General features: G+C 37.2%; 3 protein-coding genes across 3 annotated transcripts in view; 2 read left to right on the top strand and 1 right to left on the bottom strand.

Moving 5' to 3' along the window:
* Window positions 1-8,991, top strand: part of LOC110452667 (cadherin-23-like) — a 236,197-nt gene extending 227,206 nt beyond the window's left edge. Inside the window, exons 38-39 of the mRNA XM_021501316.1 lie at window positions 4,212-4,265; window positions 6,280-8,991. Coding sequence (XP_021356991.1) covers window positions 4,212-4,265; window positions 6,280-6,565 — 340 coding nt within the window. The 3' untranslated portion in view covers window positions 6,566-8,991. The remainder of the gene's footprint in view (window positions 1-4,211; window positions 4,266-6,279) is intronic.
* Window positions 8,992-17,868: 8,877 nt separating this feature from the next.
* On the top strand, window positions 17,869-19,338 carry LOC110452663. The gene is made up of 2 exons (XM_021501311.1): window positions 17,869-18,835; window positions 19,028-19,338. Exons 1-2 carry the CDS (start codon window positions 17,869-17,871, stop codon window positions 19,336-19,338), a joined length of 1,278 nt encoding a protein of 425 aa, XP_021356986.1.
* Window positions 19,339-47,417: 28,079 nt separating this feature from the next.
* Window positions 47,418-57,795, bottom strand: LOC110452671. Its single transcript, XM_021501322.1, has 3 exons — window positions 57,566-57,795; window positions 56,326-56,475; window positions 47,418-51,253 (listed from the first exon to the last, which is right to left on the bottom strand). Exon 3 carries the CDS (start codon window positions 51,176-51,178, stop codon window positions 49,541-49,543), a length of 1,638 nt encoding a protein of 545 aa, XP_021356997.1. The 5' UTR covers window positions 51,179-51,253; window positions 56,326-56,475; window positions 57,566-57,795; the 3' UTR covers window positions 47,418-49,540.
* Window positions 57,796-72,089: the final 14,294 nt, after the last annotated feature.

Raw genomic sequence — 72,089 nt, forward strand, 5'->3', positions numbered from 1 at the left:
GTTTGTGTAAGTTTATCAATGCAAAATGAACATTTCTGCTGATAAACACTGACGTGTGTGTATACTATCGTGTAATTAACGTCGTTAAACCTTTTTTCAGATCCCATTACGACAATTTTTGGCTTACGCGGTCAGATAGAATGCAATCGTAAATACCTGCAAAATAGTTTAGATTTTTTTCTTAATATATTGTGAAATTGTTCAGTATCTGCATATCATATTAAATGTTTGTAAACAGCAAGTCGTCCATTCGTTAATACCTGTGTTTGAATGGATTGAGTTATGTTCATGACATTATAATCTGTAGAATGGTTTTAAAAATATAATTTAAATTTTTATTTGTTTTATTCTTTTGCTATCCGATTATTGGGATGTTGATTTCAATTATATCCGTCCTTGGTCAAGAATGTTATGCAGTTGTCGTATTGATCAATGATTTCACTTCCTAGTATCACAGTATTTCTTTCACAATCACTGGCATCATTTACCGAATCTACAACGTTTTGATGAAGGGAATATGATTATGATTATTTCTTATTAAAATCTCTAATTTCTTCCAAAAATAGCAACATTTAATACAGAAAAAGTAGTGTTAAACGCTGTCTTATTTCTCGTTGAATGATCGATTTTTCCCTTTCCTTTTGGAACATAATATTTTTAGTTAAGTTTGTTTTGTGAACTTGCTCTTTCACAAAACGAAAAACAATTTTCATGAAAGAATTTGAAAACAACAATTTTTCATAGTGGCCCTTTTAGGGGAAATTTTATCAGCGTTTATTATGTGTTATACATTTGGATAAAGGAAAAAGAACAGTAAGAGGTTAAAATGTATAAGCCCCAGATTCACAAAGTTTTTAAACTATTTTTTCTTTCTTTGAAAAGCATTGCAGGAGCTAATGAAATTGTTAATGAAAATTTCCTTAATATCAGCCTAGCCAGCCAATGTAACAACTTTAGTTTAGGAATTTCCTGAAGTGAAGAAAACACTCGTGAAACTTGGGCAAAACTTTTCTTTCTCCGTTATATTAAGAATAATTTGAAGTGTTAGATCTGTATTATATACAATACTACAGTACAAGTCCTTACATGCCTATTTAGGATCAGACATATTCTGGAACACGATTGTACCGATACGTAGCTAAAGATTTATCAAACCCACCAGTAGGTATGGCATGGTATATTTCTCTGCTGCAGCTTAAGTTATTTTAAGAAAAAAGGTTTTCATTTCGTCCTTATACAAAATTTTGTTTTACTGCATCATATTCAAAATTGTAGTTAATATTTTAAATGTTGCATTCGTTAGTTGTTATGTGGCATGCAGTTTAATTTCAGTCCTCATTTCATAATAAACTTAATTGTCGTGGAATTGATCTAATTCTCAGCATCCATGCATCGTTATTTCATTAATAAATGTGTATTTTGAAACTTTCTTTTAGTAACCTTTCTTTTCCTTTCTACCTTACAATGAACAGAGTTTTTGAGACCGAAACAAGATTTTAGGTTCGGTAATATGTTGTCAAATTTATGTCAAAAATTAGTGTTTGTATTTTCTTTGGCCATTGCATGCATTGTTTGACATGTATACAGTTCCTATTGGTCTTTGGCATGTGTCCTGAACCCAGCATTGTATTGACCATCCTGTTGTGTTTTTAATATACACATACAATAATCTCACAACAACGTTTCCGACTATATTTTTTTTGCTTTCAGTTTTTGAACATGTGCACCTGTAAAAGGATTTCATCATTTTTTTTTAATTTGCTTGGTTTATTTTATCTGAAGTCTTACACGTTAGACGAACGAAATGCATTTACCTTTATACAGCCAACGAATTCCTGTTTATAATGAAACAAACTATATGGGATTAACATATAATGCAAGGAAAATTGTTAGATGCATATCATGATTACACATATGGTACAGCAAAACAACAACTTGTGTTAAAGAAGATTACATACTTAAAGTAAAAAAAGAAATGAACACCAAAAACAATGTCTTATTTGTGGAATATATATCCCCGTCTGTGGTGAGTCTTAAACGTATTAACATCTAACAGCGTACGGGGAGCAGCAAGCTATCTGAAGTGACGACAGAATAGGAGAAGTGTCATCAAATACGGACATATTCCATCCATTCTCCAACCTTGCCTTGGTGTTATCTTTAGACGAACGTCTACCAAATCTGCGGAAAATAATAATTATCTTTAAATGATATTGTCCGAAACGGGACAACCAATCAATCGAAGAAATGCCACTTCCTTAACTCATTCACACCTGAAGACACATTTGTACTCTTCTAATTCAAATGATGGAATAGTTCATTATGAAACTGTAGGGGTCAATGAGTTTATTTAATATGTATAGATTATGTTAACTTTCAAATTTATCCCGAAGTTTGCTGTGATGCAAGCATTCTTGCATTTTGACAAAGCCCGTCAATAAATGTACGGAATGCACCGGTATCATTATCTAATATGTCCGGATTTCACGAATCTTGCAACTCGTCTTGATTACTGCTGTTGTGTGATAAACGGACTGACTGGAACATATCCCTCATTTCAATGAGAGCGTACGAAGTTCAATGAAATAAGTCGATTGAATATTGTTTAGAGTAACTAAACAACTTTTCAATTCGTTTTGATAATTTTGATATTCAGAGAATAAGACTTTATCTATATGAATTGAAGACAGGAAGTTGGTGTTAGGTCAATTGTTCCACATGTCGTAGTGGGCTCCTGTTAGTGGCGTTAACTTATTTATACACCCTGCCAGTCATGTGCTGGTCTGTTGTCATCTTAAACCTAGAATGAAATCTGCTTGAAATCCTTAGAGCAGAAAATGATCGTGATTACATAATCTGTAATTGTTAATGAACAGGACCTGTGCAAATACAGGGCAGAAAATGATCGTGATGAAATAATCTGTAATTGTTAATGAACAGGAACTGTGTGAATATAGAGCAGAAAATGATCGTGATGGAATAATCTGTAATTGTTAATGAACAGGAACTGTGTGAATATTCACGTAATGTGTTGTTTGATGTGATATGGTCATTATTGACTTATACATTTATTCCCAGTGTTTGTTTTGTTTGTCTGTTGATTGCAATAAATGTATATATACAATATACAGACTTATGTCCAGATACTGTATACAGTGATGATAGGGATCGTAATAATACAGGACTTCTTCCACATAATTGTTATCTTTGCGGTTTATGGATTTCCACTTTTGAAATGATTTGTTTCCACAATTTAACCACAGAATTAAACTGACTATCATTTAAACGCCTTATTTTAGACACATTTCCATAAAGGAAGTTATCTTTTCAAACCAAAGTTTTTAAGTTTTTGTCACAGATCATGCACACACTACATGGTGTTCAAGCACATATGAAGCATAAGTGTTACTACATTCATCACACCATTCACTTTCAAACACATTTGCATTTCAAAGCATGACTGTGATTTTGTGTATATCCATTGTTTTTTGTTCTTTTGAAGATTATTAACAGGTTACACAAATTTCCAGCACTGTTCTTCATTAATTTCGATAATTTAGAGAGGAATTTGATCAAAGCTTTATAGGTCATTTTTATAAATATATACATATACAGTAAACCCTCGTTATACTGCCAACTTTTCTTTAGCATCGAGTGAAAGACGCTTATAAGATATGAAACATTAAAAAAGGGAACTTTAAATATGTGGGTAGGAAGAGAGAGGGTATATATGAATCAATGGGCTTTATATCGAGGTTTAACTGTATAACGAGCAGTTAGTTAGCAACGATAATTACAACCTTTATAATTCAACGTTTCTTTTAGTTTTGATAACATTTCGATATTACGTATTCATATATATCATAATACATCCATTTGATAATACTTTTGATCAGTACTTTATTGATGATGATATATTTATTTATGATTAGATAATGCCTTGTATCATTGTTTTGTTGAGTTACAGTAAATAACATAAGTTTCATTATCTGGTTAGATATTCATTAGTCCGTTTGGAAAATCTACATAACAAAAAAGTATGTTTCCCGTCTAGAAAACGTAACAATTTCTAATTTAATCACATTTATCTATTACGAGTGTAGTTAGGCCAATTTCGTTTTTATTCCATACTTCAGCGTCTTATCTACGTGAAGTATGTACTAGTATAAAATTTACGTTTCACGTTTTTAATGTCGCATTTTCCGTTGCAGTGCCAACCCTATATTTATGGAGAAGGTGCTCTTAGAGAATGCTGGGGAAATGGAGTAAGTATTGGCTGTTTTTGTGTGGTTAGAAAAAAACACGTTTTACTTATTGATGTTTTATGTCATTGTTTAGTCCATACGAATCCTGTTTTGTTCAAAGATATTCTTAAACTAAGTTAAAATGAGATATCTTATTGGGCTCCTTAGTGCACTGTATTGATATTTATAAGTATTCTGATTTGAAAGTTGTTGGTTAGATAGTATTGGTCATCTAATTTAACTATAGAATAAACTTAATTTAATATAAAAAAATCATGGACTGACTTATGAGTTTAGAATTGAGCTTTCTAGCTGTCTTGCATTATTAAATTAGATACTATATGATAGCAGTGTTTTGATGTTTAGTTTCCTAAATGATTTAGATTTTACATGATATTAAGTATACTTAACGAATTCAAAGTAATATGTGATTGAAATATTGCATATATAAGAAAAGAAATTCAAATATAAAGGAAATAGGCACCTATTGTAAGATTTGCGATGCAAAAAAACAAAGTTAACATTATATAAATATATAAATAGCAGAGTTTGGTTTTGTTAACTCCACCATTAGTTATATGATGGTGGCAGAACGACCTCCAACTGGTCATTTTCATCAGACAATTGAGTTAGCATTCGAATTCGTCCATTGATGTTATGAAATTCCAAATGTTTAGTAACCTGTTCAGTCCCAGAAATCCTGAAATATTTTACACTTAATTCAATATTTGATACCGATATGCCCAGTGCCATATCAGAATATGATTTTACATAAATATTTAAGTATATATATCACTGAATTTCTGGTGAGGTTAATTATATATAACACTGAATTTCTGGTATGAATGTTTTTGTTACCGCTAAATAAATTCTGGACTACGCTCTAAAATAATTCCATGATCCAGTTTTCTGCTCTCTGTAATGTATGCCAACTGATTGTACATGTCCTATATCTTACGAGCCCCTCCTCGCAGTAAGATTGGTCCGCTTCGGCCTTTCCAGCCGCCTTGATGTGCTTTCTTTTGATACAACAATTCATACGATTTGTAACTAATTTCAACTTTGTTAATGTATATATAAATTGTATTTTGAATCCGTTTTGCCACTCAGATCTAGAACAACCACAGCGTAAGAAGTGCAAGCTAAATAGGTATAAGATGTCTACCTTACGTTACATTTGTGGTAATATGTTCGCTGAATTAATTTCTGGTTCACTGGATTTTCTTTCAATATTTCACTCTAATTGTTATCATATGTTTTATTGCCATGTTCATTACAACAACACTTTTTGCATATTTTATCCGTTTGATATTTGAGGAATAACACTCAGGTTCGTTCCTGTATCAGTATTGCATGATGATAAAGGTTTTCACTGAAGTATTATATTGGACTGAACAACTCACATTCTTTCCTATTTTGCAACGTTACCAAAACGAAAATATTCGTCACTTTTTATCATCGGGAAAATGGTACAACGTTTCACAATGTTGGTGTTTGGATTATTTTATTTTTGCATTCATTAGTTACAAGTCGGGGTTTGAATTCTTTATGTAGCCTAGTGGAACTGTTTGGGGATGTGGTTATACCTGATACTTTCTTCTTCCCTTGAATTAAATTGAAATATATATTTTTAATAGTATTACTTTTCATTTTATCATTACTATCGCTTTGCTCGAATATTTGAAGTAAATTTTGAATCAATAGTCTTTTTTTTATTTTGTGAAGAGTTTGTGTCACAATTTGCTGCTCAGAGCATTCAATTGTCAAGTGCATATAACCTTGGAATGTCTAAATTTTTGTGTGTGTAACTTTGAATTGACGCAATGTTGCACTTTAATGTGAAGCAGTAACTTGTTCAGCGCAGATGGTTACGGGATTAGCTCTGAAATGCTTAACTTGTTTAAAAGTGTTCGTCCTCCTGCCAAAATAGCTCTGCCACGAATTTAGCCCTGCACACAGTAATACTAGTTTAATAAATAACGTGACATTTCAACAGTATGCCAAGATAACTAAATGATTTATTTTATTATCACAGTGATAATGACTCGATCGATAACAACGCCGTGGACCCTGCTCAAATCCACCCGTACGATGTCCAGGAAAGGTCGCTTAACTTCCTCGGCGAGTACGATAAGACTTCAACCTTCGGACCACCAGACATGAACCTCGCAGCAGCGTTAAAAGCCCACGAGGATTCTAAGGTTCAAAAGACAAACGGTCAGGTGAACAACCATAAGCCTATGAACGGTCATGTAGACAAATCAGAGACCAATGGCGTGGATACCCTGATGTTGGATGGCCTTAAGACAACTGAGATCTGACCGGTCATGATTTGTGAAAAAAGATATTGCGTATAATTCATAGAGTGTATATATATATGTGAAAAATAGGTATATTTTTACTTTAGATAAGCGACTCATAACTAATTTTTTGAAATTTTCATGTTAACAGTTGTTTCTTTCTTAATGATAATATGTGCTTAAACTTGACATTTTTGACTTAGGCGTGTACAATTACTGGGTCAATTTGTCATAAGGTGATAGAATTTTCAATCAAATTTATAATACAATATAAATGCTTTGAATTGTATGGACGTGTGGACTATACGAATGCAATTACACGAGGGAGTAGTCTAATAGTTGTTTAGGTGCTGCTTCCAAAGCTTGCTCAGCCTTTTGTACGGTGTATTCAAAAACATTAACCATAAAATACGCTAGAAAAGAGTATTATTTGCACTGGTATAGTGTATTAATCTTGTATTAATCTCTCCGGTTTATTATACGAGAAAACTACCAACCAGCGTATCGTTATTAAAATTCAACACTATTTTGTGGAGTATGGTTATCAGCAAATACGTTTGCTAGGTATTAAGTTGTACTTCTTCTATGAAGAACGTCAAAACAGGATTTGGTGATTTCATTGCTGAAAACATATGTTTGAAGATGTCACATTGAAACAGATCCATCACTTCATTTAAAATAAACATTTCTTGGTTTTAACAATAAGGCTTTTTAGAGCTTTGTATTTGTACTTTGTACCAAGCATTATTGTTCGGTAAAAAGAATATGAAGATGACACAGTTGTTACCGAAAGGTTGTGTGCGGTTTCAGTTATGAATATCGAAATGTTTTTAAAAAAAGAAAAAGTATGTGTTAAGTGCATATAATGCATGCTACTCGTCCAGTTATACACACATATCAGTCTTGACTGTAACAATTGTTAAGTAGAAAACCATCCAGATTTTATTCCACAAGGATAACGATGTTACCGCTGTACATTTCATTTGTTTCTTGCACTCGCTTTATGGCGATTACTCAATTGATATTCTTCAGAATTTCACAATCCATGCCTTATTTTATATATTGCCGAGTCATTGCAAGTAAGTACAAATAACTTCTCATTTGAAAAACACATCTTCGACTAATACATGATATGCACGACCTCTACACAAATTAGTAGGACAACGACTTATGAACGAAACGCTTAAGCAGAGCAAACAATCAGAAATTAGGAAAAATACAGGCCTCTTGAAAAGGCATTCCTTGAAATATATTGGGCAAGTGTAAGATGAGGTATTGCTTGTGATTACCTGTTGAAGATTCCATGAGTACGTAAAATAAAATATTTCTATGCCACAGACTTCTACATGTAATGACTGGAGTCTTGACCTAACAACGACAAATCATTATCTTGCCGCAGATGTTGTTTCCATTATATAATATAGTTACTGTTGACTGAAATGTTTTATATGATATTTAGAAACATTTTATTCGTGGTGTATTTGTGAAAATCTTCAGTGTCTATGTGTGAATGGACAATCTAGATTGATGCGTGTGCCGTTTGATGCCATAATGTACTACTATTTCCTGCTTTTTATTCATTCGTTCTCTATTGAAAAGTGGTTCCTGTTGATTTTCACAACTTTTTTATCCTTTTTTTTATATATTTCATTTTTCGTTTTTCTCGCACCTGTAAGAAACAATGTCTTTTGACCTTGTCACTCAGACTTCGTTTCATCACGTTCATAAGGTTACTAACAAAACAAATCGAAGTTTGACTGATTCATCCTATTCGCATATTTTTTATGGCTAAGTGATATTTTTTAATTTGAGAATTTTATAATGTTGCCAGCTATTTAATAAAGAAGACTTTGTGATATATTAAATTTTCTTTTACAAAATTCATCCTGATTCCTTACATACATATTACAACACACTTCAGATGATAACATTACCCACTTCTGCTTTAAGAAGTAAGATATAATAGCTCAACATCATAGCAACAGTAGTATTTCTCTATTATGTTTATTGTGTGTTCTTCAGAACCTAAGGTACTACGGAAAATATCATGCCTAATCAATACTAAACTTAAGAAATAAAACTAATTGTCTATAAACATATGTTCCTATAGGAAACGCAATAATGGCTAAAAAATAAAGCCCGAAAGCTTGGAAAAGAGTGACTTACAGTTCATTAAGAAATAGAGGTTTTGCATGAATCGATTATCAATAGTGTCTCAATTTGTCTGTCCAGAGGAGGTTATTAAATTGTTTCAGATATGCCACAGTAGCAAACGGCGTCAATGTGATATTGAATTGACATTATAGTATTACAGTGTATTAGGATAAAGCGTGTATTTGTCTCCCCACCTGTTATTTTTATGATGTAATGTATTTAAATGCATATTTTGTACATTGTGCCCTTCTTCCCAGTTACATATAGTCATATGCCGTTGATATGCAACATCCCCCCCCNACTGATGTCGAACAACATTTGAGAATTAGACCTCAACGTTAAATCAAAACATTTTAAATGCTTTATATATTTCCTTGAATAATTTCAAGTTAGAAAATGATAGAAGAAAAGAAAGGAAAAAGACAATAGTTTAAGTTGACATTGGCATTTAATGTCACATCTTGCATCAGTTTCGACTTTTACGGATCTTTTTTTGTCCTTGAGCATTTTTGTATCATGTGTCTGTCCTCCGTCAGATTATTCTGTTACTAATGAATACACCTGATATTTTAAAAATGATATTCTTGCCATACGCGAACGGCATATATTGTAAATACACATTTATTTATCATTGTACAATATGCATTCTAGTCAACATAGATGTACCTTTCCTTAGTATAATCAAAGATTGTTTTACTTTGTGGTAGAACTATCTTATTCATGACTTGTGTTGATATTGCGTAGGCCATCTGCAAAATTATATTGAGAAGGTTTATCAGCGACTGCGGTTTACAGGCTTACGGTTTTCGTTGGGAGCACCTTTTGTTTTAACTCAGGGATCCATAGATGATAAGTTTTGTGCTTCACAAAAACAGTGTTACTTGTTCAAGACCGAAAAATTGCTCTTTTTTACGATTTAGGTGTTTTGATGGAAGATGTAAACTGTCAGAATCTCTTATTACTGTGACCCCATTTATTCTTAAATCAAGGAGTATAATTTATGATCCAGTAATCAAGGTAATTTACGATAATGTTTTTTTTTTTACTGGAAACCAAATGTTAAAACTAGCGAGGTTTCTCTGATTTCGATCTCAAGTTAATTTCAAATATCTTGTTTTTGAACGCCTGGGTAATGCATTAGGTATTCAAAGAAGTTGTGAAAGTTAAACGCTATTCATATGAGAAAAACAATGCTACATTAATTAATGTACGTTCTAAATAATACTTTCAAGGTAGTACAATATTACACAACTGAAATTAACGATACTGTCTAGCTAAATGCATGAATTCTTGCATTTGCAATTGGTTATGTTTATGGAAGAATATATTTTGCGCTAGTTATTTGGACAAATTGCTTTTTCATGTCATGACAATCTACCAGATATTACTAGACATTACTTAAATTATATTCAATACAAAATCTCGGGTTTAAGAAAGTTTTTTTTATTCTGTATATTGATCAATATCAGCACCTTTTTAGTCTTTTTAAAAATGTTGATCGTATATGTTTCATATCTTCTATTGAATATAGAACATGGATTTTTGTCAAGGTGTTTATATATTTAAACTTTAGAATAGAGTGGGATACTTTGCGAAAATTGAGCTTGATCTGTTAGCATCAATCAATTTGTGAGATATTGTTAGTATGTTGTGCGTATGATGTGTGATCTAATTTGAATGAAGAAATGTTTAGAAAATCTATTTTTATATGCTGCGAAATGTGGAAGGAAGTTTATAAGTGTTAAGAATGCTGATACATGACGGATCGATAATGAATCACGGATATGTATAAAAATATGCATGCAAATGAGATATGATGATTCAAAGAAATGAATGCTTCAGATGAAATGAAATATTGTCTTTCACATACATTGACATAGCGGCTCATACAAATTATTTTTTGTGCTTAGTTTTCTGTCATCTATATGTAGGGGACTGTTTTGATGAGAAATCCATTTTTAGTTATTTGTGGTATTCTTCTCAATATTTCGAGATGAATTTAAAGTTTTGATTTTCCACTTTTTATATAGCGTAGACTGTATAATTGTCTGTATAAACTACTACAGGAAATATATGCCAATGAAAGTTTGATTTTGTTCAATTCATTTGCTGATGAACACAGGAATTGGGCAGATGGATTAAATAGGAATTAATGAGTATCAGGATATTTTAATAATACGGATTCCTGTTTTAAGCGACATTGATTTAAAAAGATATTTGATACGGCATTCAAAGAATCTAGTCTAATTTATGTGTATATGTACGCACTTTGATCAGCATTTTGATGATAAATGTGAATTTGATGTGTAACTCCCACAGTTATCATTCGTGTGTTTATTTTTCATGTACTTTAAAGTTTACACGATATTTACATTGCATATGCTAATTTATAGACTGCTAGACATTTTGTACTTTGTCTTTGATAATTCGTAGATTTTTGTGTGTCGGCCGTTAAGAAAAGATAAATTATCTTAAATTCAAAAATGTAAGTTGAATGATACTTTTTACCTGCTGTAGAGCTGATATTGCTGTAAGCTTTGATTTTTTAATTTGTTTTTAACAAGATTTTTTTCTTTTCAAAGAGACCAAAATCGCGTTAATTAAAAATTATCTGACTTTTTTTTTTTTATCTGATAATCGTTCATAATTTTCAAGAAGTTATAGAATGTTCTCGTATCCAGTTTTTTCGGACTCCTGTCTACGGATTTTAAGTAATTCTATTCTTATAATGACCAATATGTATTCGCTAATTAAGTAGATGTGATGAGGTTTCTACACGAGAGTTATATCGAAGAACCGTATTCCGTATCTCTGTAACGAGTTACACAGAGTATCGTGCAGGTCGAGCGTAATGATGATTGGTGCTATTCGTAGTATGGTCACGTAGTATTACCATCCGTATATTTAACACATGTGAAGACATTCAGATGAACTCTGGTGCATTCTATGCAGATAATTGTCCTATTAAATGTTCGATTGTTATAAATGAATTATTGTGTTTTGTATTTTTTCTATGGGATATGGTTTTTTCGTTGTTCAATCAGAAGATTGAACTTGAATTAGCGAGGAAAATGTATTGTGGTGAAGGCTTAATGTGGGTATGAAACTCTGAAGAGCACTTCGTCAGCGAGTTTCCAAAAGTACCGTAAAATATATTTCATACTCCAGAGTGCTTTTGCTTCAATCCCGTCAGTTACATTACTTCTAATCCTTGTCAATTACCGTTTTAAAGAATGCTTTATAGATATTTCAGATTAACAAGAAATCAAGTTTGGAATAACAGCTCAACCCTTGGCAATCTTACCTGTTGTGTTATGTTCTCTCTCATTGAATGTGAACTAAGCTCGTTAGGTTTTGTTTTAAATTTGTTGAACGTCCTATTAATAGCTTAGGTCTTTTAAGGACGTGATTCCATGCGCAACGTATGCGTGCGTGTGAATATGTGTTCTGGAAGCAGGTTATGTTGGTGTGTTTGCCTCCCTGAAATAGTGCGATAAGTGAAATACGATGTCAAAGTCATCCAGTAAAGTATTCCATTCGGTCACATTTAACTGACAACGGGTTGACCAGTTGTTACCATTCCCCTAAATGCTGAATGTTAAGCAGAGAAAAAGAACTACCATTTAAATGACTTGTGTGTCCCGGCCTGGGGACAGAACCCATTGCCTTCCTCACTTAGGCGAACGTTTAACACTTAGACCGAAGGGGAGGCAATGTCAATGAAGGCGCTAGGAAACAGCCTAAAATCCCTAATATCACTGTTTTGTATTTGGTCCTGGTCTCATAACTTGCATTGCGACGACGTCCTTAAATACCTTTAGCTGTTAATATAACTTTTAACAAAACCATTGTGACATCAGAATTAAAACATGATTTAGGTAATAGAATTGTGGCCCAAACGTTACTAAATATACTTGACTATCTCATTTCTATGAAATAAGATTTTATTAAACAAATCCATCAATTTCTCAGCAAGGTACCAAGTTAAAACAAAGTTGTGACAAGATTATATGAAAAAGATATGATTTATGTTAAAAAGAAATATCTTGGAAAAAGATAAACGGCGGAGTTTTGCTGTATGTGCTTATAAGTCTTAAATAAATGTGTTCATATGATACTGTGTAAAACAAACGATGAAACGAATGGATATCAAAGCTGCACAAACACGAAAAACCATGTGATCGTTCAACGGGAGATAACTCGCAAATGTGTATATTACAAGTTTCTATAATATACAAACGGTTCAACCAGTCGGACCACAGTTGTTCGTTTATTTACTAAGGTCGGACCTAGTAATCTGATTCTGCTTTCAGGCGAGCCTTGATCAAGCATTACAAGGCCTGCATAAACATTTACAGGTCTGCCAGTATTTATACCCAAAATATTTCATTTAAAAACGGACGTACCAGTTGTTCCGCATAAACGAACAGGCCACCTACTCAAATATCGAACGGAATATCGTGTTGATATGTGGATTTTGTGTTATTCATGCGTCACCTAGAAACATTGTAACTGTTGTAAGAGACAGAAAGCATAAGATATCCAGACTGGTATTTTCATGTCAAAAGTAGGTTTCGGGGAAAGAATAGACCCAAGACAGTCTAACTGTTTTCGTTGCGAGTACCTTTTGTTTGAACTCGGGGATCCATAGATGATAAGTTTTGTGCGATCTGCTCGCCAATGGAATAATACATCGATACCGGCGGCGCCTCCTAGCGCGTCATATAACATAGGGGTTCTTCCCTGCGAATTTCAATTCGATCTCATTTAAAGATACCTGTGGGTTTCCTATATACATGTAAAATAAATTCCCCTTAACTTCCGTTTGGATATGAATGAAGCGCAGTTTGGTCAGGTCACTTCTATTAACCTGATCGGCAAGACGATTTTCCCCCAACACATCCAAAATACCCCAAAACTACCAAAAACACCCACAACGACCCCATAGCATTACAACGATAGCTTTCAGCTAAAACAGGTTAACTAGTGTACGTACTGTAACCATTGTATGCATAATATTCTATCTTCTGTGTTATGCTGTCAGAAAGCGAAAGTGATTCGTAACTTTCAAAATATAACGTTGCAAGTAAAGGGCGGTAAATCGTTCAGGAACGCTGCAAATACAAATAAACTCCATGTTTTTGTATAAATAATTAACTAGATTTTTTAAAACTTTCAATCAACTTTGAAGGCGATACCATCACACTCGTTCAGTCACATTTAGATTATGTATACCTAAATGACAATTTACCGATATGACCTAGTCTTTCATTTGAATAAATTTATACAGTAAACTACACTAACAATCAATAATACATAATTGTACAATATGATATATCAATGAGGTTAGATACACTGACATATATACAGTTCACGAATATTAAAAAGTGTAGTACTGATATTTGTGTATGAGAATTGTCTTTGTCCCTGTGGAATACATTTCACAATTAACATACGCAAACAAAACTTCAAATGTTTAGATTAACACTGGGAAAAAACGCTCATAAACACAAAAAAAGTTCCAGCGTCTAAAAAGTAGACATGTAAGATTCTGCAGTAAGTCCATATGCTTTGCTGAAATCTCCGCCTACAAATTGCGTCGATATACAATGCTGCACCCTTCTCTGTGTTTCCTTGAACTCAGTAAGCCGGTTGAAAATCTCTCTTGGGGTTGAGTCCTGCCGAAGATCGTTTCCAACTAGATGAATAAGATAGCGTCCGCATCAAACGCCCTCAAGTCTGTCATCATCCAATTTGTACACCCGAACAAAAAAAAATTGATTTATGTTTTGTATTATTCCTCATACAAGTGGGACAAGGTATGGTTTTATTTTCAGAAATGATTTATCAAAGTCAAAATTACTGCTAGTTTTTCATCCGAGCGCTGAGTTACAGGTTTTGGCAGTGATACATGGATCAGGTTCCTTAAAAAAGTGGTCACACAAAACAATCGGAACATACACGGAACCTTGTACCACTCCTCGTGGAAGATACAAAAACGGAACCTTGTACTATACCTTATGATGTACGGTACGAAAACGGAACCCTGTAGAACACATACAAAATAGGTAAAGTGTTTATAAAAGGAAAAGGTCATTTCGACCACATTTATTTCATATTTCTGGATGTCATGCCAGTTTATGGATCATTGTATACAGGTACATTACACTAACCTCTTATTCGTGACGTTATTTAAGTTACGTGTCTATGTCATGCCGGCCCTATCATCTTAGTCACGTCTTCATAATTATTATGATGCAAGCTATTGTTTGGTTTTATTTTGCTTCACGTCCTGTCAACAACCTAAGGTAATTTAAGGACGTGCCTCCATGTGTATGGGTGCCGTAGACCGGGTATGTTGGTGCAATTCCCTCAATGTGACAACGCCTTAATATTGCTGAAATCTCGCTGAAATACCATGCCGAAGGCATTCCGCCCGGTCACATTATACTGACAACGGGTGAACCGTTGCCATTCCCCTAAGCAGGGAATAACAACTACCATCTTTAAGGACTATGGTATAGCCTGGCCTGGAGACAACCCATTGCCTTCCTCACCTGGGCGAATGATCAACATTAAAGTCAAAGGTGAGGTTTTGCCCAGCAGGGCGCTAGGAAATATAAGGTAGTTATGAAGTAATAATTACCTTCTATCTTGGTCTTCCAAGCCGCCACGTGGTTGACTACATCTCTATGTCGCTGGACTGGTCAGGCAAAAGTGATATAGCTCACAACGCTAGTATTACTAGTTTAATAAGTATCTGGCACGGTACCCAACAATATGCGAGGTAACCGAGAAACTGTAACTACTATAACAGGTCCAGTACACTCTGCCGATTGAGCTATATAGCTATAAAGACCTATATAGCTATATACACCTATACTTTATATCATGACTCTATCTGCCCACTCGTCTAAGCGCTCGCCTTGGCGTTGACGTGCCTGTTGAAACTTTATCATGGCCGTCTCTGTTAACTCCTTAGCGCCAAAATGAGTCTCCAGCTTACGCATAAATTCCTGGAAAGAATGGAAGCTCCCCATCTTAGTGACTAAGGTGTAGTAACGCCTTTCCTTCTAATGTCCATCCAAGGTAATCCCGACAATGGCTCTCTGACCATTCGAGGACATGTCTGTAGCCGTCAAACTTCTGCTTGAAGGACAGCCAATTACACTTACCATCGAACTTCAAATTTTTGGGTTTTCTCATAGGATTTCCCCTTTTGGATGAATGTCCCTGGTATTCCTCCAAATAGTCGCCGTCACTGGAGGTAGCAGATGAAGCTCTCTCTCGCCTCACGATAATGACGACGTTGTCCATGTCGATGTTTGGAATGCGACCTAGCTTTTCTGTTCCGATAGCCTCTATAAGGGCTCTGTGAATCCGAATCAGAGCCTACGTGACTGGCTGTGACGAGATTTAGCTCTATAAGAGCTGTGTCTCATCCTAGAAGGACTGTCTACGGCCATGTCCGTCCCTTGATGGTGTCCTTGAGGATTTTCTAGCATGCCTCCCTGATGGCTTCGACCTGGATTTTGACCTCGTGTCATATAATGACACCGAGAGCGTGGGTGACCTTGACGGGGTTCTGTATTTGTGTTGATTACCCCTGTGTCTCCCCTCATACTGTTTCCCTCGTGTCCGGTCTGATACCAAATCTCGGCCATCAGTGCTGTCCTGTGACCTTTTGTGATCTCTCCTTTGCCTTGATGATACCATCTGTGTACCAGGGGCCTCTGCATGGAAACTATGAGTAGGAACTACATCCAGTGACCTTGACCTTGATGACCTCGAGCACCTACTTGATACATACTGCCTACTGTTATGTCGCTGCTTGACCTTGTCAAGGTTACTCGGGGTCCTCACTGGCATGTCCTGGTAAACAGTTAGACTGGACGGACAACTAGACTGGTGCTGGTACTTATCCTTAAACGCCAAACTACTGCTACGCATTCTTATGAGCTCCTAATACATTTCATGCACGCTGGAGGAACCTGATTTATAAGAATATCCTGATTCAGCTGCACTGCTCCACCATCTCCTGTTTTACCCTATGTTTTGACGTAACCCTATGTCCGATTCCCTCTCCCCCTTCCACTGGAACTTGGATCCTGTCTGGAACCTTGGGGAAGTCGGCCATATATGGGTTTCGTGCCGATCTCGACTGCTTACCCTGTAGATTTATTGGTGACCATGGGTCCACTCCCCGGTCAGTACTATCATCCACATCCTGGTAACGGGTATCAGCCTCCCTATCTGCATCATACGTAATGGTGGGTGTAACCCGGTTGGGGGAACACTGAGTGCAGCTATCTGAGGTGGGACCACATTGGGTTGGATAACACGGGATGGGGCAACACGGGGTGGGGTAGGAGCCATTATCGGGGCTGCGAGTGTTTGTTGGGGTTCCTTCGGTACTGAGCGACCCTAGGTCCTGCTCACCTTGTTGGGGTGTGATAGTACCCATAGCTGATACTTTTCCTAGCAGGTCCCTTACATTCTGCGACTCAGAACGTTGATTCTCCGGCCCAGGGATATTGTCCTCAAAATCTGTAAGATTTACCAGGTCCATGTCCAGCTTTCTCCCACGAAAAACCGCCGTAAATTAGGGCATTGATACGTACCCACATGGCCTCCAAGAAAGCTGGGTCCACGTCCCGAGGCTGGGTACGTTGGTGCTCAGTGCGTATGTGATCATTTCGGGGGTATGATTGTGGCGCGCTGGGCGTCATCGTAGCAGAACGCTTTCACAGTAGCTCCAATTTGAGCCAACCTGTTTGCCGTGGGTTGCATCTCGTATTCCTGGGGGAAGAAGATCCTGGTAGTTGAGCAGAGTCGGAATCACTGTCAAACTCTTGATAGGAAGGAGACATGATCCGATATTCTGCAACATACTGCTTTGGCTTCGGACTCTGGGTAGACGAGAGGTGATATGGGCCCTCTATCACCAATCGGCTGGTCACGCCGAGCCCTTGGTTTACATACTCCCAAGAAGGCGGTGGCTTAGGGTCAATCGCGAGAGTATACTCTTTCAAATAGTATGTATATTCTTACGAGTATACTATTCTATGTATCTCCGACACTTGGCGCTGGATATCCGCGTCACACCAGTGTCCCCTTGTTGGGCTCCGTGGCGGGTGGAGGCATAGATCGTGAAACAAACAAATATACACATGGGTAAAGATAAAAACCACCAAAACGACGGACATACCAAAATCAGGAACGATGACCCTAGCTCAAAAACAACACAAAACGCAACACAGAACACCCAATTCCCGCAATTCCTTGTGATGACCTCCACACAGAGTGGTAAAACAACGGCCGCGTTGTCGCCACTTCTGTTGAGGAAGGGCATCCAGGGAATCGCAGGGGATGTGAAATCCGTTAAGCCATTGGGATCGGGCGATCTCCTTATAGAGGTTTATCGCCAACAACAGGCGATGAACCTACTCGGAACAACCAGTTTTGCCGGCATCGGTGTCAGTGTGAAACCACACTCATCACTTAATTGCAGCAAGGGGGTAATCAGGTGCCCAGCCTTGCGCAATGACACCGATGAAGACATACTGGCATATTTCCAGGAGGAGAGCGTCCCGGTCTCTGAGGTGAGGCGGATGGTGATCAGGAGAAACAATGATACAATCAAAACAAACACCTTCATCATCACTTTTTCAACGCCAACACTACCCCAAATACTAACAATCGGATACCAGAGGTACAACGTTTCCGTCTACATCCCAAATCCATTGCGATGCCGAAACTGTCAGAAGTACGGTCATCACGAAAAGCGATGTAGACGAAAATCGATCTGCCAGTATTGTGGCCGTGAGGGTCACACCGAGCAAAATGACTGTGACATCGCCAACCTGCGCTGTGTCAACTGTGAGGGGAAGCACGCTGCCTCTTCTCGCGACTGCCCTACCTGGAGCCAGGAGAGGGAGATATTACGGGTTAAATATACCCGAGGTGTCTCTTTCCCCGAGGCCAGGAGGATAGTCGGGAGTGCAGACATTGCTACACCCTCTTACGCACAAGTGACTCGAGGCAAGGCGCCGGTTGACAGTGTCACGGTCAAGGATGCTTCGGTTCAAGTTTCTGAAGACATACCTGCCTGGGGCTCACAAGTCCCAGACATGGCTGGTCAACAGAACTTGAAAATCCTCACGGGGGACCCATCCCGTTTCACGACTTTTCGAAAACCAACCAAAAACAGCAAACAATCAAAACCAGCATCACCATCAAAACCAGCATCTTCATCAAAACCAGCACCTTCATCAAAACCAGCACCACAATCAAAACCAGCACCACCATCAAAAACACCTTCCTCTTCAGGAGAAAACCCTCCAAAGGTTGGCACATCTAGGGCACATGTGCGTTCGCAGCGATCTCGCTCACTCACATCTGTTCCTCGATCCCAACTGAAACCAGAGACAACATCACCCACCAACAGACCTAGGAAAAAAATTAAAATAGCGAGGGGCAAATCCGAAGGACCGGATCTGAATGTCACCTTTGGCAAAGGATCAGAGGACCCGACAAACCGGTTCAATGTCCTACTAGATTTCGATGATGAGATGGAGACGAATGCCTCCGCGCTTCGTGCTTCAACTCCATCGAAATCCAGCCAAAATAACAAAAGATAAATAACACAATTATCCAATGGAACATCCGCGGATTAAAGGCAAATATAGAAGAATTTCAGAATCTATCAAAAGAATTTAGACCCGCCATTTTTTGTCTTCAAGAAATCATGCTCAAAAACCCAATCACGCTTAGAAATTTCTCACTCTACACTAATATTCCAACTGTAGTTAGCAGAGCAGCAGGTGGCGCAGCGGTAGCTGTCCATAAAAATATTCCTCACAGAATGATCAAGTTAAACACAAATTTACAGGCTGTTGCTGTCTGTGCAACATTACACCGACAAATAACTGTCTGTTCAATTTATCTCCCTCCGAGTATTGTTTTCACTTGTGAGCAACTCAATAATCTCGTCTCCCAGCTCCCAACACCATTCATAATCCTCGGTGATTTTAATGGTCATAATAGCCTGTGGGGCTCTCCCAACACAGACGAGAGAGGAAGACGTATTGAGGAATTTATAGATAAAAACAACTTGTGCCTTTTTAACAACAATACCCCTACTTATTTACACCCTGCTACAGGCTCTCGTACCCACATTGATCTATCATTATGCCATCCATCCATTTTACTTGACTATGACTGGAGGGTAAATGATGATCTTTGTGGGAGTGACCACTTCCCAATTTTTCTTCAGAATATTGGGACTCCTCTTGATGATCCTCTACCTCGATGGAATATGCACAAAGCAGATTGGGCCCAATTCCAACACATGTGCATTGAAAAACTAACCATAGACAATTTTACTAACCTCGACGACCCTATCAAAACTTTTACTGAAACACTCACTTCTATTGCCCAAAAGACAATTCCAAAATCCGCTCCAAAACCTACGAAGTTCCTTTTATCTGAAGAATCTTTTAAAACACGCAGTAATCGGGCAGCTGCTCTAAGACGCTACTTCAATTGCCCAACTGCTTCAAACTACAGTGAATTTAAAATTTGGCGGGCAAAGGCTCGGCGATCAATTAAAATTGACAAAAGAAACAGCTGGAGAGAATATGTATCCAAGATATCATCAAACACGTCCTCAAAAAAAGTATGGGATATGATTCGGAAAATAAGTGGGAAAAAGAAAAAGGCAACATCCTCCCACCTCATTAATAAAAACAAAATTTTCTCGTCTATAACTGAAATTGCTGATGCATTTGCAAAAAACATAGCTAAAAACTCATCCCCTCTAAACCACTCCCAAAAATTCCAGTCTTTGAAAAAAAAGAGAGAAAAGAAACGGCTCAATTTCAAATCATCAAACAAAGAAAGTTATAATGAACAATTTACCCTACCAGAACTTGTTGATTCGCTTAGAAAATCACAGGACACTGCTTCAGGTCCTGATGATATTCCATATCAATTTCTAAAGCACTTACCGGACTCTTCACTAACATGCCTTCTTTACATATTCAACCAAGTTTACGCTTCCGGAAAGATTCCCGATTCGTGGAAGAACTCCACAATTATACCTATCCCAAAACCGGGAAAGGATGCTACTGACCCAAACAACTATCGTCCTATCTCTCTGACTAGTTGTGTATGTAAAACTTTAGAACGAATGATAAACACTAGACTGGTTTGGTTTCTTGAGGCCAACGATATAATATCCCCTCTTCAAAGTGGCTTTAGAAATAGAAGAGGGACAAATGACCATCTCATCAGATTAGAGACGTTCATTCGAGAGGCTTTCGCCAAGAAAGAACACCTTGTCGCTGTGTTCTTCGATCTTGAGAAGGCCTATGATACTACATGGCAGTATGGCATCATGAAAGATCTTCACGACCTTGGCGTACGTGGAAACCTTCCCAATTTTATATCTAATTACCTATCAGATAGACACTTCAAAGTCCGTGTTGGTTCAACTTTTTCTGAAACGTCTAAACAGGAAATGGGAGTCCCACAGGGTGGAATCCTATCAGTCACACTGTTTGGACTTAAAATAAATGATATAGTCAAATGTCTTGGTCAATCAACAGAAGGGTCGCTATTTGTGGATGACTTCTTGATCTGTTACAGATCTAAGAACATGCACACGATAGAACGACAACTTCAACAGAGTTTAAACAAACTACAAAATTGGGCAGACGAAAACGGCTTCAAATTCTCTAAATCCAAAACTGTGTGCATGCATTTCTGTCAAAAACGAAAAGCACACAATGACCCAAATCTAACACTCGATGGCACTAGAATTCCTGTTGTTGAACAGACTAAATTTCTCGGCCTCATTTTTGATTCGAAACTCTCTTTCATACCACATATAAAGTATCTGAAGGATAAGTGTTCCAAGGCGTTAAACATTATACGAGTCCTTTCTCATACTGATTGGGGAGCGGATCGTGAAATGCTTTTGCGCCTATACAGATCACTTATTCGAACAAAACTGGATTATGGTTCTATGGTATACGGGTCAGCGCGCAGTTCGTACCTTCAGATGCTAGATCCAATCCATAACCAAGGGCTACGTCTTGCCCTGGGAGCTTTTCGAACAACACCTGTAAAAAGCCTGTACGTGGAAGCAAATGAACCATCCCTTTATGACAGAAGAATAAAACTTTCATTACAATTTGCAACTCAATTAAAATCAAACCCTAAAAATCCTGCTTTCAACCAAGTATTCAACCCCAAATACCAAAACATATTTACGCAAAACCAAAAACTTCTGCCAACATTTGGTATCCGAATTTTGAATTTCCTGCAAGAACTCAACATAAAATTGACGGACATAGCTGAATTTAACATATCTGATGTTCCTCCGTGGACCATTCAAACCCCCGATTTTAACTTTACATTACATGAGCGAGGGAAATCAAGTGTTATGCCCGAAGAACACAAATCCTCCTTTCGGGAATGCATTTCGAATTACCCTTCTCATACACAACTTTACACCGATGGCTCCAAAGAAGGTGAGAAAGTGGCAGCAGCCTGCTGTACTGCCAATACTTGCACTTCAGTCCGACTACCAGACGGCGCCTCCATCTTTTCTGCTGAAGCATGCGCCATTGGTTTGGCCCTCGACCATATCGATGAACACCGCATTAAAAAGGCAATTATTTGTTCAGACTCTCTATCTGTCCTACAGAGTTTACAGTTACGAGATCCTAAAAACACAATCGTACAAAACCTTGCTCTTCGAATATCTCGTATATTAAAAAAGTCTAAAATAACTTTACTATGGATTCCGAGCCATGTCGGAATAAAAGGCAACGAATTTGCTGACAGGGAAGCAAAAAATGCATTGAATCTCGAACAAACAAATATCAAACTACCATACACAGATTTTAAACCTACTATTCGTACAGCCATTCAAAATGAATGGCAGAAACGCTGGTCTCTGGAGACCAACAACAAACTTTTTAAGATACAACCGAAACTTAAAACATCTATTCCCAGTCGGAAAGATCGTAGAGAGGAAGTTGTCCTCGCTCGGCTCCGCACTGGGCACACATATCCTACTCATTCGTACCTTTTAAAACGAGAAGATATACCTTCATGCCACGCATGTGACACTCCATTTACAGTGGAGCATTTTTTAATAGAATGTTCCGATTTTAAACACATTCGTGATAACTACTTCCGAGTCCCGGATATGAAAACACTTTTCAGTTCCGTGGATTCGAAGGCATTATTTAACTATTTGAAAGACATCGGTCTATTTTATAGACTCTGATGTCTTTTAACCCACCTTATCCTTTTTGACGTTATATATATATCGCATATTCCATATCATCTATTCGTTATCTCTTTTATTATTTTAACCCCCTTTTATTATTTTTAATTACCTACACATACAATGCGAATACTTTTAAAATGAACCATTTTATCTGATTTTATCTTCGCTATTCACATGTTTGTTAAAAAAGTAAAATAAATAAATAAATCACCATGGCCCTAAATGACCACAGCCGTCGATGGGCCGTTAAACATAAACAAACAAAATTGTTTAAATTACTGCTTGTTAATCTGCTTTGTCTTCTCTTTCAAAAATACCGTAATTTCCAGATATCTGATACAGATATCGGAATGGTACCTGGAAACCGCGTGACCACGTGACTACTACAACAGGTAAAAATCAGAAAAGCTGTAGCTGTTGAATTATCGAAAATGCAGCGCGAATGCTATTACACACTAAAGGCAATGCTTACCTAGCACTTCTGACACCAATGAAGTAATAATTACCTTCTATCTTTGTCTTCCAAGCCGCCACGTGGTTGACTATATCTCTATGTCGCTGGACGGGTCAGGCAAGAGTGATATAGCTCACAACGCTAGTATTACTAGTTCAATAAGTATCTGGCACGGTACCCAACAATATGCAAGGTTACCGATAAACTGTCACTACAATAAGTAGAGCACACAGTGCGAAGAATGGGTTACAATGTCTACAATATGCAGAGCACAATAAGCCGCCCGTACAGTCTGGAATCCTGGAAGGAAGAGAGTTGGGGTCCAGGTATATTCACCCAAAAGCATCACGGGGTCTCTTGCGCCTTACTTCCGGTGAAAGCCCGGATGACGTAATGTAAACAGACCGTCGACACAACAGTTAGAAGCAGAAAAAAGATAAAGAACCTAAATATTGCAATGGGTGCAGCAGATTTAATGTGGTCGCTTTAGTGTCTCCAAATAGAGGACACCAAAGCAAATCCCCAATTTTGCAGGGGGGTTCCTACATTAGTCACCTCCTACGATACATGCAGTAGGTAACAGCAGGTGTATTCTTTTCCTGATCCCCCACCTGCATGGGTGTACATCGTTAGCATCAAATCTGCGCAATCACAAGGAGGCAAGTACACAAACATACCCCGTCTCCTGCACACATATACAAAGACATGCACGATTACACGACACAAATGGAGGCACGTACTTAATTCACCTTAGCTGTTATTAGGACGTTACACAAAATAAAGCCATAACCAATTCGGTCAGGTAATCAAGCGGAACGAAATGAACAACCTTTGCACATGACATGTATTTATATAGAATGTTCTGTTACCACAAGCGTTAACATTGATCCAGTTACAAGAGGAGACTAAACTATAAGGCAAACAATATCATTATTAACATTAGTCCTAGGTCAACAACAACAGCACTGCAATGTCAAGCATTCCTAATGCGCGCACCATCGTAACAGCAATCAACAGCATACAAGGTAACTATCATAATGATACATTTCTAGTGAGCATCATCATCATAGTAGTCAAGTTCTTTGGTGAGCACCATAATAATAGGAAAGCTCATCGTGCTCGTAGTATATTTCAACACAAAATTTTAATTCAAAACAAATTTGAAGCTTCTCCTGCTGGAACCTGGACTTCATTTCTAAAGCCATAGCCAAATTACCATGAAATCTCCCTCTCTCTCGCAATGAGCCCCAAACCTTCTTGTGTAACAATGACCAATAACCGCTACCTCCCCGACGCCTGCCGATTCATATTAGTTTGTTGCCTATAAAATAACGTCATGTTAACAGCTAATTTATCTTGGTCGGTTTTGTGTCACCAAACATAATTTAGTATTTAGTGTTTTACGTTATTTACCCTGTTAAAACAATTACCTGTTTTTCTATTACATAAAGAATACGAGGTGTTCTGAATACAGTTTTTCGTGTCTATTAATTTTGACCAGTTTTTTATCATTCTATAAATCATCATACTACAAACGTAAGTATCAAATAGTTGCAGTAAAGTTTTCAAAACAAAGGCTTAAGTTAGAACAGTTCGAAAACAGAGCAAACATAGCCTGGCGACCTTGGAGAGCAAGCTGCTTCTGAGTAAGAAAAGGAGTATTTCGAAGAGTTTGCTATGTTTCCCCTATTGGGCCCCGCCCCTCTGTCCCCAGGGGTCAGACCCATCGTTGATACACAATTAGGTCCCCTTCACCCAAGGATGCTTTAGACCAAATATGGACATAATCCTGTCATTCCTACGGATTTAAAAGCTATTTTTCCTCTTTGGCCCAGCCTCTCTGCCAAAAAGGGGATCAGACCCACGGTTTATACAAAATTGGTCCCCCTTCACCCAAGAGTGCTTCATCCCAAATTTAATTAAAATAAACAAACCTGTCATTGCTACAGAAGAAGGATTTTGAAGAATTGGCTGTTTCCCTTATTGGGCCCGCCCCTCTGCCCCTAAGGATGTCAAATTTGGTCAAAATACCTTCATCCCAACAGAAGAAAGGTATTAAAGCTATTCCTCTATATCCCTATTGAACCCCGCTTCTCTGACCCCAGAGGGGTCAGATCTATTGATAAAAACGTTGTTCCTCTTTTTCCCCAATGGTGCTCCATGCCAATTATGGACAACATCAGGTCATTCATACAGAAGAAGTTTTTTGAAGAATTTGCTATTTTTCCCCTATATGGCGCCATCCCTCTGCCCCCGAGGAGGGGCGGGGGGCACACTCGCTGTTAACATAAAATTGAGTCCCTCTTGCTCAAGGATGCCCCAGACCAAATTGGGATGAAACCCTTACCGGGTAATCCCTATGGTAGAAGGACGATGTTAAAGGTTTTACCTCTATTTCCCTTATTGCGCCCCCCTCCACTGCCCCCAGGAGGGCCACACCCATCGTTTAAACATAATCTAGTTCCCTTGGCCCAAAGATGCTCCAGGCTAAATTAGGACAAAGTCCCATAATTCTTACGGTAGAAGAAAGATTTTAAAGGTTTTACCTCTATTTCCCCTCTTGCGCCCCCGCCCCTCTGCTCCCAGGGGGGCACACTAACCGTTTATACAAAATTGAGAGCCCTTGGCCCAAGAATGCTCCAGACCAAATTTAGTTAAAATCCACTGAGCCGTTCCTGACTAGTAGCGTTTTAAAGAAAAAATTGACGGACGACGCTGCGCCATGGCATAAGGTCACTTGCCCTACTTAACGTCAACATTTTCAGTCTGAAATATGTTAGAATGTCAAAAAATCAAATTGTATTGGGCTCGGGAAGTGGTAAATATTTGACATAAAAACCTCAAATATTTCAAAATTTGGAAAAGTTTCAGAATTTTCAAGATTTAATGAGAAAAATTCATTTACAACAAATAGTTTAAAGTGGACAGCTTTCAGCCGGACAAATTTATTTTTCAGCTTGGAGGAAATGACATCGGTTATAACAAAAGCTCCCGTTATATCTTTGACAATTTACGTTAATTAGAAAAACATTTAAACAAACGGGTGGATGTGAGGTATTTGTAACAGCGGGCAGCCCTGAACAAACTTTTTAAAAAGCATTTTGTGAAGTACTTTTTTTGTGACTGAATGTAAAATTTCCGAAGGAGTATGACAACGGACTTGACCATTTTTTTGAAACAGGTTTAAGGAAATCGTTTAAGGAAAACATTTTTCATTGTTTATTATTTCCCTCTCTGATGATATTATAACAATAAAACTTTATTTTTAAGTAAATACACTGCAATAATTTTCCAATAATGTTTAGTCATAGAAATACAAAATAAATTATATCTTTACTCAGTTACTCTGTACTTTAAGTACAAAATGTTTCTTTGCATAAGCATAACCATGCATCATTGATACATATTCCACAATATTCATTATGTTAGCCTCTCGGCTAACAATATTACTACGAAATGTGTTCCCAACAAAATCCTAAATCAGTTATGGCCAAACTACCTAAATTAATTTTGTGTATCAACATCACACTTCAAAATTATAACTATCAAAGCACTGTAAGTAGATTTTGAATATTTTCTTTTTGTCATAGTACCTACCACACACTTCTTCTGCCAACAAAAGCAGAAATTGTAAATAATCCTAAATAGCAATAAGTATTTTGTAACTACTAACATTATTTGATACAGGAGAGTTCAAATAAAATAGCATCAATAGTGCTGACACCAGGATGACAGCCAAACTGTATATCTGTATTATCATGATCTATATGTAGGTATTGTTCCAAATTCCAGATAATTTTAACATAAACAAAGTATTAAAGGGATCTGTAAGACTATTATGAACAGACATAATTAAATCAGTGTATATGTACCAAAAATGAAATTAACAGGTCAGTCAGAACATATTTTTAACAAATTCCAAAGAAAATATACATCAATCTGACCCACTCGTCTGTGTAAAATGTTCCTAGTAACGTAAATTGTTATTGTGCAATAGGGCAGCGTCCGTCGTTCTTCCGTTAACCTTTCCTTTAAAACGCTACTTGTCCTGAACGGCTAAGTGGATTTTAACAAAATTTGGTCTGGAGCATCCTAGGGCCAAGGGCTCTCAATTTTGTATATGGTTGGTGTGGCCCCCATGGGGACAAAGAGGCGGGGCGCAATAGGGGAAATATAGGTAAAACCTTTAAATCTTTCTTCTACCGTAGGAATTAAGGGACTTCATCCTGATTTAGCCTGGATCATCTTTGGGCCAAGAAAACTCAATTTTGTATAAATGGTGAATGTGGCCCCCTGGGGGCAGAGGAGCCGGGCGCAATAGGGGAATTAGAGGTAAAACCTTTAAAATCGTCCTTCTATCATAGGGATTAATCGGTAAGGGGACCGATATAAAAAAAGTCGATAAAACGTCAGAATAATTCGGCCTAACATACACCGTGATGAGTATTTTAGAAATATAAAGAGCCGTTTATTGCGGTAAATTTTGGCGGAAAACTACAATGGTCTTGATTTAGTATAAAAATGTCTGTAAATCCAGTGTCTGTCTCATTTTTACGATGATTCGAGACGCCTACACACTGCAAGTGTTTCATGACATGAAGATTCCTGACCGAGCGGGGATAGAGCGATTGATAGAAAACATCAATCACTATCAAATGACTGTCCTTTCTATAATGATGAAGCTACTGCTGCTTTAGAAAACCACATATCTCCAACAGGACAAGAAATGGTTCAAAAGCAACAGACACATTCTACTTCACTTTGTGAAGAGAAAAATCAGCTTTGAAAGAAAGAAGAGGGGTCTCTCGACTTAGAGTCACCAGATCATACCCAGGCTATTACGAGAAAGGTATTTGGGTGAACTACAAGCAGTTCTTGATGAGAAAATCCGATATCATGACGATATCATACCACGCTGGAGCCGAAGTTAAATAAACAATAAAAATCAGATAGCTGATCAAATAAAAATATATTTGATTGAAATATTGACCCACCAATTTCATAAAATGATGCTCTATGGCAATATATATATAGCGGACGATCTGAAAAAAATATGTTTTTATTCTATACATATATATATTCATTTCTTTACAAGACAAAACACATGACATTGTTCATAAGTACATGATTGTTCATACATATTAAACAAAGATCATCATCATCATATACGATATTATTATTAACACTATCATCGTTAACATCTGACATCATCTGTCATCATCGTCCTGACATTTTTCATCATCATTATCACTATCATCTTTCATCATCATCATCTTCACCATCATCATCATCTTCCTGACAATTCTTAACATCATCATCCCCATCAACATCCTCATCATCATAATCAGCAACATCCTGACATAATTCTGAACATCCTCATCACCATCATCAGATATCATCATCAGCATGTATGATATTATTCTTTATATTATCATCTGACATCATATGACATCATCATCTTATATTATTCTTAACATTATCGTCTAACATCATCATCATCATCATAATTGTCTTGCATCATCATCATCAACCATCATTTTAATATGTCATCATTTTTAACTGATATAAGCAGATATTAAAAAATTACCAATGCCATGTACATACATAAAGACATACACTGAGACCCTGGTGTAAAACAATATATATAAACCTATGGTATTAAACACATGAGCAAAACCAAATAACTGAAACAGAAAAAAAAAAAAACACAAAACATTACAGGGGATGGGGAGCAATCCTAAGTCATTATATTTTAACTAAAACCTGGCGAATTAAAATGTATGACATATTTGATGATCATAATTACAGTGAGGAGACGATAAAGTACAATAGGTGTATATATGTATAGAACAAATATGTCATATATATATAGTCATATTTTAACTGCATCCATTTATCTATTTGATGGTTTAACTCATCCTTATTTATTAATTCATTCTGTTTATACACAAGGATCTTTTGTGCTTTTAATTCAAATTTTATATAGCTTTGAGACTAGTCAGATTAAGGTCCATTTCTAGGCATTTAGTTTTTATATATGTATTGTTTTATAAGTAGTATTATGTTTTTTTTCTATATAAAACTTTTTACAGTTATATGAATGTTTACCAAAACGGAATTCTTGTTTTTCAAATCTTAGTGTAAGGATTTTACTTTTTCGAAATCCCATAGCATATGAAGTATTATTTCAGGGTGAATTTTACAGAAAGTGCAAAGGTTATTGTGTGATTTGCCATTTTTGAATAAAAAATGTGTTTGTAGTGAGAATTCTGTGGTTTATTCTGTACTGTAGCCACTGTAGTTTGGAGTTGGTGGTGGTTTTAAAAGGACATTTTTTTCCATGGTCCTTCATCTATTTTATCGTTTAATATCCATTTTCTTTGAGCAGTAGGTTTAAAAAATTTTAATTAATATTAAATAAATGTCTTGTGCTCCTTGACTATTTTTAGGTATATTTGATTTTTTCTAATAAAATGATGCACAGCATTCTTTAGGCCTTGGTATGTTAAAAAAATAGTATTTATTATATATTTTCTTGAAATTCTTCAAAGTGGTAGAGTGATCCATCAAGTTTGATAATGTTATATACAAATTGTACTCCCTTTTTAAACCAAGAAGTTTAGAATGTAAATTTTCTGTCAATCTTAATTTCACTATTTCCACGTATATTTGTATTGTATATGTGGCCATTTATTAGGTAGATATGTAAAATCTTATAATTTATTCAATATATAAGTTATTGAACTAGTTATAGGCTTAATTCGTTTAAAGATATAAACCTGATTATAATAAAAACAATAAAAGCAGGTAGCTGACCAAAAAGCAGTCTTTTATCAAAATATTGACAAATTTCGTAAAATGATGCAATATGTCCATTTATGAGGCAGATAGATAAAATCTTATAATTTCTTCAATTTTGTAACAGTTATAGGCTGGATTGGTTCTGAAGCATTGAACTGTTTTTGTATGGTATTTATGATCTATTTGAATGACACAGCTTTGCAAGCAAACAGCATAATGAACGCTATGTGTCATTCAAATAGATCATAAAACCATACAAAAACAGTTCAATACTTATATTTACGTTTTCTCTGCCTCTTATCGACAGTCTTCACAATTTCGTTCAATAGTTTGAACAGCGTATTGTCGCGTGCTGATTGGCAAACAAAGTAGTACTTCGAAATTTAAAAAAAACACTTTAATTTTATTCCACAATTCATTATCAATACAATTGCGTATGATATGTATATAGGATGGTTTAAGTTTATCAATAGAACTCTGAGCTGAAAGTTAGATTTTAAATTGTTTCGATTTTCCCCAGGAACAATTTTCGCGCATGGACAAATACAGTGAACACCGTAAATCCGACCTTGCCCTCCCCTGCGAAGAATCCAGGCGTAAATTTATTTGTTGATTGTATGGGAACCTGACAACAGTCGGTAGATTCTATAACAGCCTCGTTATTTGACCTGTCGTCAGAATTAAACGGAGGAACCATAGATGCGAGACGCGTGAAACTGATAGCGTTTGAAGTGGGTGATCTTGCGACGGAGCACAGGTTCGTTACAAATGTCTGAAATGTTTAGGTGTGCTTTAACTCCTGTCAGTAGGTCTATTGAATATGTGTATTTCAGACATTTGTAACGAACCTCTGTTGACCAGTGCAGTGTAACAGACGATATTCCTGATAAATTGCATGAGCGTTGAAATTGTTTCCATTGCCGGCATTGGTGATTTCAACCGATGTGCATTTTGTACGATATTGAATACTTTGGTCTTGTTTTCGTTGTAATAAAAGTGTTTTTTATTTATTTTGTATTTTGCACATACATTTACAATGACATTGTCAAATCTCACAACGCTCAGCGATATTTCAGCAGCCGTCATGCTTATTTATATTGGATATTGTAGTCCCGTCAGTGTTGTATTAATACGCTAAGAATTGTGTCTTGTGATGCATGGTAATTAATTAAGTCCCATCAACGACACAGCTTCCAAAGAGGCTATATAGTGACAATGCCATGCAAATGTAAATATATAGATGTAAACCTGATTATAATATCAACAATAAAATCAGATAGCTGACCAAACAAAAAGACTTTTACCCAAATATTGACCCTTAAATTTCATAAAATGATGCGTTATATCCATAAATCTGGTAGATAGGTAAAACATTATAAAAAATGCTATAATTTCCTTACAAATTAGGTTAGCGATCTAGAGATGCTAATATGCTTGAAATGTTTGTAATCATCATCGCAAAGATAAGACATTTAGTATTTGTTACACCTCAAGTGAATTTCTAGCTATTTGATTGGTTGGGAGAAAATTAAACAAAAATCTCTGCCACCCTCCGAAAATACATTGGTTTTAAGGGGCGCGGGTGATATCGCCATGAGACAGTGAAAAATATCACATGCGCTAAAAATGTGCGGGCACCGCTTCGTTTCCCCACCGTGATGGTCACAAGAACGTTTAACGGCAATAGCCAATTTCATCAAGCGCCGGTGCGATAGCGATTGTAAACAGCAGACTATCAACAAACAAGATGTCATTATCGAGGTTTGCTGCCGTTTCTGAGCTACACTGACTTTTGGTGTAACAAAATAGATATGACATTCATTAGCAGGTGACAGAGAATATTGTCAACCCTCAAACCCCATTGATGGTTTTCTCGGGTTGACAATATTCGCTGTCACCTGCTAATGAATGTCATATTTATATAAAGTCCTTACAGTAATCTGGTGTTCTCTATTATAAAGTTTAAAGTGCTAATTGGAAATATTTAAAGAATGATGTGATCTTACCTTGACTTTGCCTGCTGCTATTATATTCCAAAATGTATTAATCCAGAGTGGTATGTATCTTTGGTAAGGTGGTATTCGTATTCGAAAATGAGTTCAAACTGAGAAGACAAGGTCGGTGTCCTGAAATGTATACCTTCAGTTATTATGAGAACTAATACAGAGATCTACTCCAAAGTGTTCTGATGGTACCCTGAAGGGTTAACCTAACACCTATTTCTAGTCTTACCTGTTCTATAATTACCCTATCAAAATTTCAAGTTTCAAGTTTTTTATTTACCAAATGCAATACAGCATATAGGTTATACAGTTACATTACACATGGTTCATAATAAAGTACAATACACAAGATGGCGGAGAATTATACATGGTTTACATTTAACATATAGTTTTTTACTGACCCACCAGGGCCTTTCTTTTGTCAGTTGCATGCAATAAATATTTTCACCAACTTTACTCAAAGTTTTGACATTTTTACATGAAAACAATTTAATCAATTTATAAACACTAGGATGTCGATAATAACATTGTATAAATATGTATTTCTTAACTCAGAACAAGCTGGACAAAGTAGTATAAAATGCATTTCATCTTCTACCTCATTTTTGTTACAGACAGTACATATTCTTTTGCATCTTGGGATGGCATTGTAACCTCCTGACTCAATATTAAGACAGTGTGCTTGCATGCGATATATACTCAATGATTTTTTGATACTAGAAGTTTGTTAAGTAAAATTTTATTTGAAAATCATCAACAAGATGTTTATATAAGTCACATTTTGAAGATTTATCAAATGCACTACGTAATTCTTGAATGAATATTATCATGCAAGCGTTGAGAATACAGTTCCAAAAACTGCCAAATATGGTTTAAACCAATTCTACATAATTCATTTTTAACTTGATAAATCCAGTTTAATTTGCAATTTGGCTTTCTGATATGTAACTCAAATAAAGCATCATAACATGCTATTAAAACACAATTGTTAGTTTTTATCAATTTTAACCAATATTTTATGATAGTAATTTTACGCTGTACATGTAATGAATATCTGTCCGTTTCAAAATACACCATAGAATTATTTACGGGCTTCTTTACATTCAATACTTCTTTCAAAAAAAGAAAGTGAACATGTTCAATTTTTGGTGCTGGATAATGACCCCACACCTCACAACCATAATTAAGTATACATGTTACATAAGTGTCAAATAGTGATGTCTTAGTTTCAGTATTTAGCATATAATACTTTATTCTATTCTTCAAAAGATAATCAGCTTTCCTTCCTTGAGATGCATAAGTATTCTAAGTCACTGTAAACCTTCCGTTATAATTAAAGACTAAACATAAATAACAAAACTGATCTACGACCTCTATGGTCCTTTCATTAAATTTCCAACCTTCATTAGGTAATATCCGTTTGCTTTTTCTAAAAATAACTATTTCGGTGTTTTCACTGTTAACCCGTTAAGCTCTATTTTTCAGTATAATCTTGCAAACAATCTAACATATTTTGAAGATCGTTAATATCTTCTGATCTTTAGCAAACTTTTATTTAATAGACTAGTAAATTACTTAGCTACATGACTAACAAGGGTAATTCCCCTATAATTATTAACATTGTTTTTATCTCCCTTTTTATATAAAGGAATAATTACACCCCGTGCTCAAGCTTGAGGGAAATATCCTGCTTTCAACATATTATTAGCTCACCGGGTTCGAAGGACCAAGGTGAGCTTATGTCATACCGTGGCGTCCGTCCGTCAACAATTTCTTTAAACGACTTCTTTTTCTTAACCACTGATTGTAATTTAACTAAATTTGACTGGAAGCATCCCTAGGTGGTGTGGATTCAAAATTGTACAGGTGGTGGAGCTGACCCCCCAGGGGGCTGAGGGGCGGGGCCAAAAGGGGGCAATTTGGCTATATTTCTACAAACGACTTCTTCTGTAGAACTTTGCACTGGATATCAATCATATTTGATCAAAAGCATTCATGGGAGGCAGGGATTCAAAATTGTACAAATGGTGGGGCTGACCCCCCGGGCTAAGGGGTGGGGCCAAAGAAAGTGTATTGCTTGGAAATGGTTGAGATCCCCACCATATAACCACATATACAATTGCTGAGTACAAAGAGAAGAATGCACATTTGCTTCCAGGATGGCCCTAGGGTCTGGCCCCACCCTTGGAAACATAGTCATTGGGTCATAACTTTAAAACTGTTTAGATCCCCACCCCAAAACCTTTATATACAAAAGCTGGGCATAAAGAGACGAATGCAGTCACGATGTTAGAATAGACCCTGGGGTCTGACCGAAACCCTAGGGACCTAGTTTCTTAGTCACAGCTTGGAAACAGTTGAGATCCCCACCCTTTAACCATACATAAAATTGCTGGGCATGAAAAATCGAATACAGATATATATGCTACAAGGATTGGCCTTGGGGTCTGGCATATTCCCTTGGATCTCATTTGGAGAATATTTTGCCATGATTGCTTAGATATCCAGATGAGCGATACAGGCCCTATGGACTGTTGTTAAACAACTTAAGCAGAACTGGTGCAAAAATATCTTTATATTCAATCAAATATTCATTAAGTATCATATCTATACCTGCTGATTTATCTTTAGACAGACTCTTAATTACAACTAGTATTTCATCAAGCCTAAAATCCAGATCTAGTTCAGGAAACACACAATCGGTATTTTTACCATTCAAGTTATTATCATGATCCGAATAGTATGGTTCCCCAGCGTGATCTTTAAAATATTGAAAAAAATCATTTAATGATAAATCACCAGTGCCACATACCTTCCGTTCAGAAAATTTCGATAAAATTCTTTTGGATTATTACGTTTTAGCACGTCCATCATATTTCCTTCCGTTCGTAAAAAGGCGCGCTTTAACTTCGCCTCACAATCTTTATAGTGTTGATTAGCCTCAGAGATACTAGCCCTGCTAACCAATGATCGGTCTCTATTAAAAATTGATACAGCAATTTTATAATTGTTATATAATCTGTTACAGTTAATATCGAACCATGGTTTATCTGGTTCTTAGTGACATTTACATAATGACAGGTACATGAACAATTCAATACTTTTCGCAAACGTAAGCAAAACTTGTAAGCAAAACTTGTGAAACAAAGTACGTGTACTTTTTACAAAATTTTCCTTACACTAATCAATAGTTTCTTTTGTGTTAATTAGCTGATCGATAGAGCTCTCAATCAAAATTCTATTGTCAAAAATATATCTGTTTTCTTTTGCTTCATCAGACAACACTACGTTCGACACAGTAGAATAAAATATTCTCGTCAGAACAACATTTACAACCTTTGTTTTCTGTCTTGTGACAGTTTAATGAAACAAATATTGGAGCATGATCTGAAAATTCATTAAAACATTTTACTTACTTCAAAATGTTTAACATTACACATCGACAACTTACGGTAAGCATATAATCGATCACACTTGTACCGTTTGTATTACAAAATGTCATTTTACCCTCCTTGTCTCCTGTAGTACAACCATTGACAATTTTTAAACCAGTCGATTACATAATTGTATGAGATTACGCCCAAAAGTATTCAGTCGATCATCTTGGAAATAGGCAGCTCCTCATGATAAAAAATAAAACCGTCAATTTGACGATGTAAGCGATCATGTAAAGCATCAAAAGTTATAAAATCCGGTTCCACCCCTGTCCGACTATTCAGATCACCAATTACAAATACATAACCTTTGCTACTATAACGACCTATACCGTTCTCCAACACCTGAAATATGTCCTCATCGTAAGCACAGTAACACACTGATCTCTCGGGGGGTATATATGTTAAAGCCATATAAACATTTCTATTATCTGGAAAAAGTTTACGTCAATTCTGATCCACATAACACTATCCAATTCCACAGTTTCCATAGATATAAACTGACGTAGCCATGTTTTATATAAGCATACAAGACCCCCGACCCTTACACTTGGATCTAATAACTGGTGGAAACTATTCGAAACCATTCACAGTGAGGTCAGCTTCATCTTCCAACCAACATTAGGCTAAGCACACTATATCAGTTTTATTAAATATTTCACAAAAATCTGTATTATTAAGTTTACACCTTAAACTACGCTGGACATTCCAGCTACATACTGTTTAGTGGTTATTATCCTCCGGGGACCCCTATACGACCGTTTTCACATGGGTTTCCTGCTGAGAGACTTACACCTGTGATGCTGCAACAAGGGGATGATGAGGCGGAATGACGTCATTATGTTCATAAAGTCTTTGAGCAGTTCCAGGTCCAGTTCCTCTGTCTTTGGTATCAGGAGGTGCACGTTGCACCCACGCTCCCATCAAACTACACTAGGGGAAGCTAAAGGCTGATATCTATTAGATGTCGTGATATCAGCAGATTCACCGGATGCGGATACTGGCGTTGAAAGTTGACGCAAGCATTTTGCAGGCCTACCACCACGATGAGTCTATAGTTATTTCACCGAGTATATCACACCTTACCTGAACGATTATTACTCATATCCTGTCAAGAGCAAGTCGCTAATGTGTTAGGACCGCAATAACTTCGTACTAAATTAGACAAACACATATATTTCATGAATGTTTTTCATTGCTTCTTTTTATGGAGTAGTAAATTGCGTATTTTGACACAAAGACCTCATCCCTCAGTTGCTTAAAAGATTTAGGAGACGTAAGTTGTAAACGAAGATATTTATTTAAGGTACATACATCCCGTTTTGCAATGTTTGTGATGACCCTGACATAAACTAACGTTGCGTGTAATTTCTTTGCCAATTAAATAGTCCATGAATAGGTTTCTTTCTGTCTTATATTCGGATTGAACATGCTTTTTTTGTTTTGAAACGTTATATCGAAATCTGGAGTTAATTCGATCACGGACTTAGATAACGGGGATTGGCAACACCACTCTCGTCTCGCGTACATGTATTGTCCACCTCTTGTATTTGTGCACCGAACCGTGACGACTTGTGACCCTCTCGCTGGAGCCAATTTACCTGAACTGCGCTTGCGTGATTCGATGCAAAACTTCGAATTCTATAAGAAAAGAGTTAGGACGCTAAACGTGTCGGGATTTTTTTCGTGAGACCAAATTAGGTTTAGTTAAAGTATCCAAACAAATTAGAAAATAAATGTTTAATTTTCCAAATAGAAATCGGTGTTTTTTTCTGAATCAAACGAAGTCGGTTAGACGTCTGTGACACAATTAGGTTTTGTTCAATGGTCGATCAGAATTTCAAAAATGGGATTAGCGACTTGGCTCGAGCTAGCCTGGAAAAATTCGATATCTCGAAAAGTAGAAAAGATTTTTCATATGTATGTTAGGTCATAAGTAGGGTCGACATGACAGGATATTCCACCTATAGGATCTTATTCTCCAAGCCATATCATCGATTTAAATGATAAATTAGGTAAAAATGAGCACGATTAAGCTCAGTTCTATAAGATATAACGCCTCAATTCGAATATTGGAGGTCCTAAACCTTACCGTTTCGGAGATAAAAAAACCCAATTGGTCCTTAATATGAACTAAGCTTGTTTGGTTTGGTTTTAAATTTATTGAACGTCCTATTAATAGCTAAGATCTTTCAAGGACGTGCTTCCATGCGCAACGTATGCGTGCGTGTGAATAAGTGTTCTGGAAGCAGGTTATGCTGTTGTGTTTGTCACCTTGAAATAGTGCGATAAGTGAAATACCATGTCGAACGCACCCATACTCAAACATCGAGCGGAATAGCGTATAGATATATGGATTTTGTGTTATTCTTGCGTCATCTAGAAACATTGTAACTGTTGTAGGAGACAGAAAGCATAAGATATCGAGACTATGGTTAAGTTCGGATCTGAAAAAAAATATCCAGCTTTTATTCTGTAGAAATTGTGTTGTTAACGAAACCTGTATAAGTCAAAAGACGCATTGGAACCCAAAACGATCGTAATCTAACTCGCTTTTAATCTCAAACTCGCTTCATGTTTTGCTTCAATCTTTTTTTTACATCAGACATCGATATCAGTGGCGCCTCCTAGCGCGGCATATAACATAGGGGTCTTCCCTGCGAATTTCAATCGATCTAATTTAAAGATACCTGTGGGTTTCCTATATACATGTAAAATAAATTCCCCTTAACTTTCGTTTGGATATGAATGAAGCACATTTTGGTCAGGTCACTTCTATTAACCTGATCGGCAAGACGATTTACCCCAACACATCCAAAATACCACAAAACGACCAAAAACACACACAAAACGACCTAAAAACATCTAAACAATAGCTTTCAGCTAAAAAAAATATTGTACGTACTGTAACCATTGTATGCAAAATATTCTATCTTCTGTGTTATGCTGTCAGAAAGCGGAGGTAATTCACGACTTTCAAAAATACATCGTTGCAAGTAAAGGGCGGTGAATCGTTCACGAATTCTGCAAGTACAAATAAATAAACTCCATGTGTTTGTATAAATAATTAACTAGATTTTTCAAAATTTTAATCAACTTTAAGGCGATACCATCACACTCGTCCAGTCACATTTAGATTATGTATACCAAAATGACAATTTACCGATATGATCTAGTCTTTCATTTAATAAAGTTATAAAGTAACCTACACTAACAATCAATAATACATAATTGTACAATATGATAAAGCAATGAGGTTAGATACACTGACATAATTATATACAGTACACGAATATTAAAAAGTGTAGTATTGCATATTTGTCTTTTTCCCCCGATGGAATACATTTCACAATTAACATACACAAACAAAACGTCAAATTTCTAGATTAACACTGGAAAAAAAACCTCATAACCACCTAATTCAAGCGTCTGAAAAGTGGACAAGTCTATCGTCGTAATCGGCTGGGTCCTGAAAGGGGATCCTGGTGACGCGTGTTCCATTTTTCGTCCTTAACATGGCGTTCCTCTGCTTGTTGAACGATTCTGCAGTAAGTCCAGATGCTTTGCTGAAATCTCCGCGTCTACACATTTCGTCGATATACACTGCTGCACTCTTCTCTGTAAGTGTTACTTTAAACTCAGTAAGCCGGTTGAAAATCTCTCTTGGGGTTGCATTTATTGGGTCCTGCCGAATATCGTTTCCAACTAGATGAATAAGACAGCGTCCGCACCAAACGCCCTCAAGTCTGTCATCATCCAATTTTTACACCCGAACAATATTTTTGATTTATGTTTTGTATTATTCCAAATACAAGTCGGACAAGGTATGGTTTTATTTTCAGAAATGATTTATCAAAGTCAAAATTACTGCTAGTTTTTCATCCGAGCGCTGAGTTTCAGGTTTTGGCAGTGATACTTGGATCAGGATCCTTAAAAAACGTGTCACACAAAACAATCGGAACATAAACGAAACCATGTACCACTCCTCGTGGAAGATACAAAAACGGAACCTTGTATTATATGTTATGATGAACAGTATTAAAACGGAACCCTGAAGAACACATACAAGATAGGTAAAGTATTTCTAAAACAAAAAAGGTCATTTCGACCGCATTTATTTCATATTTCTGGATGTCATGCCACAGTTGATTGATCAATGTATACAGGTACAATACACTAGTTGCATGTCTATGTCATGCCGGCCCCGTCATCCGTAGTAACGTCTTCATAATTATTATGATGTAAGCTATTGTTTGGTTTTATTTTGTTTGACCTCCTTTCAACAACCTAAGGTAATTTAAGGACGTGCCTCCAGGTGTATGGGAGCCGTAGACCGGGTATGTTGGTATAATTCCCTCCTTGTGGTACCGCCTTAATATCGCTATCTCGCTGAAATACCATGCCGAAGGCACCCAGCACAGCACTCCGCCCGGTCGCATTATACTGATAACGGTTGAACCAGTTGTTGACATTCCCCTAAATGCTGAACGTTAAGCAGGGAATAACAACTACCATCTTAAACGACTTTGGTATGACCTGGCCTGGGGACAATCCATTACCTTCCTCACCTGGGCGAATGCTCAACATTAAAACCAAAGGTGAGGTTTTGCCAAACAAGGCGCTAGGAAATAAATGGTAGTTGGGAGTAGATGGAAAGATAAAGATCCCAAATATTGCAATGGGTGCAGCAGATTTATTTTGGTCGCTTTTGTGTCCCCAAATAGAGGAAACCAAAGCAAATCCCAAATTCTTTAGGGGGTTCCTCATTTGTCACCTCCTACGATACATGCAGTGGGTAACAGCAGGTGTATTCTTTTCCCGAACCCCCACCTGCACGGGTGTACAACGTTGGCATCAAATCTGCGCAATCACAAGGAGGCAAGTACACACACATACACCGTCTCCTGCACACATATACACACACATACATGCTTACACGACACATGAAGGCACATACTTAAATGACCTTAGCTGTTTATAGGTTTGGTTTTATTTTGTTTAACGTCATATTAACAGCTAATGTCATTTAAGGACGGCCTCCCCTGTGTGCAAGATGCATTCGTGTAGTGTATTTTGTGAGGCTGTGATATGTTCGTGTTTGTGTCCTTGTGATAGTGCGGAACTGATGCCGACGTTATGGTGCTACCTCACTGAAACATACCACCGAAGACACTCAGCAGGACGCCCCACCCGGTCACATTATACTGACAACAGGCGAACCAGTCGTCCCACTCCTAATTTGCTGAGCGCTAAGCAGGAGTAGAAACTACCATTTTTGAAGACTTTGGTATGTCCCGGCCAGGGGACAGAATCCAAAGCCTTCCTTACTTAAGTCCCAAGTTCTTTATTTGCTTAAGTTTTACAACTTATGGCAATTACAGATAAGACCAAGACACTCACACTCACACTTGACTCGCACACATCATCCTCAACATCATCAAGGACACTCGCACACATCATCCGCATCATCATCATCCTCATCGTCATCATATCAGCAACAGCAATCATTCGTCATTCATCATACTCACATTCATACACACGCAGGAACCTTTTTCACCCTCATTCACCCTCATTCACCCAGACAAGACTTATCAATATAATGGTACAATTGTATATTATATAATTTGTATTCAATAAACTGATATACAACACGGATCTTAACATGACCTGTTCTAGTGATGACCCCTTAAAATTCTGCTCTACGTTTAAATGCTAGTGATAAATTCTTTCCTAAATTATTAAGTTCTTTTGTGTTTTCGATTATGAGTAATTGAACGAATTTAAACATACTAGGCCTTTCGAAATATTATTGCTTTATGAATTTAGACCGAAGGTCTGAATAGCGATTACATTTGATGAAAACAATGAAATTCATCTTCTATATTATATCATTTTCATTACATCAAATACATTTTCATTCTTCTCTAGGTATATCTCTGTAACGGCCACCTTCAATGAACAGGTCATGCGCACATAAACGCATCTCAGAAATACCCTCGACTTTTACAAGGTTTTGCTAATGCTGAATTTTAGTTTTAGGTTATTCACTTGTGTTATGCATAACTCAAAATCTTGAAACCGAGCCCCTGTGTGATGTCGTTGACAAACTTGGGTAATTTCGTATCTAGAATGACGACTGACAGCAGTAAAAGGAGCCCCTGCCCGTTCTCAGAAAAAGATTTTTTGGGGAAATTTTTGTGTTTTTGTTGTGGTTTTTCTTCATGGTGGGGAAGTCCCAGTGAACCCAGAAATTATTTGTTTTGTACTGAACTCTGGTCCGCGACTTCGTGTGGCATGGCTCCAGTCGAGCCAGGGCTGGCGGCCCAGGGCACACCAAGTCAGATTTATTTTTGTGCATTCCTTTTACCTGTTCCCTTCCCTTATAACTGAAATGTGATATGGTTTTCTGGTAGTGGTTTTGTAGATAGTTCAGGCTAGACAGATATAGGTACTGTTCAGTGTGGACAGCTCAGGCCAGACAGGACACTATAGGGGAAATAGAGGTAGAAGCTTTGAAGTCCTTCTTCTACCATACAGATGAAAGGATTTTATCCCAATTAGTTCTAGACCATTCTTCTTGCAAGGGGACTCAATTTTGTATAAAAGGCGGATGTGGCCCCCCTGGGGGCACATGGGTAGGGCCCAATAGGGGATATAAAGGTTAATTCTTGAAATACCTTCCTCTACGTAGGAATAAAGGAATTTTATCCTAATTTAGTCTGGATCATCCTTGGGTTTGTTTGTTTGTTTGATTTTGTTTAACGTCCTATTAACAGCTAAGGTCATTTAAGGACGTCCTCCCCTGTGTGCAAGATGCATGCGTGTAGTGTATGTGCGTGTATTTTGGGAGGCTGCGATATGTTCGTGTTTGTCTTCTTGTAATAGCGCGGAACTGATGCCGACTTTATAGTGCTACCTCACTGAAACATACTGCCGAAGACACCCAGCAGGACGCCCCACCTGGTCACATTATACTGACAACGGGCGAACCAGTCATCCTTGGGCCAAGGGGACTAAATTTTGTATAAATTGTGGGTGTGGCGTCCCTGGGGACAGAGTGGTTGGTCCAAATAGGGGAAACGGAGGTAAAACCTTTAAAATTCTTCTTCTACCGTAGGGATACAGGGATTTTATCATAATTTTGTCTTGAGCAGCCTTGGATCAAGATGACTTGATTTGTATAAACAGTGGTTGTGGCCCCTTTGGGTGCAGAGGGACTCAAAAGGTGGATTTGAGGTTTAAATCTTTAAAAATCCCGGTTCTTCTGCACAATTGGAGGGATTTTATCCAAATGTGCCCTGGAGCATCTTTGGGCAAATGCGTCTTTATTTTTGTATTAACATCAGGTGTGGCCCCTCTGCATTGTGGCCCCTCTGGATGCAGAGCGGTGTGGCTCAAAAGGGGAATTTGAGGTTAAAATCATCAAAATCCCTCTCCTTCTGTACTATTGGAGGGATTTTATCCACATTTGACCTGGAGCATCCTTTGGTAAAGAGACTAAATTTTGTATAAATGGAAGGTGTAGCCCCTCTGGGTGTAGAGTTTCGGGGCCCAATAGGGAAATTTGAGGTTTTATTTTATGTAATAAGAATACTTTCCCATGGTTGCTTTATTATCCAGGTGAGCGATACAGACCCTCTCGGACTCGTGTTATCATATTTGTTAGTTAAAAGAACACTATATATATTTATTTATATCAAACCAATATATGTAAATGTTACTAAGTTTTCATGATAATATGATCGATCCACCTTTGTAGCAGGCTTGGTTTTATTTTTAAATTATAAATACCTTATACAAAATTTCCCTTTTTGTTTTTTCAGCTCAATAATCTACATGAAATAACACAACTCAGTCCAAACCAGGAGATGTCGTGTGAGTACGGCCTGGGGTCCTCCTCCCACAGAAACACCCCTTTAAGGTAAGGCAGGCAGTAATTTTCTCAGCCTTTTTTAGGCCTCACTTCTCTCCAAATTTTACTTGTATTTTCACCTACTTCAAAAAACAAGAGATCCCAGATCTAGAGGTATCATGGCACCAACCATCATAAGATTTTCATTAGTTTTACCTTTGTTTGAATTCTTCTCTTCTTTTCTCTTTTCTGGTAAATTGATAATCTGTTTACCAGTAAATGCGTCTTGTGGTAACTTTTAAAATATATTTTGTATACTGATAGATGGGTTTGAGAGTGTCCTTTCAAAGTAAGGTTTTTCGTACTTCTTGAGGAAAAGCAATAACACATACTTTGAACTGTCAAAATCCAAGATGGCTACCTAGCAGCCATCTTGTTTTTCCAATCAATCTCAAAATGAAAGTGATTCTTGAGAAATAATGATGTTTAACAACCTTGAACTTTCAAATTCAAATATCTTGTTTTTTTGATCAGTCTTAAAATTAAATTCACAACTGAAGACAAAGGGGAACCCTCATATGAAATTTAAGAAAGACGTCGTCTGTGCATATTGAGAAATAGTGATAACCACAGACGAGGGGGCTATAGGATAGACGGCGGTCGGTTGATGGACCACAGACGAGGGGGCTATAGGATAGAGGACGGACAGTTGATAGACCACAGACGATGGGGCTATAGGAAAGACGACGGTTGGTTGATAGACTACAGACGAGGGGGCTATAGGATAGACTACGGACGGTGGATAGACCACAGACGAGGGGGCTATAGGATAGACGGCGGCGGACGGTGGATAGACCACAGACGAGGGGGCTATAGGATAGACCACAGACGAGGGGGCTATAGGATAGACGACGGACGGTGGATAGACCACAGACGAGGGGGCTATAGGATAGACTACGGACGGTTGATAGACCACAGATGAGGGGGCTATAGGATAGACGACGGTCGGTTGATATACCACGGACGGTTGAAAGAGCACAGACGAGGGGGCTAAAGGATAGACGACGGACGGTTGGTAGACCACAGACGAGGGGGCTATAGGATAGACGGCGGCGGACGGTGGATAGACCACAGACGAGGGGGCTATAGGGTAGATGACGGACGGTTGATAGACCACAGACGAGGGGGCTATAGGAAAGACGACGGTTGGTTGATAGACTACAGACGAGGGGGCTATAGGAAAGACGACGGACGGTGGATAGACTACAGACGAGGGGCTATAGGATAGACGACGGACAGTTGATAGAGCACAGACGAGGGGGCTATAGGATAGCCGACGGACGGTTGATAGACTACAGACGAGGGGGCTATAGGAAAGACGACGGACGGTGGATAGACCACAGACGAGGGGGCTATAGGGTAGACGACGGACAGTTGATAGACCACAGACGAGGGGGCTATAGGAAAGACGATGGACGGTGGATAGACTACAGACGAGGGGGCTATAGGGTAGACGACGGACAGTTGATAGAGCACAGACGAGGGGGCTATAGGATAGACGACGGACGGTGGATAGACCACAGACGAGGGGGCTATAGGATAGACGATGGACAGTTGATAGACTACAGACGGGGGGCTATAGGATAGACGCCGGACAGTTGATAGACTACAAACGAGGGGCTATAGGATAGACGACGGACGGTTGATAGACCACAGACGAGGGGGGCTATAGGATAGACGACGGAAAGTTGATAGAACACAGACGAGGGGGCTATAGGATAGACGCCGGACGGTTGATAGACCACAGACGAGGGGGGCTATAGGATAGACGACGGACAGTTGATAGACTACAGACGAGGGGGCTATAGGATGGACGACGGACGGTGGATAGACCACAGACGAGGGGGCTATAGGATAGACGACGGACAGTTGATAAACTACAGACGAGGGGGCTATAGGATAGACGACGGACAGTTGATAGAACACAGCCGAGGGGGCTATAGGATAGACGACGGACGGTGGATAGACCACAGACGAGGGGGCTATAGGTTAGACGACGGACGGTGGATAGACTACAGACGAGGGGGCTATAGGGTAGACGACGGACGGTGGATAGACTACAGACGAGGGGGCGATAGGGTAGACGACGGACAGTTGATAGAGCACAGACGAGGGGGCTATAGGATAGACGACGGGCGGTGGATAGACCACAGACGAGGGGGCTATAGGATAGACGACGGACGGTGGATGGACCACAGAAGAGGGGGCTATAGGATAGACGACGGACGGTTGATAGACCACAGTCGAGGGGGGCTATAGGATAGACGACGGATGGTGGATAGACCACAGACGAGGGGGCTATAGGATAGACGACGGACGGTCGATAGACTACAGACGAGGGGGCTATAGGATAGACGATGGACAGTTGATAGACTACAGACGGGGGGCTATAGGATAGACGCCGGACAGTTGATAGACTACAGACGGGGGGCTATAGGATAGACGACGGACGGTTGATAAACCACAGACGAGGAGCCTATAGGATAGACGACGGGCAGTTGATAGACCACAGATGAGGGGGCTTTAGGATAGACGACGGACGGTTGATAGACCACAGACGAGGGGGCTATAGGATAGAAGACGGGCAGTTGATAGACCACAGATGAGGGGGCTTTAGGATAGACGACGGACGGTGGATAGACCACAGATGAGGGGGCTATAGGATAGACGACGGACGGTGGATAGACCACAGACGAGGTGGCGATTTGAACAGCCTACCAGCTGATGATGGTGAAGTAAAAATCAAAGCTAAATTAAAAAAGGACAATTTGAAAACTTTTTAATCAAATTTATTTTATTATTGATTTAAAATTAAATAACATTTACAAATAATACACTTAATTCTCTCTTAGTGAGATAGGAACTTATAAACCACAGCTGTTGAAAGAACTTGGTTTCAATGATGTTTCAAACTAAAGATGAATTGATAATTCACTGGTAAACATGTTATAAAATACAAATTCAGTAAACTTAAAAAATATATCAGTACTAAGATAAAAAAAAGTTAGCTATGGATTCTATAATTCTGGAAAAAGAATGAAAAAGTGTAATAGTGTATATTAAATGATTTAGTTGCTGGAGTCCTTTAAGTGTGATGAACATACTATTTACAAGTCTAGATACTTGTACTCATGATTGCCTCCCCTTACCAATTAATGTGAAAATATGGATCACATGAAATATCAGTGGATTACATTAACATTGATGTAAAATAGAACAAAGGATTTACAATGGTAACAATAAAAACAACCTCAAACATCTTTGTTGTCACTCACGGTCACACCACTTACTTGGCATACATAATAATTTCTTTACTGATATTTGTGAGGCATCTTCTTAACTTTCAGACCAAACATATCCAAGTGCTTAGGTGACCCTATTTAACAACACGTTCTGAGATTCTGACTCATACACACTCGCAGCAAATATTGCATTGATCTGTCCAATAAACATCTCTAGATCTTCATGTAACAACAAAATTAAAACCTCAATCATAGGTCACTTAAGGTGTGATATATGGGAAGTCAGGTTATACACCTAGAGAACAGGTCAATTTAAGTCAAGTTAGTTCAAGTTTCAAGTTCTTTATTTGCTGAAGTTTTACAACTTATGGCAATTACAGATTAGACAAAGACACTCACAAGGACACACTCACACTGACTCGGAAACATGACTCATCATCATTAAGAACACTCACACTAACTCACACATCATCCTCATCGTCATTATCCTCATCTTCATCAACATCATCATCATCATCATCATCTCATCATCATCATCATCATCTCATCATCATCATCTCATCATCATCATCATCATCATCATCATCACATCATTACATCATCATCATCATCATCAATCATTCGTCATTCATCATACTCACATTCATACACACGCCAGAACAATTCTTCACCCTCATTCACCCATACAAGACTTATCAATATAATGGTATATTACATAATTTGTATACAATAAACTGATGTACAACATGTATCTTAACATGACCTGTTCTATTGATGACCTCTTAATAAATCTGCTCTACGTTTATTGCTAGTGATAAATACTTTCCTAAATTATTAAGTTCTTTTGTGTTTTCGATTTTGAGTAATTGACCAAATTTATACATACTAGGCCTTTTGAAATAATATTTCTTTATGTATTTAGACCGGAGGTCTGAATAGCGATAACATTTAATTATAAAATGAAGTTCATCTTCTATATCATTTTCATTACATAAATACATTTTCTTTCTTCTCTAGGTATATCTCTGTAACGGCCACGTTCAATAGACAGGTCATGCGCACATAAACGTATCTTAGAAATATGTTTTAAATAATTAAAATTAATTGCCTTATGAAGATATGGTTGCAATTTAATACTTTCCTCTAAATGCTGATATAATACTCCTTTTGAAGAAGAATGAACTTTCTCTAGACAATCTTGCTGAAAACTATCACATAATCGCTGCTTATATACTTCACTAGAATGATAAATACTATCAGTCACAAACATGTATCCAAGGCCGACTCTTGAAAGATCATGTTTTAAGTTAAGGATCCAGGGGTCTTTATTTTCAACCATATCAACATAACAAGCTTAATTTCAGCACACAATTATCAGAACGTTGTAATTTAATCCAATACTTAAAATTTTAACTTTTCTTAACAGCTCTAAATGAGATCTTCCAAATTCAATATAAAGAAATGCAGAGTTTGTAGATTTTCTTAATCCTAATAATGATTTCAAAAATCCAATATGCAATTTTTCTATTTCGGGTGCTTTATGAAATCCCCAAATTTCTGAACCGTAAATTAAAATACTATTCACAAACGTGTCAAAAACAGCAAGACGAGATTCTATATTAAAATAATTCTTATTACGTACATTATTTATGGCAAATAGTGCTTTCGACCTTGTTCTGCAAGGTTTTTTTGTGTTTTTGTAAATTTTCCATTATAATTTAAAGTGAGACCAAGATAATTAAACTCATCAACTACTTCAATCGCATCATTATTATAAAACCATTTTTGCTCTTAGTCAACCTCCATTTCTAAAGATAACTATTTTTGTTTTATCTACATTTAAAGTTAAGCTCCATTTTCTACAGTAATCTGCTAGTGAATCTAACATTTTCTGCAAGTCTTCTGGTGTTTCCGATAGTATGACCATATAGTCAGAGACGCTGATTTCAGATTTCATTGCATGTTTTTGAAATCAATGACCTTGTTTTTGAATATTGAAAAGAGCATATTACAGACATAAACAAATGGACCTGATGTTTGGGAATAGCTGATTTGTAACAATGAATGTTGACAATACGTGTATATTGGAACTGTGTTAGTGACACAATTAGTGATTTTTCTGTTCGCTTGAGTGGTTTACCCCTATACTCTACTGGGTAGTTCATTATAGCAGATTTACTGTTTTTGATTTCCCTTTTATATGTACACAAGGTCCATGCCCAATATGTATGGGTAGATCAGGTGTTTGGAACAGTCTACTTGAGAATATAGGGGAAGTCAGGTTATACACCTAGAAAACAAGTCATTAGTACAGAGACTCTGATTTCAGATTTCATTGCAGGTTTTAGAAATCAATGACATTTTCCTTGAAGATTGAAAAGAACATATTTCACACCAAAAAAAATGGACCTGATGTTCTGGTATGGCTGTTTGTTAAATTTAATGATGACATTATTTTGAAACAACACTTCTAAACAGAAGTTGTAACAGAAACTATTTACAAAACCTGTAAACAATAAACCTGTGACATGTTTACATTAATTCCTCAAACATGATATTATTAGTCTGTATAAGTGTTGATCAAGTGTATAAGATCATAATAACAAAGGTTATTGTTCAATGTTAAAATTAATGTATTTTTTGTATTTATTTGGTATAATTAGTCTGTAGCATCACTCCAAGTTTAGTCAATCATCAGTCACTGTAATACTTGAGAAGTTTGAGTCCAGACTCTCCTGTATCTGACATTAAGGTTGACCACAACACATCATCCTTCTGTATACCTACTTGTCCCTGTCCTCCTTTGTTTGTGTGAAGCGTTTTTATGTACTTCCCTGCTCCACTTATCAGTTCTATTGTGCCCCTTGTCCAGTCAGCAATAACAATATTACCCTTACTGTCATATACAACTGTTACTGGATCAAACTTGTCTGGTGTGATCGCCTCTCGTGCCTGTATCCCCTCTCCCTGGTAGTGGACCAGGGACTGGAGTGTTGGGTTGTACACAGTGATGTGACGCCTGTAGTTGTTTGGATCACTACTGTCTCCACTGATTAGTTTACTACTCACTATAGCTATGTTACCTGTAACACCACACTGTGAGATGGACAGTACTGACCCCGTCCCTGACCCCTCCACAGTGGATGTGTGTAACACCTGGCCATCTGCTGTGTACATCACCACCTTGTACCCCTGTGTACCCGATGTACCCACCACTACCAGACCCTCCCTGGTCACACACAGACTGCATGGGTACCCCTCTGTAGTAAACCTTGTGACTGGTGTAGATGATGTAGATACTTCGTAGATAGTCCTCTCATCTCTACAACAGAACCACAGACGGCCTGTGGTGGGGTCCAGACTGATGACAGCAATGTCACTGTTGTATTGTATCTTCAGTATGAGTCGACCTTTGTTGTTGATGAGGTTTACTGTGTTGGTGTGACAATCACACAGCCATGCACGTCCATTAGATGTAGGACAGATTGATGAAATAACATCTGGGTATGAAAACTGGGATATGACAGTTGGACTGTCACAGAGTTTGTACAGGACTGATCCAGTGGAGGCTTGACCCGTCTCTGTAGCTTTGGACTGTTTAGGTCTCACAACTGGACCATGTTTGGAGTGACCACTAGGTGCTGATCCTGCCTGGAAATGGTCAGTAGGAGTCTTCATTTTCCCCATGGCCTGCTCCAGGTGACTTTGTCTGTCGTTATCTGGAGTTAACTCTGTCATGTCTATGTTAGGTGTCTGTGGGATATCTAAGTCCATGTCCTGGATTTCTGATAACGAGTCATAAACAAGTACAGCAGTGCCTGTCTGGAGGGTCTGTTTACACTCTGATGAGAGTTTCACTAAAGCGTCTAACTTGTCCTCCAGGTTTGTGATGTGAGTCTGAAGGAGGTCTGTGGTCCCCTTCTCCATCTTCTTACATATTGCTAAATAATCCTCAGTTATTTTATCTAAATCTAGTTTACATTGATCGCGCTGTTTTTTTATATTTACAGAGAGTTTTTTGTAGTTAGATTCACTTGTCGAAATTGTGTTCCATGCCGATTGGATTTCATTTTTGAGTTTGGGAATTTCAATGTTTTCAGTTTTATTCATAAAGTCCAGTAGCGTATTTCTTTGTTTATTTGAAATTTTCGAGATTTCACAAAAACTGTCAATATGTCTTTTGTGAGCTGTTATGGAACAAGTGATGCAGATCAGTATTCCACAGTCCTGACAGAGGAGAACCACCTCATTGTCCTTATGGTACGGACACTTTGTGTGGCCTTTGATCCTGAGTGGAATTTGTTGACTGGGGCTGCTGTGTTTGGTTGCCATGGTTGTGGATGTGGGAGAAATAAAAGTGTACAGGGAGGTAACTTCTGGAGGATCCTGAGGTCTTCTTTTGTGTACCTGTGAAAGAAAAAATAATAATTAAATGTTGTATTGATTAAAATATGTGACAGTTTAAATTTGAATTTGAATTGTTTAGTTAAACAGATGAGTTATACTATATAACGCCAAACATTGTTCTGTACCGAGTTATACTATATAACCCCAAACATTGTTCCGTACCGAGTTATACTATCTAACGCCAAACTTTGTTCTGTACCGAGTTATACTATATATCGCCAAACATTGATCTGTACCGAGTTATACTATATATAACCCCAAACATTGTTCCTGTTTCTTGAGTAGGGATAGAGGGATTTTTACCACATTGTTTGTGGAGTATGCTCAGGGCAGGTGTAACGTACCAGCTTTGGAGCGGAGGAGAAACATAGGTTAATCTATAAAATCTTGCCCTTTGAGTACAGGTTATGGTATTTTATTCTAATTTGTTTTGAACCTCATTTGCATTTGTTGATTCAACATTGCATAAATAGAAGATGTTGAACACCCACCCCCCACCCCCCTCAAGGAACACCACACCACGGAGGGTGTGGTGTTCCTTGAGGCAGAGGGATAGGATGCTATATGGGAAATACTGTAGTTGTTTGAAATACTCCTTTTTAGTGGAGTAAATGGATTTTAACCTGGATCTGTCTCGAGCGTCTTTGGTCCAAGGGGACTTATCATTGTATGAAAGGAGAGTGTGACCTTCCCGGTGGCAGAGGGACATGGCCCAGTAGTAGAAATACAGATACATCTTTAAAATCCTAATATTTGAGAATGGGGAATTTTCCTATTTGATTCAGAGCATCCTTTGCCTAAGCGGGGGCCATCTTTGTATTAACAAAAGGGTGACCTGGAGAGTTCTTAGGTCCTTTTAAAACTTAAAATTGGTTGACAGGGAAAAAGTAGGACGAGACTTTCAGTAAATTATCATCCATCTATCTATCAGAGTTATAATGGAAGTAACAAACCATAGCAAGTGAGCTATTCAGACCACATGGCCTCTTGTTAATCTGTACATATTGTTTGCATACATATTGATGTCTTTGGTAATGTAACAATAGCTAAACATCAGACTTGCGGTGACATTCTTAGCGTGTCACGAACTATTTTCTGTAACACGTACGTTATTAGATTACATCTGATAGATAGATTCCAGCCAACACAAGAATTTTTAATGTCGCGTTTGTTACTGTATTTGGTTAACATGATTCTCCAAAATTGTAAGGAACTATTTCTTAATATTTCGTAGCTGAAAATCTTGATTTTCCCCTACAAACATGTTTTTGATTTTTGATAAATTAAAGTATGACTACTCTTTCTGTTATGTGACCTGCAAAAAGAAGGTCCCTGCTGTCGCAAATATATTTCATTTCTGCTTCACGTACAAATTAAATATATGCGTTTTTGGTTTTTATAGCGTCAAAGATTTATCTTATACTCCTAATGATAAAAGAAATTTTGAAATCGCACCAGTTGACGGTTTAGTCCTTTCGCGTAATGGTACATACAAACAATATGTATACTACATGTACTTGTTACTTAAAACAAATTTTTCACTTTCGATTCTGATATCACCTTGACCTTGAAAAGTTATTTGTTCTTTTATTCGTCAAGATATCGGTTTAGTTCTAGAAATATAATTTTACTTACAATAGATAACAACTTATAAATTGCCTGTCAGAAATTTCTGAATGCATAACGTCCAGCTCTTCATGATTTTTGACAACTTTAGGCTAAAAGCCATGAATGTGACCTTGCATGGAAATGTAACCCTGATTTGGCTTCCGTTAAACAAGAACAAAAAGTAATGCTTAGCAAGAAATTGCTATCTGTTAGATAATCTTTACCGAAATTCAAGTTACATTTTACATTGACATAAGTTATTTAACCTACCGGCCCCTCACTCTTTCTTCACTACAAGTCTTAAAGCCTCCCTCACCTTATAGGTACCTCTCATTCATTCCTTGCCTTCATCAAGTTCTTTGAAAACAAGTGATATCCAAGAAGAATCTGGGCACCAAATATTGCAAGATCTTCATTAGTTATATGTAACGTGGAACTCCCCCTCATTTCTCTTGGATTGTAACTTTTGGTTCACATTCGATTTGGTCCTTTCAATGTTATGGTTTTTTTTAACTTTCTGACCTATTTATTTGTAAATGTATTGAAAGAAAGTGATTTTTAGTAGTTTTCCTTCTAATAGAAAGCGTATTTGTCAAAAAGGATTTGGAACTGACAAGTAGAAAGCTTTATGACAAAAAGGGTCTTGTAACTGACCAATAGAAAGTGTTATGGTCAGAGAGGATATGTAACTGACCAATAGAAAGTGTTATGGTCACAGAGGATGTGTAACTGACCAACAAAATGTGTATTTGTCAGAAAGGATTTGGAACTGACAAGTAGAAAGCATAATGACAAAGAGGGTCTTGTAACTGACTAATAGAAAGTGTTATGGTCAGAGAGGATGTGTAACTGACCAATAGAAAGAGTTATGGTCAGAGAGGATGTGTAACAGACCAATAGAAAGTGTTATGGTCACAGAGGATTTGTAACTGACCAATAGAAAGTGTTACGGTCAGAGAGGATGTGTAACTGACCAATAGAAAGAGTTATGGTCAGAGAGGATGTGTAACAGACCAATAGAAAGTGTTATGGTCACAGAGGATGTGTAACTGACCAATAGAAAGTGTTATGGTCAGAGACAAGAGGATGTGTAACGGACTGCTAAAACGTTAAATGGCCAGAAAAAAAGGGAAATGAACAGATTGGTCTTGTAACTGACCAATATAAAGTCTTATGATCATAGAGGATGTGTAACTGACCGGTAAAACGTCTAATGGCCAGAAAAAAGGGAAATTAATAGATTGGTCTTGTAACTGACCAATAGAAAGTGTTATGGTCAGAGAGGATGTGTAACTGACCAATAGAAAGTGTTATGGTCAGAGACAAGAGGATGTGTAACGGACTGCTAAAACGTTAAATGGCCAGAAAAAAAGGGAAATGAACAGATTGGTCTTGTAACTGACCAATAGAAAGTGTTATGGTCAGAGAGGATTTGTAACTGACCGATAAAACGTCTAATGGCCAGAAAAAAGGGAAAGGAACAGATTGGTCTTGTTACTGACCAATAGAAAGTGGTATGGTCAGAAAGGATGTGTAACTGACCCCTAAAACATTTAATGGCCAGAAAAAAGGGTAATGGACAGATTGGTTTTGTAACTGACCACTAGAAAGTGTAAATAACAACAAGGTCTTCCTTCTGATCACTAGAGAGTGTAATGGCTAGAAAGGACTAGTTACTGACCAATAGAAACTTAACGGACAAAAAGGTCTTGTTACTCAGACCACTAGAAAGTGTAATTAACAGATTGGTCTTGTAACTGACTACTAGAAAGTGTAATTAACAGATTGGTCTTGTAACTGACTACTAGAAAGCGTAATGGCTAGAAAGGACTAGTTACTGACCAGTAGAAACTTAACGGACAAAAATGTCTTGTTACCGACCACGAGAAAGTGTAATTAGCAGATCGGTCTTGCAACTGACTACTAGAAAGCGTAATTAACAGATTGGTCTTGTAACTGACCACTAGAAAGTGTAATGGCTAGAAAGGACCAGTTTACTGACCAATAGAAACTTAACAGACAAAAAGGTCTTGTAACTGATCACTGGAGAGTATAATGGCTATAGAAAGGACTAGTTACTGACCAATAGAAACTTAACGGATGAAAATGTCTTGTAACTGACCACTAGGGAGTGTAATGGTTATAGAAAGGACTAGTTACTGGCCAATAGAAACTTAACAGACAAAAAGGTCTTGTAACTGATCACTAGAAAGTGTAATGGCTAGAAAGAACTAGTTACTGACCAATATAAACTTAACGGGTGAAAATGTCTTGTAACTGACCACTAGAGAGTGTAATGGCTAGAAAGGACTAGTTACTTACCAATAGAAACTTAGCAGACAAAAAGGTCTTGTAACTGATCACTAGAGAGTGTTAGAGGCCAGAAAGGACATGCAACTGACTGTCATATAAGTGATAAGAGATAAGTGTATATGTAAGTTTAATCAGAGAAATTAATAAAGAGAACATTCAAAGCCTTTTTTGTTAGAATTTTTACTCAACTATTCAAAATTCAGTTATATAACTCCATATAATTGTCTTGTTAGGTTTTCACCGCTCTTGGTGAACAATTGGCGTCCTCACTGGTGACAAAAATAACACCTTGTTGTTAGGCAAGTAATCTTTGTTGTGGTCATCGTAACTACTAAGGGTAGTAGCTGGGTCTGGGTATTGAATTATGATAAAGGCTGTGTTACGTCTATATATTGATATTTAAACTATAGTATGTTCTTAACAGAAATTAAAGGAAAGTTTTTTGTGGAACTTTATATAGAATTTAAATCTTTGTCATAGAAATGGCTTTAATGTGTCATTCGAATCAACGCTATTAAAATATGAATAAGGACATATAGATAGGATTTGGTCTGATGCCTTATTACATGCATGAAATATCACTACTCTTTACCACTAACTGACCAATAGGAAGAAAGATATGGTCAAAATGGTCTTCTTTCTGACCAATAGGAAGTATAATATGGTCAGAAAGGTCTTCTAACTGACCGACTGACCTTTGGCCAATCAAGACTTACCCTTTACCAGTAGAGTGTTATGGTTTATAACTGATCAGTAGAGTGGTATGGTTTATAACTGACCAGTAGAGTGTTATGGTTTATGACTGACCAATAGAGTGTTATGGTTTATAACTGACCAGTAGAGTGGTATGGTTTATAACTGCCCAGTAGAGTGGTATGGTTTATAACTGACCAGTAGAGTGTTATGGTTTATAACTGACCAGTAGAATGTTATGGTTTATAACTGACCAGTAAAGTTTTATGCTTTATAACTGACCAGTAGAGTGTTATGGTGTATAACTCATCAATAGAATGTTATGGTTTATAACTGACCAGTAGAAAGCTATTGCTATAAAGACAGCCCTATAACAAACCAATGGTCTAAGTTAAGTTAGAGAAATAAATTCAAACAAAAATTGATCCTAAACTTATTACATCACATTATGTACTTACAAACTGTCCAAATTCAGTGACGTCCAAACAAACTTGATGTGATCAGATTTTCCTCAGCTCCTTCAGTTTCAGTGTTATTTTTCATAAAATTGACTTTCTCAGTTTAACAACTCCTGGTTGTGAAATGGCGTCCTTGCTCACTGGTGAAATCTAGAGAAATAAAACCAGATTTTAAGAGAAGCAAAACTTGTATATAATATTGACAGTGTGTGTTCCCCGTAACTACCAACGGATACGTTCATGCCTTGCCCTCTAATTATACCTGGTTGATAGGGAAGTATAACTTTGTTGTATATATAATATAGGCAGTATGTATTCCCGTCATTACCTACAGATAAAATCACGCCTGGCCTTCTTTGTACCTGGTTGATAGGGAAGTAGAACTTTGTTGGATATAATATAGACAGTATGTATTCCCCGTAATTACCCACAGATACGATCACACCTGACATTCTATATACCTGGACATGACCTTATGTCTTTAGTTACGTCAATCCTTTGTTAGCTCCTTCTCCATACATGACTAGATATTTAATACACGGTATTGCCTCTACCGAAATGTTTTGTGTGACATTCTGCAGAACAGTTGAACAGTTAAATCATAGCTCTAGAAATTCTGTCATTGAAATATTAAATACACATTAGATTATACCCCAAGGTTTCGTCTTTAATGCCTGCTGATTTTCTTTGTGGTAAGGGTTATATTTCCCTCTTCAAGGAGTGTGATTGTTGGAATTGTCTTGTTACTGACAAGTAGGGAGTGTGATGGTTCGAATAGTCTTGTAACAGACCTGATGGAAGTGTGGTGGTTAGAATGGTCTTGTTACTGACCAGTAGGGAGTGTGATGGTTAGAATGGTCTTGTTACTGACCAGAAGGGATTATTATGGTTGATAACTGACCAGTAGAGTGTTATGGTTTATAACTGATCAGTAGAGTGTTATGGTTTATAACTGATCAGTAGAGTGTTATGGTTTATAACTGATCAGTAGAGTGTTTCGGTTTATAACTGACCTGTAAAGTTTTATGGTTTATAACCCATCAGTAGAGTGTTATGGTTTTTAAGTCATCAGTAGAGTGTAATGGTTTATATCTGACCAGTAGAGTGTTATGGTTTATAACTGACCAGTAGAGTGTTATGACTATCAGCCTTGTAACAGACCAATCGTCTTAGTTTGGCTAGAGAAATAAATTCAAACAAAAAATTATCCTAAACTCATTACATCAGATTATGTACTTACAGACTGTCCAAATTCAGTGACGTCCGAACAAACTTGATGTGATCAGATTTTCCTCAGCTCCTTCAGCTTCGGGGTTATTTTCACAAAATTGACTTTCTAAGTTTCACAGCTCCGGGTTGTCAAATGGCGTCCTTACTCACTGGTGACAGCCAGAGGAATAAAACCTGATTTTAAGGCAAGCAAAACGTGTTGTGTATAATATACATGTAGGCAGTGTGTATTCCCCGTAACTACCCACAGATACAATCACGCCTGGCCTTCTTTATACCTGGTTGATAGGGAAGTAGAACTTTGTTGTATATAATATAAACAGTGTGTATTCCCCGTAATTACCCACAGATACAATCACACCTGACCTTCTATATACCTGGACATGACCTTATGTCTTTAGTTACGTCAATCCTTTGTTAGCTCCTTTTCCATACATGACTCGATATCTAATACAAAGTATTGCCTCTACGGAAATGTTTTGTGTAACATTCTGCAGAATAATGGAACAGTTAAATCATAGCTGTATAAATTCTGTCATTGAAATATTTCAGAGTGATATTTTCTTACCAATATAAAATTAAATGGGCGGATCGGGAGAGTGGTAAACACTTCGGCCTTCCACGCAGGCGACCAGGGTTCGATCCTCGAAGTCGTCGCACGTATGGAATATCAGAAAAAGTGTTTTTCTCCTGTCAACACAACTCCAACAACCCAGGTGGAGTATAGAATGTTCTGGGGTGGATGTTGTGGTATCTGTGATGTAGCATTTAAGTGAGGTGGCACTATAAAGATGCCGTTGGAAGAACGGTCCCACTACAAACAGAACACAATACATCTCCAGCACACACGCAGACATACATACATAGAGAGATATTAGCCAGGTGGCATATGACAAGTAGTTAGCGCCTGATAAGGCAGCACCTGCGAATGCATCAAAAATTGTATATCCTAATTGTATTAATTGTATATCTATGTACTGTAAAGCGCTTTAGAGTGACTTATGTTAGCTAGATAGGGCGCTATATCAAATGTTGTATACTATTATAATCATAAATAACTTTATGGTCAGATGATCTTGTAACAGACCAATGGATAGTTATGGCCAGAATCCTTTAGTAACTGACCAGTGGAATCAGATGGCTGGAGCGATCTTGTGTCATGGCTATATACTTTAAATGGCCATACAAATGACCAATATAAGGAAACCGCCGAAATGGTCTTGCAACTGACCAACTCAGAAAGAGTTGTTACATTTCTCTGACTTCACTTTCTCGTACCACTCTTTGATGCATTGTTGCTTTTATTCTATTTAGTTTTGATTCCGTAATTGTAACACAGCATACAAGTTTTCCTCAAGTTAATAAATGTTTTATTCAGAGAATGATTTAATTAAGGTAGTTTTCATACAGGTGTACACAACCAGTTATACCTATATTGTTCCTATTTTCCAGGGTGTCATGTGTCGACTGTCTTGTGTGAGGCAGAGGTTTGCCTCCCGATCTTGTAGGAAGTCTGTTATGATCGGCATGACACTCAACAAAACAGAAATGTAAAAGGTAAAAAATACATTACTGTCTATATCTGTCCTGTCTCTCCGTACAAACATCACTGTTTAACCTTTTGTCACCTCTCGCATGTATTCATTGAAAATACCTCCTATGATTTCTTCTGTAAATGGTTTTAAGGTACCTGGTAAGCCCAAAATTACAAGTGAGATAGTGTAAGCTGTCAATTCTGTGTCCAATAGAATTATTATAAAGCTGGCATGGTCAGGGATACAAGATGTTATGAGTGGTGGACTTGACAATGTTATAAAAGCTGACATGGTCAGGGATACAGGATGTTATGAGTGTTGAACTTGACAAGCCTGTATAAAGCTGCTTAAGTATCTGTAAGCAATGTTTTTCATTTCGGTTGGTAATTTCCTGAAATAATGTGAGAAAACAGTTGCACACCTAGGGCAGATGAGTAAGTTGAAGGAGAATTTACCAGGAAATGACGTCTGGCTAATGTTGTATGCTACATGTACCTCACATATTATACCTTATTTTTGTTTTTTCCTTAAAAACTGCCAAGTAAATGCTAACTTATATAGAGCAAAATTAGTGATCAATGCACTCATTTCTGAATTTCTAATTTTCTTTCAAATGTTTGAATTGCCATTTCACTCGGTCAAATTTAAAAATTGTGAAATGTTTGTTTTACAAGTTTTGTGATAAATGCATGTAGCGTACACCCTTAAATTTACGAATAATTTGTCATGGAAACTGTTGTAGGGACAAACATTAAAATTTAAACGTAATTTTTTTTTTTTTGTAATTGTTTATTTTTCGACGATTTTTTCATAATACATATAATCATGAAAAGAAACACACACACACACACACATCCAAACTTACAGAGCATATATGCTAGCACGAGATAACTTATTATACAACCATCATATTCTGCATATTTATTTATTAAAATATTTCCTCATTCTCCTACCCCTAGATGATATGCGCTAAGAAGAATAATTCAAACTTCCAAGCCTAGCATAGTATATGTATCACTGTTCACCAACACACACACACATATCACAATGTGTACATGATCATTTGAGCACTGATATATCTACATTGTGGACACTTATACATGTTACTGCACTGTATACATGTTCGATAGTAGCTATTTAATTGTACATACATGAATATGTACAATATGTAAACACACATGCATACACATAAGACTTGTATGCGGTCAGCTGTCTACACATATTGACACTCATATGCCTCATACCTAGCTGTATCTATATAATTCATCTTTTACACACCCACACACACACACACACACACACACCATCCACCACACAACACACCATAACAAACTCTCAGACACCTATCCATTACACAGGTTAATACACACATCACTCTCTTACTTTAGAACCATAAATAATAGTATACATCTGTTGTGTACATCAAACCTACTATACTTATATAAGAGTAAAATCAGTAGTATAAGTTTAGAGAGAGAGAGAAGGAGTGAGAGGGAGAGAGAAAATGAGAGAGAAGAGAGAGAGAGGGGAGGCAATCTTACATGTAAAAATTGTATATACTTAAGTAGCTAGTGACTTAATCAGAAACTGCTGAGGCCTTGGATATATACTGTATACAAAAAATAAATTAAAACACAGGAAAAATAAATTAACAAAACAGCTATATATCTATAATAGGTTTCCATTTTCTCCAACCTGTTTCAAATTTCATTTTGACATGCTCACTTTTACCGTTATTAATATAGTTTTGGACAATGAAATGATCTTTAATAACATTAATTAGTGCATTGAGATTTAAAGATTTGCAGAGACATCTAGTCTTGTATATATAATGCTTGATAAGAATTAAAATTTCATTATCAACAAAGCTGGAAAGGTGTGAAACTATTCCAAAAAGGAAGGATTCCTTATTAAATGAAAACGGGATAAAAAATAGATCCAGCAGAGTTTCAAATCTCTGCAGTAATTTCTGCACTTCTCGACATTCCCAAAGACAATGAATTATTGTTTCATGTTCTATATTACACAAAGTACATAACAGACTAGGGGTTAAGTTAATTTTAAACAGAAAGGTGTTTGTTGCCAAAATGTGATGTAAAATTCTGACTTGGAACCACTGTAATTTTGCACTTTTTGTTACTGTAAAAGGAATTATGAANTAAAAAATAAAATTATTACCCACTTGAATATCTTTGTTATACCATAGGGGAGTTTTTAACATTGATTCACTTCTACTGTAGGTTTGTCTCATAAATTTGGAATTATTCAGTCTAACCCATCCTTTAAAAACATCCTTCCAAAATGGGTTAAGACAGGTATTTACACATGTCATAATGTATTCTTTTCCACAATTAATCATTTTTTTAGGATCCAAAATTAGATTCAAAAGCTGATTCCATTTTCCAGATGGCTGGAACAGTCTTCTAATCCAACCTAGCTTAAGAGAATCTATAGAAGCATGTACATCAATCATCTTTAATCCCCCATTTATATAGTTTTGAATCACAACTTCTTTTTTAATCCTATGACTTTTGCCATTCCATAGAAAATTGAATAACAAAGAATTCAACTTAGCAATATATTTTTCGGATGGATTTGGCAAAGTGATAAACAGGTAATTAAGTTGGGAAATCAACAAAGACTTTATGATACTAATTCTACCTAATGGAGTCAAACTCCGTCTATTCCAATTATTAATAAGAGCTTTAAGTTTAACAACCTTTTTGTCAAAATTCATTCTTGGAATCTCACTTAAATCTACGGAAAAATCTATACCCAAAAAGTTGAACTTACCCTTCCCCCATTGTAGATGCAAGTCTGGTTTAAAATTTAAACGTAAATTATGTGGAACCCAGATTTTGGATAGTAGTAAAAATTTAGAAAACAATTAAGAGTACCGCGGGGTGGAACAATATACGCCCGTCGAATGCCATATTGTGTTATATATTTTCTTACATTGAAATAAGATCTGCATCATTCTAAGGGTGGTTAGCTGACATGCTATAAAAACTGTAGAAGAAAATCTCTGGACAAAAATCAAATACTGAAATGAACAAAGGGCAATAACTTTTGCAAAAATCGTCGAATCAAAATTCTTGTAAGGGAGACACAACTTCTTACCATGATTATAATATATACCAAGTTTCAAAGAGATCGGTCGAAAAATGTAGGAGGAGATTGCCGCACAAACAAAAGTTTACGCCGGACGGACGGACGGACGGACGGATGACTCCATACCATAGTACTTCCGTCAGATTCAGATTCTTTATTTCCTTATGTTTACAACACATCGGAGAGTAGACATACATATGTACAAGATATCACAATGTATAACACAAATTACAGTTGGTGCATTAGTGTACAATGCATAACATAGATTATTAAAACACAATATACCTGTATGTGGGTATAACATACAGAACATGCAGTATTATATTTAGTTTAAACAATATTATTTCGTCGTTTTGTACTTAAATGCAAAAATTTGCCTAGGTTATTTAGATCTTTAACGATTTTGGTATTGAACAGTTCTATTAACTTGAAAACACTTGGTCGTTTGTAAAAATAAGGTTTAATATATTCATGCCTAAAATCCTCATAAAATTTGCATTTAAGTATAAAATGGAATTCATCTTCAACATCATTAGCGTTACAGAATGTACAAAGTCGTTGTTCTCTTGGTTGATTTCTGTACCTGCCTTGCTCAATATTTAAACTATGTGAGCTTAATCTAAAACGTGTTAAGTATTTTTTGTATAAATTATTGATAGGTTTTCTCAAATAGTATTGCAGGGTAAATTTGTCAATAAGATGTTGATAAAGAAAACCTCTAGAAATAGTTTGAATGTTAGATAATAAGTTTTGCTGATATATATCGTAAAACCGTTGTTCAATTATTTTATAAATATGTCTATCAGTAGTGTTACCATTGATGTCCCATAAATAACCTAAACCTAATTTGCGAAGTTCCCCCTGGATATTTATAATCCAACTGTCATTCGACAAAATCCTTTCTTCATAACAAGTTTTTAAAATACAATTATCTGTAGTTCTTAATTTTAACCAATATTTAATGATACGAAGCTTTCTACTTTCCGCCAGTGGCATTCTTCCTAACTCATAATATACTAAATTATTACAGGTACTCTTTTTAACTCCGAGTAGCCGTTTACAAAAATTCATATGTATTTTCTCGACATCTAAAGCATTATGAAATCCCCATATCTCTGCACTGTAGCTCAAAATGCTATTTATATATGTATCAAAAACTGCACATTGTGTTTCAATATTAAAATTATGATTTTTCAATTTGCTACAAATTGCATAATACGCCTTATTTGCTTGTTCTGCAACGTGTTTTTGTGTAACATTAAATTTACCATTATAATTGAAAAGCATTCCTAAGTAATTGAACTGATTAACAACTTGCAGCTCTATGTTATCATATATCCACTTTTCGTTATTCCGTATTATGCCACCATTCCTGAAAACTACTATTTTCGTCTTTTCTGTATTTAATGTAAGCTTATACTTGTTATTATATACTTTCAGAGCATCCATAACTTCCTGTAGTTTTTCTGGTGTTTCTGCAAATAAAACCATATCGTCAGCGTACATCAACAGAAAAATATTAATCAAATTAAGTTCAATTGAAGGACATCCTTCCTTGATAAAATGTATTTCACAATCGTTCACGTACATGGAGTACAAAATCGGTGATAATATTTCACCCTGAAAAAGACCAATCGTATTTGTGAAATAGTCAGAATAACCCCCATTATGCTTTACACATGATTTCACTGAGTTATATAAAGATTGTATGATTCGTAACATTTTCCCGCGTATACCCTGATTTATCAATTTACACCACAAATGAGATCTTTCAATTAGGTCGAAGGCCTTCTTATAATCTACAAAGCAACAATATAGTCTGCCACCTCTTTTGCTTAAATACTTATTAATTAATGTCTGAAGGACAAATATTGCATCAACAGTCGAGTATCCAGGCCTAAAACCAAATTGGGCATCCGTTATAATATTATTTTCGGTGTCCCATTTCACTAATCGCCAATTCAATATTGATGTAAACAACTTTCCCATACAACTAACTAAAGTAATACCTCTATAATTATTCGTGTTTTCAATATCACCTTTTTTATATACTGGCGTGATACACCCAGTTGACCAAGATTCTGGGAAAAGTCCTGCTTGAAAAACTGAGTTAAAAAATTTAGTTATGTATGGTACTAGTATCTCTTTGCAATCAATGAATAATTCGTTTAATATTTTATCCTCACCACAACTTTTATTTCTTTTCAACTTATGTATTGCAGAAGTCACTTCATGTTCGGTAATTTCTTTATCCAATTCATCAAATATACAAGATTCATTACTTTCAATATCTACATCAGCATTTGAGTCATTTGTGTCATCTATTATATTTACTTGATTACTTAGGTGTTTAAAATGGTTAAAAAATTTGTCAAGAGAAATTCTGTTGGATACTTTAGATTTTCGTCTTGCAAAGTATTTATGGAAATGTTTCGGATTGTGTCTACGCAGATAATCCATCATATCACCTTCCTGTCTCCGATATTCCCTCTTGAGTCTCGATTCAATTTTTTTGTAATTAGTTTTTTTCTCTGTTAATATTTGATGATTTTCGACAGTTTTATTAATATTGAATGAGTGTAAAGCAGCTTTGTAAGCATTGTACCTATGTCTACATGTGAGATTAAACCAAGGTTTATCCTCATCCGCAATAGCTTTGCTGTTATGACGTTTTGTATCATGAGATTGTTTAGAACTATGTACATCGCACATTGGCAAAATCATTTCATTCATAAATGAACTGAGTTTGTGAATGCATACCTCTACATCTGAATTAATCAATAAAGGCGAGCAGAATATTTCACTCAGTACTTCGTTATTATCATTCAAATTCTGTTTGATAGAATTTACATTATCATCATTCCATTTTACATTTTCACATGCACACCTAACATGACATTCATTTTCACACAAATCATCATCCAAGCTTAAAGAAAGCTTACATTTAAAAATTACAGGCGAGTGATCAGACATAGTTTCAAATGTACCTGTATTAAATTGTATTATGTTACGAAAGTTCTCACCCTCCACTAAAAGATAGTCAATAAGACTGGTACCATTAGCACTGAAAAATGTAAAACTTCCATCGGGATCATCAGAGTGACGTCCATTCATGATTCTAAATCCAGTTGATTTACAGAGTGATAACAATTTTCTACCGAAAGAATTTACATATTTGTCCATATTTGTGCGTTCTTTTATATCATATACATCATCGTATTGGTAATCAAAAGCATCAAATAAATCGTTAACTTCGTTACTTAAAGCGTCATTAATTATCGTGTCAGATCTGGTACCAGTTCTAGCATTGAGGTCTCCTGTTATGTACACTTTTCCATTTGATTTATATTTTATAATTGAATCTTGCAACGACTGGAATAAATCTATTTCATCTAAATTGTTTTCATAAAAAACACTATTTTCTGGAGGAAAATAACAGAAAACAATATATGTATCAGAATCTCTGGAGCTATTTTCCAATTTTAACCATATTATACTATCATACATATTTTCAACAACAGATATCTTGTCTTTAAAACAGTTCTTGAAGAAGATAACTATTCCGCCACCTATCCCAGTTTTCCTAGGAAATACATGCTTACAATACCCGTCAAGCTCAATTTCATCGTTGACAGTTATCCAGCATTCGCATAAACATACAATGTCATACTTTTGGATAATGGACAAAAATTCTCTATCACTAAGCTTGTTAACCAGGCCTTTGCCAATGTTCCACGAAAGTACAGAGAGTTCAAACGTACTACTGAAAGTGTCTCTCTCCGCGCGTTCCTATGTACGAGTACCATTGCCTACGGTCGCTGTACCGCCGGCAGCAGTACTGGCATACGTCGGGGCTGCTGGAGCCTCCTGTTGGTCCATACCTAGCACAGTCTCATCCGTGTACAGCTTGCCGTCAACGTAAAGCTTGTCTCTAACAAGTCTAATAGTTGGTTTGTTCGGTGATCTTTTGAGGCGCTTAATAACCGGATATAGTTTTTTTCGACGTTCCTCGATTACCGCAGGGAATTGCTCGTTGATTCCATACCATGTGCCTTGTAGCATATATGCACTGTTTTTGACACGTTGCAAATCCTGGAAGTATAAGAATCGAGCCACGATGGGTCTGTGTTTCCCGCGTATATGTTTGCCAAATCTATGCACATTTCCAAATTCGATGCGGTCCTTGATATTGAGTTCGTAATATAAAAAATCCCGGAGTTTGGACATAGTGTCCTCATCTCTTGATTCCCCACCGAGACCGCTGAACACTAAATTGCTTTTCATGGAGCGGCATTGTAGGTCCAACACTGTTTCAGACAGGTTGTCCCGTACGTCCATGGATCTAGCCTCCATAACTTCAGATATTTTTACATTTGCGGCTTTTATTTGTTTTTGCTGATCATTCATATGCCGAGAAAGTTTATCAATGCCACTGCACTTTTTGTTGAGTTCGTCACATTTGCTTGTAAGTTTATCTAGGTCACTACACTTTTTGCTGAATTCGTCACATTTGCTTGATACAAACCCTACAGACTTTTCAAACTCAACTATTTTTTTTTCAAATTCATTGACTCGTCTGATGGTGTGCGATAGTGAGACCTCAATATTTTTCATCTGGTGTTCAATAAGATCTAGCTTTTGGACTTTTGTAATTAAAAAATCAAGTTTTCTATGTACTGCACTAAGATCTGTGACACCGGGCATTACGGCTGCTGGCGTGGATGCACAGGGTCCCGCAGACTTGCCGGAACTTTCCTCCTCGATGGTGCTGAAAGCTGTAGATTCAGCAGTATTGTTGACACTACTGCTACTACTGTCATAATGAGTGGATTTACTCTTACGCTTCTTGGACCTGTTCCCCATAACGAATGTTGTCTATTATCACTGTGTGTACAGTCCGCCAATGATTATTCGATAGAGCGTGACGAATCATCGACCGTGAGTTCGATTAGTACATATCTCACAGGTAAATATGTGAGGTGCGTATATATATATATAATATACGGTAAGAGACAAAATCAAATATCAAAACATGATGTCAAATACAGCACAATCCCATCACAATTTTCACCTTTTGTAACCCTTTTGACCCTTTTGACGGGCGTAAACAAATTGTATTCATTCATTTTTGTGGATTAGCATCATAAGTACAGAACAATATAGAGGTCATAGTTCGGTGATAAAGTAAATGGGTAGAATCTATTGTATTGGTAGGTCTAGTTTATTATAACTATTTTGTTTTAATCTATGAATTAATTGATAAGAACGATTCCTCGTTAATAGAATTTATACAATATGTCTTAAAATCATTAGAAACAATGACCAAAAGTGAATTATTGAGGAAGATGACACTTCCTTCATTCTGATTTAACTGAGGCTAGTAGACCAAATGTATAATAATTTTGTCTTTATTTCAGAATTTTCCCCACGGCGACCCACCATGAGACACCTTATCAATATCAATATGGTGCCACAATAAAAAAAAAGAGCCATGCCTTCTGTAGTGTATTGGAAAGTTTCTGAGGACAACTATATGTACATAGCAGTTGTGCAGATTCGGACAAGGGATCTACGGATTTGAATTAAAACTATGAAACTATTGTTTGAGACGAAAGTAACTCACTGTTCCAGATGTTCCTTAGTTCCGTGATAACAGACATGTTTAACCACAGTTCCCATGCTTGATTTTTATCAAATGCATACGTCATTTTTGCTTTACCATGTTGTTATACATTTAAGTTTGTTCAAATAAAGATTTGACAAATATAAAAATTGACATATCCCGGGGTCGAAGGTCAACACAAAATTGTAATGGTTTGGGTTTACTAGTATTGATTTACCAGTACGTACTGTTTTTTCAGATTTAATTTTTATATTTTTTGTTAATATTTAATAAACAATATGTTAATTATCAATGTCATGTTAATAAATTTGATCTTTTCAAACAGATTATATGTACACCTATGTGTTTACATATAATAGCAATCTTCACATTCTCCTTGTCAGTCAAAGGGACTTCTTGATTACAAGGCTTAATTGATTGGAATGTGGTTCACATAAACATCACATTCAACCCAGGAAAGTTTTAATAAAAAATAAAACTAATGACTCTTTTCTACAGAAGCTTTCTATCTAAATCACTCCTTGTGATGCATTCACCAGAACTAAAGTTTGGTTGTTTGAAATTGTAACATTTGAAAACAAAAACTAAAATATAGCCAAAAACAAAACTTACATCACGCGACCACAATTGGTACACTACCCAAATTGGTAAACAATCAGAAAATGGTTCGAAAAATACTTTAGAACTAAATTTGAGCATTTTCCTCTGACATTATAACAGAAGAGTTATTTATCAGCATTTCCACTCAATAGTGTTGTTTTCAGGAACATTTTAAGAGTACACGATGACTCCAAAGTAAACATATCAGAAAACCAGTAAAAACGAGGTATGTTGACGAAATTTCGGAGGATTTTTAGTGGTTAATTATGAGGATGTTTAAATGTTGATTTCTGGTCCTTATAGCCGGATAATATAAAAGTATATATATACGATTGTAGTTCAGTATTGATTTTTTTAAAGATTTTTTTATTGCAATCGGCACATGAGCTAGTAGGGAAAACATCAAGTTTCATAGCCTGTGATACGGTACTAATCATGGCCGAAAACGTACGATATCTAACTGCGAGTTAAGCATTCTTTTGTCAAAACCAAATTACTTGGAATCAAAACTTTTTCTGAAAATGAACCATCATGGGAAGTCTTTGTCAATAATAAAGAAACATTCCAGATACAGGATCTAAGTTTTTAAAATATCACTGAAAATACTGTCAAATTTGTACCAATCGTGGTCGCGTGACATCTTACAGGGGCCGAACTCGGGACCTACCCACTGCCAACCCTATACTTGTGGTAGCGTGACGTCTTACAGGGTCCGAACTCGGGACCTACCCACTGCTAACCCTACACGTGTGGTAGCGTGACGTCTTACAGAGGGTGAACTCGGGACCTACCCACTGCCAACCCTACAGTTGGGGTAGCGTGACGTCTTACAGGGTCCGAACTTGGGACCTACCCACTGCCAACCCTTCACTTGTGGTAGCGTGCAAAACGTGACGACTTACAGGGGCTGAACTCGGGACCTACCCACTGCCAACTCTACAGGTGGGGTAGCGAGACGTCTTACAGGGTCCGAACTTGGGACCTACCCACTGCCAACCCTTCACTTGTGGTAGCGTGCAAAACGTGACGACTTACAGGGGCTGAACTCGGGACCTACCCACTGTCAACCATACACTTGTGGTAGCGTGACGTCTTACAGGGGCTGAACTCGGGACCTACCCATACCACTGCCAACCCTACTTGAGGTAGCGTGACGTCTTACAGGGATCAACTTCAGGATCTACCCACGACCAATCCTACACGTGTGGTAGCGTGAGGTCTTACAGGGGCTGAACTCGGGACCTACCCACTGCCAACTCTACAGGTGGGGTAGCGAGACGTCTTACAGGGGCTGAACTCGGGACCTACCCATACCACTGCCAACCCTACTTGAGGTAGCGTGACGTCTTACAGGGACCAACTTCACGATCTACCCACGACCAGCCCTACACGTGTGGTAGCGTGAGGTCTTACAGGGGCTGAACTCGGGACCTACCCACTGCCAGCCCTTCACGTGTGGTAGCGTGAGGTCTTACAGGGGCTGAACTCGGGACCTTCCCACTGCCAACCCTACACTTGTGGTAGCGTGACGTCTTACAGGCGCTGAACTCGGGACCTACCCACTGCCAGCCCTTCACGTGTGATAGCGTGAGGTCTTACAGGGGCTGAACTCGGGACCTACCCACTGCCAACCCTATACAATTGTGGTAGCGTGACGTCTTACAGGGACCAACTTCACGATCTACCCACGACCAACCCTACACGTGTGGTAGCGTGAGGTCTTACAGGGGCGGAACTCGGGACCTACCCACTGCCAACACTATACACTTGTGGGAGCGTGACGTCTTACAGGTCCGAACTCGGGACCTTCCCACTGCCAACCCTACACTTGTGGGAGCGTGACGTCTTACAGGGGCTGAACTCGGGACCTACCCACTGCCAGCCCTTCACGTGTGGTAGTGTGACGTCTTACAGGGACCGAACTCGGACCTTCCCACTTCCAACACTATACACTTGTGGTAGCGTGACGTCTTACAGATCCGAACTCGGGACCTTCCCACTGCCAACACTATACACTTGTGGTAGCGTGACGTCTTACAGGGGCTGAACTCGGGACCTACCCACTGCCAACCCTACACTTGTGGTAGCATGACGTCTTACAGGGGCTGAACTCGGGACCTTCCCACTGCCAACCCTACAATTGTGGTAGCGTGAGGTCTTACAGGGGCTGAACTCGGGACCTTCCCACTTCCAACCCTACACTTAATCAATGTCGCTGTCGAGTATTTTACATACGCAGCGTCTAGATGATGACCTTGACAACAGGTGTTATTCCAGAAAATACTCCTTTGGAATGTTTCATCTTCTATATAAACCAAAAGCATTGCTCTAAACTGGGGCTCTTCTATGTTGAGGAGAAATCGTTTATCACTTCGTTGCTGACACTTGCTTTTATCCCATTTATGTTCACCATGATCAAAGTTTCCGTCAGCGCGAATTGGAAGCTGAGGCGACACTGCTGGAAGCCATGCTCAGAGTACCAACAGAGTTAAAATAAATTCAGAACCATTTGTTTTTGTTATGTTTAAATACACCCCATCACATATCAATTTGTGAACTTTTACGTTGGACGATTATATTGAGGATATTTTAGCTTTTGTTAGACGATTAGTAGAAGAAAAAAGCCTACACCACTAAAAGAAGAAAAAGAAAAATGTAAATCGCGTATATAATGTATAATGTATATCGTGTATAATGGATGACAACTGAAAAACTTAAATGCAGAAGCATGTAGAAAATTTGCTAAAAATGACAATGGGAAATAAAAAATAAAAAATAAATGATACCATGTTTTTAACAAACGATGAAATAAATCTGGAAACGATAGAAACTGAAGTTAAATCAAATCCACATTTATTGATGTTGTCACGTGATTAAGTGGTATGACAGTGTGTTAGATATCTGTTAAATCTGTGCTTTGTATTGTTGTGTTTAAAGCTTTGCATTGTAAATGGTTTTGTAAACAAGTAGAACATACTGCAGAGGTCTGTTTTTAATGACTTGAGCAGATCAGGGATCCAATATTTGCAGATAATCGAGGAACTCAATACAAGGAAGACAAAATGCCGGGCATATCGGGTGCAGTAAACTTCTAATATACTTGAACTTTGTTAGTTCTGATTTAATTCTGTAAAACATACGCTTTATAGGACATTACAGAGATTGAATTTTACACGGAAACCATATAAGGAGAATAACATCCTATATTTATTTGGAAATGTTGTTTAGATTACGATGCTGCTGCATGAACTCTCAGCCACTATAAAAAAAGGTAAATGACACAAATATTGTCAGGGGATTTTCACCCTGCGAAACGTATATCGAATATTTTTATATACAGGCTAAATTACCGAAACGGAATCAATTCAATACAAGCACACTATATCAACAGTAGAAACGATTTTTTTTCACTGCAATATATTTGATAAATCGGTAGAATTTATCCCTACTCACTAAGGCGCCCTAACGTGCATAACATGACGGCAAACTGGATGACTTTTTATGTTCCTGTATTCTGCCGAATGATAAAACAATACCCACAGCATTTAAAGCACGTTTTAGTTAGAGTGGTTGTCTGCCTATACAAGGTCATAGGTAGAATCAAAATTAGAAATTGTTACGAGATAATTTGACGGAATTCCCAAATAACGAAACATAATATTTCT

The sequence above is a fragment of the Mizuhopecten yessoensis genome, unplaced genomic scaffold (genome assembly GCF_002113885.1).
Source record: "Mizuhopecten yessoensis strain PY_sf001 unplaced genomic scaffold, ASM211388v2 scaffold6785, whole genome shotgun sequence".
Taxonomy (NCBI): Eukaryota; Metazoa; Mollusca; class Bivalvia; order Pectinida; family Pectinidae; genus Mizuhopecten; species Mizuhopecten yessoensis.

Coding starts and splice junctions, on each gene's coding strand:
- LOC110452663 (XM_021501311.1), top strand. CDS start 17,869: ATGGGTAAAGATAAAAACCACCAAAACGACGGACATACCAAAATCAGG. Junction 18,836..19,027: donor ACAAGTCCCAGACATGGCTG/GTCAACAGAACT, acceptor CTTCCTCTTCAG/GAGAAAACCCTCCAAAGGTT.
- LOC110452671 (XM_021501322.1), bottom strand. CDS start 51,178: ATGGCAACCAAACACAGCAGCCCCAGTCAACAAATTCCACTCAGGATC.